Source organism: Sceloporus occidentalis, unplaced genomic scaffold, assembly GCF_023333645.1.
Source record: "Sceloporus occidentalis isolate IW3139 unplaced genomic scaffold, rSceOcc1.0.p SCAF_56, whole genome shotgun sequence".
Lineage (NCBI taxonomy): Eukaryota > Metazoa > Chordata > Lepidosauria > Squamata > Phrynosomatidae > Sceloporus > Sceloporus occidentalis.
The window spans coordinates 2,877,686-2,935,056 of NW_028317036.1; the positions used below are offsets into that span (position 1 = coordinate 2,877,686).

General features: G+C 39.7%; 2 protein-coding genes across 2 annotated transcripts; both read left to right on the plus strand.

Moving 5' to 3' along the window:
- Positions 1-2,118: 2,118 nt before the first annotated feature.
- Positions 2,119-23,184, plus strand: LOC149287821 (ankyrin repeat domain-containing protein 29-like). The gene is made up of 10 exons (XM_089492424.1): positions 2,119-2,139; positions 7,462-7,572; positions 10,281-10,379; positions 11,816-11,914; positions 15,480-15,578; positions 17,723-17,821; positions 19,718-19,816; positions 20,767-20,862; positions 22,352-22,450; positions 23,101-23,184. Exons 1-10 carry the CDS (start codon positions 2,119-2,121, stop codon positions 23,182-23,184), a joined length of 906 nt encoding a protein of 301 aa, XP_089348550.1.
- Positions 23,185-49,924: 26,740 nt separating this feature from the next.
- Positions 49,925-51,874, plus strand: LOC149287822 (E3 SUMO-protein ligase KIAA1586-like). Its single transcript, XM_089492425.1, has one exon. It carries the CDS (start codon positions 49,925-49,927, stop codon positions 51,872-51,874), a length of 1,950 nt encoding a protein of 649 aa, XP_089348551.1.
- Positions 51,875-57,371: the final 5,497 nt, after the last annotated feature.

Genomic DNA, 57,371 nt, shown 5'->3' on the forward strand with positions numbered 1-57,371 from the left:
ATCAGTGTTGGAGCAGATGCGGTGGTACCTGGTGGCTTGGCTATGGATGATGCCTTGCTTTGTGTGGGATGGATGGAAGCTGGATTTGTGCAGGTAGTTGGATCGGTCTGTGGGTTTTCTGTATAGGGATGTATGTAGTGTGTCCTTGTTTATTGTGACAGTTGTATCCAAGAAGTTTACACTTTCTGTGGAGAAGTCCATTTTGAGTTTGATAGATGGGTGAAATCTATTAAATGCGTTATGGAACTCTCTGAGGTTTTCTTTTCCGTCCGTCCAGACAATGAAAATATCATCAATGTAGCGATAATATTTGTAGGGTTTGTGAAGTTGTGTTTCCAAGAATCGTTGTTCCAGGTCAGCCATAAATAGATTGGCATATTGTGGTGCCATTCTCGTCCCCATGGCAGTGCCCATGGTTTGCAGATATATATTGTTGTTGAAACTGAAGTAGTTGTGTGTGAGGATGAATTCTATGAGTTTAGTAATGGTTTGAGGACTGTATTTCTGGTTATGAGTATGTTCTGAGAGGAACAGAGAGCAGGCCTCAATTCCATCTACGTGTGGGATGTTGGTGTATAGAGATTCCACATCCATGGTTACAAGTATAGAATTGGCAGGCAAGTTTGTAATTTGACTGAGTTTGTTAAGGAAGTCAGTGGTGTCTTGTATGAAGCTCCTAGTGTTTTTAACAAAGGGTTTTAAAATATTTTCCACTAAGCCTGAAATTGGTTCGGTTAGTGTGTCCATACCTGTTATTATAGGTCTGCCTGGGTTCCCTGGTTTGTGGATTTTCGGAAGCATGTAGAATGTCCCTATGTTGGGATTGGTGGGTATGAACGTTTCCAATCCTTTTTGCTGTTCCTCTGGGACAGATCTGATCAACTTCCTCAGTTTGGCAGTGTATTCCTTGGTGGGGTCTTTGATCAGTTTCTTATAGTATGTGCTGTCTGATAATTGTCTGTTTCCCTCTTCTATATAATCTTGGGTGTTCATAATAACGACTGCTCCTCCCTTGTCCGCTGGTTTGATTGTGATGGTTTGATTATTCCTTAAATCCTTGATTGCATCTCTTTCTATTGGTGAAAGATTAGCTCTGATTTTATTATGGTGCTGCTTTGTGACTAAGGATGCAGTTCTTAGCCGGAAACTTTCAATGTAACTGTCCAATTTGCTGTTGCGTCCTGGTGCTGGAGTGAATTGGGAGCAATGTACAATCATTTTAGTGTTTGCATTTATGGTAACTTTCAGGGCAAGCATGACTTCATTATTATGATCGTTTCCTGAATGTTATTGTACTGACACAATATGAATTTTATTCAATGGGACCTTGCTATTCATTATCTCAGTTAAGATATGATATAAGCAGATCAGCCACACATTCTAGTCCACCAAGACCAGGTCCTAGTAGGGGGCCGCAGTTGCCCAGGTATGTGCTGGTTAGAAGGAGAATACCTAATCTCCCCAAATGGCCTACTTCTACTGTCATATCCTGACATTAGGCAGTAGGAACATTGGTCACAGTGGGGGCAGCTGGCGTAATACCCTCGGACAAGCTTAAGACAACATAAATACGTCTGACATTATACTTTATGGCCATCACCGGAGGTCTCTTTGAGGACAAAGTTGAGACAACAAAGTAGGAACACTAGTTTTTCATAATGCATTTTTTCTTTAAAATTAATCTGCGGTTATAAATGCTGCCTTCCTTAGTTCTGCCTTTAGTTCCTTATACCTGATATACCCCTGCACTACCTTGGTGCTGGTGCATCATTTGTAGTTACAGGTTTAAACATGCAACCAAGAAATTGGGTACCAATCCTCCAGCAGACCAAGAACATGATTGTGCTTTTATTTCTGTTGATTTATTTTTTTTAATAGAATGATCTCATATTGCTATAAAAATACATCACAGCATCCTAAAAGAGGAATATGGTGTTCTATGGCAGTGAATGAGTCAATACTGCTGGCTAGTGCTCTGTGCCTCGCTTAGTATCTGCTGATTGAACAGACAAGCTTGTTCTCCGCAGTTCCAGGATTTCACTTAGCTCTCTGGGAGCAACCCGATACATTTCCCTTCTTTTATTCCCTGCCCTGGGAAGCCCCGGTGCTGCCGCTGAGATGTGCAAGATGTCTTTCAAGGTAAATGTTATTTCTTCTACATTCACTGCATTGAGGATGTTGCTTTTGTTTACTTTCAGTGATTCTTCCTGACTCACTAGTAGGCCTTGCTTTGGGACTGCCCAGTATATAGAAGAGGTCCTTTTAATACAGAGAGCCCATCCTTTTTGCTAGATCTAATACACAGTAGTGTACTGAAGTGACCCAGCAGAACCGAAGCATTGGGTGCGGTGGTTTAAAAATGGAACCCTTGATTCTTTTGTGGTATAGATCTATAGCATGTTACCAGTGGACAAAAAAAAGAGTACATTTGGTATAGATCTTTCACTTATTGACTGAATTGTATTAGATTGCAAGCTCTTGAGAATACATACTATACAGTTGAAACCAGGCCCGGACTGGCCATCGGGCACACCGGGCGTTTGCCCGGTGGGCCGGGCCACGGCAGGGCCGCATTGACTTAGGGGCTGATGGAGCTGCAGCTCCAGGCCCCTATCCTACCTACGGCCGCATTAACGCAGGGCATAAGGGGCACCTGCCCCTTAAGCCCGCCGCAACTGCGACCAGGTCCGCCACTCTAAGGGGCCGGGAAGTCCCCACCAAGGCCGGCCTTACGGGTCTGCGGCCGCACAGGGTTTAAATTAAAACATCGGGGTTTTTTTAACTTTATTTAACATCCTCCATGTTAAATAAAGTTTTTTTTAACTTTATTTAACATGGAGGATGTTAAATAAAGTTGAAAAAAAACCCCGATGTTTTAATTTAAACCCTGTGCGGCCGCAAACCCTTAAGGCCGGCCCTGGTGGGGGCTTCCCGGCCCCTTAGAGCAGGACCGGCCTTTGGGGTGTGCGACCGCACAGGGCGTCACACTCTAGGGGGCGGTCCGCACCGGGTGCCGCTCATCAGCGGGTGCCAACTTGCGGCACCCGGCACCCCTCCAGAGACGGACAGTAATGTCCGCCGCTGGAGGAGCAGACTCGCAAGGGAGCGGTATCGGAGGTCTTTAACAGACCTCCGGTTCCCTTGAGTGATTTTAAGCCGGGTTCAACCCGGCTTAAAATCACTCAAGGGAGCCGGAGGTCTGCTAAAGACCTCCGATACCGCTCCCTTGTGATCCGCGCGGCAACAGCTGCTGTGCGCCGGGGTTTGTTGTTAGATCCCGGCGCACAACACTGAAGCCGCGCCCACCGCTGTCCGTGCCCTCTGAACCGGAAGAAGACAGAGAAGACAGAAGAACTGAAGAAGAAGAACGAAGAGGAGGAAAAGGAGCTGTAAGGAGAAAAGAGGAAAGGTAGGAAAATATTCAGTGAGAGTGGATTAGTATATATGTGTGGATTGGTATATATGTGTGGATTGGTATATACGTGTGGATTGGTATATACGTGTGGATTGGTATATACGTGTGGATTGGTATATACGTGTGGATTGGTATACGTGTGGATTGGTATATACGTGTGGATTGGTATATACGTGTGGATTGGTATATACGTGTGGATTGGTATATACGTGTGGATTGGTATATACGTGTGGATTGGTATATAGGTGTGGATTGGTATATATGTGTGGATTGGTAAGTGTGTGAGAGTGATGGGTGTTATGCTGTACCATTTCCAATGTCTTTTTCATGATCTAATTATGCTCTAAAAGTACATCATAACTCCCATCACTCTATACTGTTCCATACAGTGGCAGAGCTGGGAGGCAGAGGCCTTGCACCCTCACCGCAGGACTCCTGAAAGGTAAGTGAACTTCAAAGAGGGAGAGGGTAGATAGTTAGGAGGGGGTAGATAGGGAGAAGGGCGTGAGACGGGGGAAAGGGGGTAGATAGGGGGAAAGGGGGTAGATAGGGGAGAAGGGAGTGAGAAGGGGTAGATGGGGCAGAAGGGAGTGAGAAGGGGTAGATAGGGCAATCATACTCCTATCATGCCAAGTCTGCGAGTACATCCTGGAATCTGGGTATGCCTGGGCATGATAGGAATGTGATTGCTGTTAACAATCATATATATATACATATAATATTGTTTTTTAATTGTTTTGTCCTATTTTGGTGTGTTACTTACTTTAAATAAAAGGGTTTTTTTTATGGTGTGGGGAGGTCATATTCGGTTTCGGACAGGTAAATGCTGCATTTTCGGTTTCAGTCTAGAATTCGTTTCGGTGCATCCCTACTACTAAACCAGACAATGAAGTGGTAGGCATACACCACAACAATGTTTGGCGTAGTATATAGTGATTGGGGTTATGCTGCACTATTGTCAATGTCTGGCTCAATGTATAGTGATAGGGATTACGCTGTACCACTGTCAATGTGTGCCTCAGTATATAGTGATAGGTGTTATGCTGTACCACCGTCATTGTCTGCCTCAGTATATAGTGGTAGGTGTTATGCTGTACCACCGTCAATTTCTGCCTCAGTATATAGTGATAAGTATTATGCTGTACCACCGTCAATGTCTGCCTCAGTATATAATGATAACAGTGAGAAGAGGCAGAGGTGGTAGATAGTGATACAGGGGGATAGATAGTGAGAAAGGGGAGTTTTGTTACAAGTTTTTATTCCTTTCTTTTTTTGGGATGGGGGGGGCACCAGAGGAGTAGTCCGCACAGGGCGCCAGAACACCTAAGGCCGGCTCTGCCTTAGAGTGGCGGACCCGGTTGCAGTTGCGGCGGGCTTAAGGGGCTCTGCCTTAATGCGGCCATATAGGCCCAGTCAGTCCGGTCCTGACTGGGCCTATTTTAAGGTAGGAGCCTGGAGCTGCAGCTCCATCAGCCCCTAAGTCAATCCTGCCCTGCCACAGGCGCGGTCGCAGTTGCTGCTTGCTCTGGCAACAAGGTAAATAGGGTGAGGGAAGGGGCTGCCGTGAGAAGGGGCAGAGGGGGGTTAGGTAGTGAGAAAGGGGGAGAGGGGATAGATAGAGGCGGTACATATTGAGAAGTGGGGAAGGGGGTTACATAGTGAAAAGGGGGAACATAGTGAGAAGGGGCAGATAAGATGATGAGAGGGGGTAGTGTGAATGCGTATGAGAATGAATGAATAAATGTGTGGATGAATTGTGTGAATGCGTATGACAATTAATGAATTCATGTGTGGATGAATTGCTTGAATGATTTGTGAGACTGCATTAATGAATGTGTTAATGGTTTGTGTGAATGATTAAATGCAAAGATGGTACATGAAGGGTGGGCTTTAACAATAAATAAATAAATATGGGCTGCTCAGGCTTAAATGCCCGGGCCTATTTTTTGTCCCAGTCCGGGCCTGGTTGAAACTAGAATTGCTTATACAGTTAGATGCAGACGGTCATAGCAAGATGCAGATTTGCATTTCCCTCTGACGGTACTGTGCTAACAATCTTAATTCATAATCTTATTAATGTCTTGCTGTGATTATGTGCATATAAATGTACAAACAAATGTGCGTTTATAGCATTTATAAAAAAAAAGCAATTGGTTTGTAAATGCAGATACAGAAACAATTTTTTAGCCCATCTAGTCTGCCCGTTATTTTTGCTGCAATGCCTCAAACCCTAATCAGTTATTGAGCTTGTCGCATTTCTTCACCTTTGAAATAAACTTCCCTCTCGTACTATATTAAAAGCCTTTTATCTATTATAAGTGTGGTGCTTACTTTATTAACAATTTGTCGTGCAAATTGCACATAATCAAACCAAGTTTATAAAGCTGAAATTTTAACAGTAAATATTTAATTGAAATTATGTCATGTATAGTTTTTGTAAAAAATTACATATTTTTTTCGGCTAAATTTTGTTTTAAACTCCGTTGCCTGTCTGTCTGGAAATTCTGATAATGTTGTGGTCTGGTTCAATATTTACTGGCCCAGGTTACAAAATAAACACTGTGGTAGGTGTCCAACATGTTTTACCGTAATTCCTTGATATTCACTCTTGAAATGTATGTGGTTGCAAATGGGTTATATTTTTACATCAAATGAACATCATTCCACAGATAACACCTATTACCACAACCACCCTTAATGCATTAATTTACTGCTATGTAAGTGAGATGGAGATTGATTTGTGGTTTTGGTAAAATCATTTCATCTATATAAGCCTCCTGCTATAGAATGTGATTGGACACTCCCCAAGATGCTGTCTATGATGCTTTTATTAATTAAGTATTGAACTGAAAACCAATTTTGCTAAGACTACTCTGCGGACATTGGAAATATTCCTCCAGTAGGACTGTCAGTATTTTGGGGATCTTAGAAATGTTGGGGAAGGAATATAAGAGGGTTGAGAAACTACATATGGGGTAGTAATGCTGACTTTAAATAACTCTCATACACTGTAACAGGTTGTGGAATACTTGGCTATGTGCGGCAATGACATTATACAAAAAAAGCACAATAATAACATGTAAGCTGTGGCGTCGCTAGGAGGGGCATAGGAGGCCATGGCCCCCTACATAATATTGTGTCCCAAATAAAACACTTCTAACCATCCCAAAATAAAGGTAGTGTGTGGTATGTTCATACAGACCAGTTTCACTGTTCCCCCATGAAGCATACCTGCTAGTGATGCTGAGTGCCGGCATATGACGTCATATCCCGGCGCTCAGCACTGATGCCATGCGCACCGTGACAGAGACAGAGGTTTGAAGTAACAGACTTCACACCACAGGACTTAAGAATTGTAAGTGAAGGAGAGAGATAGTAAAAAATGGTGCCAAGATTTCAAAAAAGGGGAGAGATAAATAAGAGGGGCGAGAGAGAGGGAGAAAGGGGAGAGATAATAATAATAAGACAGAGATAAGATGAGAACACATAGAGAGAGACAACGAGGAGGAGAGAGAAAAAGAAGAGAGGTAAAGAGAACCAAGACAACTGAGAGATGAGAAAAATGGAGATAGGTGAGGAGAACGAGAGATGGGGAGAAAGGGGAGAGATAATGAGAAAATGGAGAGATAATGCGAAAAGGGGGAGGTAGGGAGAAAAGAGAGATATAAATTGAAATAGGAGGACAGATAAAGAGAACTAGAGGTGGTGAGATAAAGAAAAAGGAGAGATGATGAGAAAGGAGAAAAAGAGAGCAATAAGCTTTAAAGCTATAATCAATATCTAAAAGGTTTATACATGCTAAATGCAAAAGGAATTTGATTGATTTATTCATTGTTTTGCTATTTTGATACCAGTAACTTGTTACTTGCTTTTTTTTATAAAACAAATCTTGGAAAATCATCTTACAATGGATAAAACCCAACAACTACCCATTGTGTGCCAAAATATCATCTGAATAGTACTGTAAATCCACTAAACTATTTTTTTTTCTTTTCCTGTATAAATCAAGATACCATAAGACTGACATGATACATTTTTCTATGCAGAAGGAAACACCTCTTGCCAATGCTGCTTTCTGGGCTGCTCGGAAAGGAAACCTGCCTCTCCTTCAGCTGTTGTTAAACAGTGGACGAGTCGATGTGGACTGCAGAGACAGTGTACGCCACTCTTTCATGCCAAGAATTCACATTTCCTATGTGTATTCCCACAATACTGTTTGGTGACCTGTGACCCTTGATTGTTTTTCTCATATCAGTTTGAATGAGGTTCCAGGCCGTTACAAAGGGATGGGATTCTGAAGTACAACTGGGAGGTCTTTAGACACCACCGCTTTTGATACTTTGAGATAATGGAATTACTAGCAAAAATACACTATATGGACAAAAGTATTGGGGCACCTGACCATTACACCATTTTATGACATTGTATTCTAAATACATAGACATTAATATGTAGTTGGTCCCCCTCCTTTTCAGCTATAACAGCTTCCACTTTTATATGAAGGTGTTCCACAAGATTTTGGAGTGTTTCTGTGGGTATTTCCACCCATTTATTCAGTAGATCATTTGTGAGGTCAGGCACTGATGATGGATGAGAATGCCTGGCTCAGAAACCTTCCCTTAACTGTTCCCACAAGGTTGAAAGCATACCATTGTCCACAATGTCTTGGTATGCTATCCATGTAGTATACATTTTAAAATAAATATTGTACCACTGTGTTTTAGTACTGGTGTGTAGGTCATGAGTTCATGAGGTGGCCCCAGTAACTGGAAATAAAATAACCCAGAACTCACAGGCCTGGAATCTGAAGAATCCAGGTATGCATTAAAACTTATTTTAAACAGGAACTATCACACCTCATATTAATCTAGAGGCTCATGTACAGTCTGCTAAAGCAATGCAGAAAGGATCCAGGAAACAAGATTGATAGTTTTTTCATGCTTGGTTCCATTATTGTTTTATTGTATTAATTATGAACTCCCTAAATGCAAGTCTAAGGCTAGGTTTCCACTTGGGTTTTTTTTTGCAAAAACGCCCATAAAAACGCAAATTCAGCCACACTGCATTTATAAGTGAAAAAACGCTGCGGCCAGATGTTAGCTGTTCTTCAATAGGAAATCGCAGAATGCCATATCCACTTGGCGTTTTTCAGTTTGGCGTTTTTTCAGTCCTCTTTGGCGTTTTACTGCTTTTTTGGGCTCTGTGGAAGTTTTTCAAAATCTCAGCATGTTGACACTGGCGTTTTTTGCAAGGAAATCTTGGCGTTTTTCTCCAATAGAAGTCTATGGGAGAGAAAAAACGCCATGAAAAAGCCATGTGGGTTTTGTCTTGGCGTTTTTTATGCCGTTTTTTCCCACAGTTACAATGCAGAGGATGGACCCAGTATCTGTGTGTCCTACGAGAAATAGGCTGGAAACAAACAGTTTCACACAAAACAAAGTTCATATTGAATTTGACACCATTTGGAACAAACATGCCATTACAAACAAACATACCCAACTGGATCCTGCGTGCCAAAAGCAACAGCAAACAATTTGCACCATCATTTGGGGCCAATCTTCCTAGAGGAGCAGACATTCGGAATAAAGCATGCCTTACAAACCACAGAAAAGAGACAAAAGGGTCCGCCGGGGGGTGTTTAAGTAGAACTCTACCAAGGAAATGACATCAGGAGGGGGCAGATAATTGCCATTTATCCTAATCCCTTTTAGCTGGGTGAAAATTCCAACATGTAAAGGCTGGAAAAACTGCCCAAGGTCAAAAAAGCAATTTCCACAGAAAGGCTAAAACGCCAGAAAAAACTCCAGAAAAAACGCAGGTAAATGCCGTGGCAGTTTTCTTGGCGTTTTTCATCAAGAAAATAACGCAGGACAAAAACCCAAGTGGAAACCTAGCCTTATTGCATCACCAACGCAACTTATCTAATGGCAATATGGCCTAACTTGTACCCCTCATATAGGCAGGTATGATGTATTACATATACCCACATTTGGTTTTCCTCTTTGTAATGGCACGTGGGGCAGTTTTATACTTTCCAAAATCCCTTTGAACACTAATAACTTCTTAGTTGCTTACTTATTAACATATTTCAATGTACAGTGATGAGGAATATGTTAGTCCTCAAAGATTAGTAATAATAATAATTACTCCAGGGTTGCAATAAAGAGATAACATTTTCTAGTTCATGTCCTCTCACCGATGTAAGTGGTTTTTTTTTATAATAATAAAAAAAAGGTACAATTTCTGAATTATTTCAACCTTCTGCATAAGGAAATGTAGGCAATGGTGTTCTACAGATTACTGGCAATGTACTGTATGATTCTTTTATCATGAATCCAGGTCGTGGATGAATGCCAGTCGCATGAATTTAGTCAGGCTTTCTTAAAATGAGGAATCTGAAGAATTGAAGAGTAACTTGCCATGATTTGAGAAACACCTATTGGAAAGGAAAAGAGAGAGTAAAATAAATTCTGGCTCAGGAAATGTTTTGTGAGTCAGAAAAAGAGTGTGCCATGGAAACTTCTCTCCACCCATCTCTTCTCATGTTTTTCTAGTTATCTTTTTCATGTGTGAAGCCTTTGTTAGTACTTTGGCCCATTCTTCACTAAAAGCACTTCAATGTTGTGGTGTAGTGTGTATTGTACAATCCCTTCTTAAATGCAGCTCCTCTTAAGGGAGTGCCATGGTCTAATTGGCACTTCAGTTTTCAGTGTGTTTGCGTTTATAATTTATACCTCCCTAGCCCTCCTTAAATCTCTCTGCAGCTTACTGTTTACAGCGTTCTGTACTCTCTGGGATAACCTTACTGTGTCCGTAACATTACTGTAAGTTTTAATATTTAACATTTTCGTATTTGTTTTATTAGACTGGGGCTACAGCGTTAATGGTGGCTTCCTACGCAGGACATATTGACTGTGTTCGTGAATTGGTCTTACAAGGAGCTGATATTAATTTACAAAGGGAGGTAGGAAACATATTATGTATATATATTATGTTCTGTTAAGCTCCATATTTGAAGTCAGTGGGTATAAAATCTCTGAGAAAGTCTGATATGGGATTTGTCAACCACAACAACACATACCTGATGCCACCCATATTTTGGGTATATAGCTGGGTATTTGGCACTATGAGTCACGTGAATAGATCATTGATACGAAAAATAATATTTAGACTTGAAAGGGCTTGGGTATCAATGATGCTCATCATATGCATTTATTCATTACTGTTTTTGTTTATGGAGGACATCAACAAACTGAGTGCTAGCAGTAATTTGGCGAGTCACCGATCAATCCTCACAAATCCATGTATTTACATGTTTTTTTCTACAAGACAGGAGTTTGCATGGTATGAGCAAACTAGTATGGCTGCCAGGTGGAAATTACTACTTTGGCCATCATGTGGGTTTTAAAGAACAAAGATTGCTTTAGTAAAAGCCTACAGAAGCTGAATAAACAGTGAGCAAAGCTGTTAAGCTGTACCCTTCTTATATCCAAGTAGAAGTGATTGAGCCATTAACCTACGCTTGTTTTTGCTTCCCCTCCTCTGCCCTGCAGCTCAAAGATCCTTAATTTTCTGCTGCTGGTTGACTTTTGCCCACATGTACTCTTATGACTATGCCCAGGAGTCACCTACTGACCAGAAATATGGTTGTGTTAATTATATTAACTGGTTATTAAAACTTAAATGGATTGTCATTGAAATTTTACTAAACATGGATTCCACTAGCTTCTCCTGACCATTTCTGTCTTGGAATGGTTTAGTTTTGTAGCAGCAGGAGGTGAAGAGCTATTGCCAATGTTCAGACAAAGCTGGGGGAGAAGTGAGTCAATGACTAAGGGGTTTATTAATTAAAGGGTCAGTTTATGGGAGAGTTGAACAGTCAAATTCCCTGTCTCTATTATGAAGAACCAACCCTGTACTGCGAGCTTCTCTGCTGAAGCCTGAGCCGGGGCTGTATAATTCATAGTTTATGGAAGATTTCTTTAAAGCTATCTCATTGATACAGCTATGAATTATATAGGACCAACTAAGCCCTTTTTACAGGAGAAGCTCACTGGGGATGGCCCTTTATAACCCATATTGTGGAGACTAAATACATGACTTGAAATCTCTTGGTTTACTGAATGCACATCTAAGGAGTATGTTCAGTTTCCTAATTTCAGGTCAGTCCGGTAGGACGGTAAAAATGAAGGATCAGCCAGTGTAAAGGGTTGGAGTCTGCTAACATTGGAGTCTGCTAGTTTGACACTAAAGGAAATGGATAGACAACATAAAAAGATGGGATATCTGTGATTTCATCTAATAAAAGGATTTTATTATAAAGGAAACACTGTTTTCATCTGCATTGTCATCAACCTATTTATGACGGTGCTAATTTCTGTTCTCATGCTCTTATTTCAGTCTGGATCTACTGCTCTGTTTTTTGCTTCTCAGCAAGGTCACAATGATATAGTGAAATTCCTCTTTGAATTTGGAGCATCTACAGAATTCACCACCAAAGTAAGAATATTGGATTTATTCTCTATTCCTTCCTCTTACCTATAAGTATTACAGAAGAAAGGTAGAGGCACCATATATACCATCCCATACACTGTACAACCTGCACTACATTCTTATAATGAATTATATTCTATATATCTCATGCTGCTGGGCTTTCTGTACACTTACAGCCGGTTGCAAGTCTAGCAAAGTAAGTTTAACGTCAGCCCTTGCTTTGTATATAAGCTCAGTATTATATAGGGTGGCTTTCGGAAGCCTTAAGTGAATGTGTCCTCACTGGATATGCATACTTCACTGACACACAGGTTCATTCTGTTTACAATCTATACCAAAGCTGAAGAAGTGCTGTGATCTATAGAGCTAAATGGAACGATACACAAAGCTAGAGAGTGGCCTTCCTTTCTGTGTAAACGTTGTCTACAATATATTTGTAGGCTACATGCAAAGGAGACATTGAACGGAGTTAAATGGAACAAATAACCTAAGCCAGAAAAGCAGGACATTAGTGGCTACTGTCCTGGAGGCTCCGGGGCTAAGGATTGGCAACTGGTGGTTGTTGACGGGGCTTCATTTACATCCCTGGCACATCATAGCAAATATACTAGGTAGGGTTATGCTCAAAATAAAGGCAAAGCTTATGATTATTTCATTCAGAATAAAAACTCTGTATCGGAATGAATGCACACCTCACAAACTTATACTCATTGCCTTCCAAGAACATACCTTACAAAATCACCAATAACTTGCTGCAGTCATTTCTTTGCTGCGTGTTTAAAGGCATAATTACACCCCCTGTACAATGTGAGCTTATAGAAAACAGATCTTGAGCGGAGAATATGATGCGCATTTAACACTATATTTTGCTGGCTGTTGAGATTTTAACCCCCTAGAAGTATTAGGCAGTGGCTGCCATTCATATCAGTTTTTTTATTTATCTTGAAGCACTTTGCTTATTGTACCTTCTGCTGTCTTGTCAGAATACTTGCTACGAGGAAGAGCATTGCATGATATTTGGAAATGGCAAGAGGTACAGTATAGGAACGTTGGGGGGCTTTTAATGTTGCGACAGTACACCATCCACTAGTGCCCATCTTGGGGCACCATCAATCATCTGGACGGTGTAGCTTCATGCCTTTATTACTGAGGCTTCCATGATGAATTATTCATTTTAGTATGTCTATTGAGTTCCTATACAGAACATGGAGCGTATTTATAACCACTCATACGGTGCACAGGAAAAATATCTCTTTGTACACCTGCTTTTAGCTCACTGAGTTGATCAGTAGTGTGGAAGAGGCAGTTGTACATCTATATAAAGACTTGCAAATAAACTCATGTACTGAGCAATCAGGTAACTACCTTTAGCATATTTACACCTGGTGTAAACAACACCTCCCTTATTTTACGAAGGCTGTACCCATCATAGAATTTCAATACACTGGGACTAATAATTTCCATGCTAGACTTTGTAGCTCATTTTTGTAACTCAGTTTCTTTTTTTGCGAGCTGTCATAACACAGTCAAACTTGGTACTCTAAATTCTTATAGATCAAGCATGGCCGTTCCTTTTGTTCTATTACATTATTTTGTATTCAACACAAAAATACATCTAAACGCGTAATGAAAACAACACACTAACATTAACCCTTTATATCCAATGGGCTATTGTCCTTCAAGACACATAAATAACTTTTCTGTAAAATAAAGAAGAAAAAAACAGAAAAATCTGGCAAATTACTATTTTTTTATTTAGTACAATGCTTAACTGCGATGTAAGCGCTAGGAATAAACATGTTTACTTGTGCTTTAGTAACAAGTCAAAATACTAACTGTTAAAGTTAAAGGAATACATTGGCTTTTCTGTTGAATCTGTGCTCAGTGAAGGGGTGGCATTCATTCAGATTAAAGCTAACTTGGCTCATTTTCATGTTACGGTTTAATGATTCCGTTTGTTTCCGGCCAGTGAGGGCAACTGAGGATGCATTACAGGTGTTAACTTGAAGTTATTTACTTCAGAATTCTTATCAGTGTTTTGTTAATTCCATTGAGTGAAATAACTCCCAAAGCATATACAAATATGATGCTGCAGAAATATATTTCTCTTGTATTTCCTCGTCCTATGTCTACTGTCTCCACTATTACTTCACTTGTACCTGGTTTCCTGTAGATAGAGTACTAGGGCCTGGTTCTATTTTATGCATATTATTAATTATATTATATATTATTAATTATATTACTATTATAATATTTAGTGCATTATATTCCATATTGTTGAGCAATGGGAACATAATTAGTTGGGCATAAATATAGCAATTTTCACTTACAGAAACAAAAGTGAAGATGGGTCCTGCTCAATTGAGCTTACAATCTATAAGCAGGGTATATCACACAAGATGTACCAATTCTTTACAATGGACTAGCCACGTTAGTGTAACCCAGTTTAAATATATATATTACTGTTAAAGTGGGTACTTGGGTTTTTAGTTCCTACAGATATAAAGACAGCTAAAAGTAAACTTTTTCTGCAACCTGTATTCTGTGGCACACATCATACATTCTCAACTCATTACTCCTCAAGGTGGACAATGCTGGGGGCACTCGGTCTTGAACAGAAAATACATCTATACGAATTTTGTAGGAAAAGATTGTGCTAGTTAATTTTCTTAGAAATACATAGTTTATTAATTTGTTAATCTTTAAGAAATATGTAACTATTTATTCATAATAACTGAACAGGAGACCTGGAGCGCATTGCTATATATTGTAATTTCTACCCCCTCATATCTATAGACAAATCAATATGCAAAACCATGTCCTTGTTGTGAATGATCAATGAAGTCAGAGGACAATGAGGGTTTTGTTTTTTGTGACATTTAAGTCAATGTTTCTTTAGCTAAGTATACTTCCTGGTACACCATTTAATTTAACAGTAAAAATATGTTAAAAAAAAAAAAAAAAGCGAAAACCCCCGACATGCAGTGTAAGTTCCAGAAAATACTGAAAATAATAATTTTTCTTTGTTTAAGGTTACAATACAGTTATAAACAATGTTCCATCTAATTTTTCTTAGGTGGCGTGCACAGAAAATTTATCTTGTGCAAAACTTTCCCAGAGCCAAAATTATGTGTGCACAATATCCGCACCGCATAAAGTATCAAAAAAATAATATATGTATTTTTTTTATCGGGAAAAACTGTTGTGCGCACAATTTTTGGACGTGTGCGCTCTCTAAAAATGCTATGTGCGCACGCACAAGCGCACAGCTTAGAGGGAACACTGGTTATAAACAGCAACAATGATACTGTTTTTTAGTATGTTGATGTCCAAATTACAAGTTTTTGGATACTATTGGAACATGTAGAAAGTAGAAGATTATGAACATATTATCATGAGATAATCTTTAGTCTCCCAGATATACGTGTGTGTATCTAGTTTATTATTATTATATTTATTATACTTATAAATAATAAATAATAAATATTATTATTATCATTAATAATACTATTATAGTATTATAGTTAAAGTGTGTCACCTATATCCATGTTCCTATTTAATTCCACCATAGGATGGAGGATCCGCTTTGTTGGCCGCCAGTCAGTATGGACATCACCGTGTGGTAGAAACACTTCTGAAGAATGGAGCCAACATTCATGAGCAACTTTCGGTATGTACATAATTATAAGCACACTAATGGATCTATTTACTCAAGCTGGAATTGGCAGAAGGACTGACATTTTGAGTCACTAATATGTTTATGCATTATAGAGAGACTCAACCTTAGAGCGCTTTTTATATAAAGGGAGCTTGTTTGCCTCTGTATAATACACAGTTGATTCAGTGATTTGCTAATTTTATGAGCAATATATATCCGCATCTGGTATAAATATTTGCAGAAGTGCAAAACACTGGATGTGTCCATGAAATTGTGGTACAGGGCCATTTCCTTGGTTTCCTTTCACTTTTTGGCGTAAAAGCCAGGCTTGATTTTTGGTCATGAGGGGCAACGTTTGATGCGCTGGTGATTTTCAACCTACATGTGTACTTGCCAAGAAAGTACTACTCAACCCTGAGCTACCTAGTTTGGAGTTCAAGTAGGCCGCAGTCGTACTGCTGCATAACCAAAGCAGGTCAGGGCAACTGGCACAGCCTATGTCACTGCATCAGTAGTGGAAAGGTCCATTGTGTGACTATCTATCCGAAACTTGAAAGTATGCAATATAGGTTAACAAGTATAAGATATTAGTGAAAACAGAAGAGGTTCAGTAGAGGTAAACGGGACTGAGGCATTTTGGGACTATATCTAAAGACCAGCTCTGGTACAACATGGCAAAAGTGGCACTATCACCGTTTCAACTAATGGTATGTCCCGGTTGCTTGAACCATTACTTGTAAATAACTGCCATTGTATGAGAATAATAATCTCCACATTACTTTTGCCTTAACTCTTAATATGGTGGTCAGTAAATACACAGATGCAGATAAATACTGGCCTATCAAAGCTTCCCTTTTTAAACAAATTTTTACTTATTAATTATTTAGGATAGCTTTATGACAAATGCATTTTTTTTTATTCGAAATCTATGTATTTGTTTTTTTGTGCAGCTACTCTTGCCTGTTCATACATATATATATATATATATCCCTTTGGCTACTGTCTAATTTCCAATGAAGCTTTTGAATGCACTTATTGAGCTTTAAAACAATACCGTACAGTCTGCAGCATAAGAGAGCGTGGGATTCTTATTTCAAGTCAATTGAACCTAGCTTTCTCCTCCTTCCAGCAGCAGCGCTGGGTTGTACTTGATGACCTGAATTAACCTGGGCACTGTTATTACTTTGAAAATAAATTGTGATATTAACATGGACCTGACAGGGGAAAAAAGTAGGGTGAGGTACGTTAGGCTTGCCAACACAACTAAAAACCCAATTACAATTGCAGATATCCCTATTTTTAATACATATAAACTGAAATAAATCCTGTACCAACTTGAAAATGCCTTTCTGTTCGAGGCACAGCTGTGTACGGGAGAAGCTGTACTATGCTGAGGAGCAGGGTTGGGCTGCCTAGAGCTCTCAATGTGGACTAAAACTCCCAGAATCCTTCTAAAACTCGCATTTAAAAAAGCCTATAATCTTTAGATTAGAACAAACCCAGGAGCATTATCCCTCTCAACCCCTTGGCACCCATCTCTTAAGTAGCGTTAATGCTATGTCCATATCATAGAGGGTGATGCCAAACTCGACCTGTATTGTTGACATAAGACATATTATTAAAGAGGTAACATACAGTGGGTGATGGCAGAGATGCTTCTTGGCTGGGTGCTGCCCTAGGTTAGGCCTACCACTTACCTCAGCAGCCATTGTCTGCCATGCATGTGCAGCACAGAGTAAGGTCACTAATGGGGCTGTGCTGGCATAGTGCTCGATAATTTCTATGGACAGGTTTCCCAAACCAGCCCAAGGAAAAGTGGTGTGTCAGGGAGCCTTATTGGGTGATCTGCCCCCTGAAACCGTAGCACCAGGCTGTGCAACAAATTTCATTTCTGAATGAAAAAGCCCTCAGAATTTCTTCCCAACCTAAAATGCAGGAATTTAAATTAGTCGCCCAAAAACGAATGAGACAAAACCAAAACAAAAAATCTTTCTGGTAAGAGCCCCTAAAAATATGTAGCCAGCACATCATAATGAGACTATGAAGACTACCAATACTCTTGATGTTGTGGGCACTCTCATGGGCAATAAAATGTAGATGCTCATTCAGACAGTACGTATGTTTGCTACAAGGAATATAACTCTCTGTTGTTCTAGGATGGGGCCACTCCATTGTTTATCGCTGCACAAGGAGGCTACGTGGATGTAGTTCGATTATTGCTCACCTCTGGTGCAAAGGCGAACCAGCCAAGGCAGGTAATACTGTCACCCCTGTTATTGAGTTCAATGTATTACCGCATAGCAAAAGAAACTTGTCCAGCCTGTCCACCTTTATAGATCCACCATCACTGATATTTTCTGATAAGTTCAATGTTTTACAAAAAGAGCGTTTCAGTGCTGGCTGGAAAATCAGGATTGAGTGAACTGCGCATAACACATGAATTTAATTAAAAGACCAGAGGGCATGTTCTATACTTATACCAGACATGCCAGCAAAACTCAGACCTTTTGTTATAAAGTCTCCTATGACACTTTGCATAGGAACATTTAAAAACTTTTATACCATCAACATAAATGCAATATTATACACCACATTGCCCTATCTGTCTTTTTAAATATATTTAATTGTACCTTAGGGAAATCAATCACCCGCACAAGTCATTTGAATATTTAGCTCTATCAAGACAACACCATGTACAATAAATGCAGAATACAGCCACTATGTAAGGACGGAAAGAAAGAGGATTGAATCCCCCGGTACAACGAAAGAATATTACTGGCTGTGTTATTTTATTTTTACAATACGATATATTTACACTTTAGAAGTAATTTGTTAAAATAATAGAGATATGCAAAGTTATATCCTTTATAGATTTGAGTTTGCCATGCATTGGATATACTGGATTGGATTGACAACATATAAATAGTTATATATAGTATTTACTATTAAATCAAGTTTTTATATCTGCTTGTAGGTAGGTAGACGTTACTATTATAAGCAGGTGCATCTGTACATAGATTATAGATAAATATATTAATCTGAAATTGCGTTAAAACTTTATAAGAATGACAAGTTATATTTCACTATTGGTTATCCCTGAGCACCACCTGTTGGTGAAATATATTAGAAAAATATAGAATTTAAAAAGTTTGGTGCAATATTTGTTGTAGTGTAATCATGTTTAAGGAGTTTGTTTAGTAACTAAAAAAGTTTTATTTAAATTAGGTATATTAAATACATCTAGAATTATATATGTTCTTTTAAATGCCTTATCCCAATACATTAAAGAGACACTCCAGCTATTATCTGAATTTTAGTGCATGTGATAGCACAGTAAACTGTCCCATATGACTGGGAAATATTCCAGAAATGTTCACTATGCATCATTTGTGTGTTATAGCCAAATAATAATAATTGCAGTCACATATGACTTGTACTAAATTGTATTGTAATAGAAATATCCTGGCTGGCTATTTAAATACAAGTTCCATTGGAGAAATTACAAGTTATGTTGATATGACTCGTATTTGATGTTATCTGCACCATTAAAACAAATATAAAAAAGTGCAGAATTTTTAAATTAAAAATTTCAAGTCAGTCATATGTTGATGAACATCACACAAATGCTGATTTAAAAAATGCATATTAAAGAAATTGGAGCCTAGAAGATGCAGCCCTGTTGCTGCAGCTCCCCTCCTCCTCCATGGTCCTATTATTCTTGATAACAATTGGCTGAAATTAGTGCAAGCACTTGCTGCACATGCACATGGGGGGTTTGAGCCCCGTTTACAGCCCTGTTTACAGCCCCGTTTACAAGCCAATGCTGGAAGTGACTGGTGGTAAGTATATCACATGCAGCGACATGTGTTTGACCGAATCTGCACTCAAAATAACTGGGGGGTTAGGAAGGGGCAAATGCATATGTGAGGATTCTGTAGGACCCCCATGCATTGGAAAAAGGAACACACCACAAAAAGGCAAAGGGCCGCAGCTATCCCAGTATTAAAGACTGCTGCCCTAAAGCTAGAGTATCTCACCAGTTGCTACACCCTTCCCTGATTAATTGAAATACATCGCTTTTGTGTCCGGCCCCATGTTTTTTACCTAGAGTGCAGGATTGAAATCTCAAGAAAGTTTGCTTTTGTTCTAAGGATGGCACCACTGCCCTGTGGATAGCGGCTCAGCTGGGGCACAGCGACGTGGTGAGAGTTCTGTTACTGAGAGGAGCTGAACGGGATGCTGCCAGGACCGTAAGTACAAAATGCACCGGGGGCCACTAGCATTTAGTGTGTCTATTTCAAGGGTCAAGATTATAATTGCCAAATAGAGGAGAAGCCCAAAGAATAGTACTAGATCAAGACATGCAGTGGAAGGTCGAAGTATATATTACTGATCAGTGCATGATGAGTTTGGTAAATACGATGAGTTATCATGATTGTTGCTATGTTCTATAGCTGATGTTTACAATAGTGTGTACCTCTTGGAATTAGATATTAAATACCAGGGACAACAATAGTCAATGAATGGTACAGAGATTCCAAGAGGAAAAGAATCTAAGGTCAGGTCCAAAGTAAATTTTAAAGGACAATGAGCAATATCAGGGAGCTTCCCGGAGCTTCCAGGTGATATTTGGAGAGTTTCCAGATATGAGACACCCTATAATAAAAGATGGAAGAGCCCCATTCCAGAAGTTACTTTCTGATCCCTATGCCTTTCTTCCATAAGTGCAAATCTGAGCTCGGCACACAAGCCTCACAGAGAGGCAAGCTTTTATCCACACTCCACCACCACAAGGGCAGATCAACAGGACACGTGAGAAATACGTGAGAGGACACCTTTATCCTTTACGCCAAAGCAATATTTTGCTCTTTATATTTGACGCTAAAGGGGTTAAGATAGATTGATTATAAAAAGATAATATATGTTTACTCTACCACCAGCCCTGAATGAATACTTCACAGGAATCCTTCATTAAAGCGGCAGAATTACTTTCACATAGCCTATTCCATTAACATTAATGCATTCACATTTACATAAATGAAATGTAAACTCAGGATTGTGGACTGTAAAAAGAAAAGTAAAACACCTCTTGTACTTTCTATATAATGAAAATGTGGATCTTTATCCAGATGTAAATATATATATATATATATATATATATATATATATATATATATAATATGATTTCTTTTTTTTTTAGGATGGTACTACAGCTTTATTTAAAGCAGCAGCTAAGGGATTCCATGAAGTTATGGAAGAATTGCTTAAATTCTCCCCAACTCTTGGTATTTTAAAGGTAAAAGATATGTGTATCTATGTTAAAATAATACTAATAAATAATTTATTTCTCAAATAAGTTCTTTATAATTCTAATAATATTCCTTAAAATAAAAAACTTACGGAGAAGCTGCAGTGCAGCAGCTTCCCACATCCGCATGGTTGCTTGAATCAACAAATCAGTGACAGGAAAGTAAAAATGTCCTCACAAGCACACAGGGGTCTCAATAGCCCCTTCTCCCCGTATTCACAGAGCTATTGCTGGAGCTGATTGGCAATAAGGATATCATATGTAAGGAAATGTGTTTGGTCATCAAAAGGGGCATAGATGCCCACGACAAGGAAATAATGCTACCCCTGTACAAGTCACTAGTCAGACCACACATGGAATACTGTGTACAGTACTGGGCACCAGTGTACAAGAAAGATATAGTGGAGCTGGAGAGGGTTCAAAGACGGGCAACCAGAGTAATAAGGGGAATGGGAGGACTACAGTACCCAGAAAGATTATCAGAATTGGGGTTATTTAGTTTGGAAAAAAGACGGCTTAGGGGGGACTTAATAACTATGTATAAATATATAAGGGGACAGTACAGAGATCACTCCCAGGACCTATTTATACCCAGGACTGTATCTATAACAAGGGGACATCCTCTACGGCTGGAGGAAAGAAGGTTTCTACACCAGCACAGACGGGGGTTCTTTACAGTAAGAGCGGTGAGATTATGGAACTCTCTGCCAGAGGAAGTGGTGATGGTAAACTCAATAAAAGAGTTCAAAAGGAGCCTGGACGTGTTTCTTGAAAGCAATAATATTACAAGTTATGGATATTAGATTAATAGGGACAGAACGTTGATCCAGGGATTTATTCTGATTGCCATATTTGGAGTCGGGAAGGAATTTTCCCCCTGGTATGGGGCAATTGGCATCTGCTTCATAAGGGTTTTTTGCCTTCCTCTGGATCAACACAGTAGGGACACAATATGTATATAGGTTGAACTTGATGGACTTTGGTCTTTTTTCAACCTTATGAACTATGTTACTATGTTACATAAAAACTAGCCGAGGGGCTGGCAAAGGGCCAAATTCCCCTCTATTCATTTGCAAGGAGCTACCAGAAGAACAAGAAGATGCAAGAGAAGAAGCAGAGTTGTGTGACAAGGAGACATGAAAGGAGTCGGTGGAGAAGGTAGGGAGACATTCAGATAGACCATGAGAATGTGAATGAGAGTGTGAGAGAACACGGATGACAGTGTGAGAGATGGTGAGTAAGAGGAAGGTGCAAAAAACGAAATTATAATGAAAATTCAGAGCTCTTTTGCTTAGTTTTACTTTGTTTTGTTAGGAATTTCTACCATTCTCAGAGATTCGTGTGAATTGACAAAATATGCAAATCTTGTTAAAATTGAAATTTGTACGAATTTGAATGCAAAAGTCTAATAAAGTGTAAGGGTTGCTTTAAAATTGCATTTTTTTATATTTCCTATGTGTTTTTGTTTTTTTGTCAGAATGGCTCTTCCGCTCTCCATGCTGCTGTTCTTAGTGGAAATGGAAGATCAGTGTCCCTTCTTTTAGATGCAGGAGCAAACCCAGTGCTTAGAAATAAGGTATGCTTGTAAATAATAATTATGAAAAATATATAGCCTTTTAACTATAAAATGAAGGACTAAAAGGCACAATTTGTATTCTGTATTCTGTAGTGTAAGTCATTAGAATATTTTTCCTTTATTAATTCAAAAGATTTGTTTTTAGTGGCACATCTGCATTAAAGGAAAATTCATTATATTTATATTCCTTTATTCAGCCCTGCCAATCTCAACTTTTGAAACTTTCTACAAACTCCTTGGTGCATCAGTGGCTATGCCTTCAACCAAAAACATTTTTTGCTGATGGCATTAAAAAGTTAGTATGACCTTGGGAAAATTGCATCGCAAAGGGAGGTGACTATGTAGAAAAGTGATGTAATTTGTTTTGAAATCAATAAAAACGTGTGGAAACTTTTTGAACCTCCCTCGTAGTAATATTCCTGTTACTAATGTTAAACTCACATATATGTTATTTTCCATTTGGGTTTATGAGACATTTTTAAATAACCGGCTAATATAGGCATTTCTCCAATCAGGTGAAAATAAAAAGGGACACAATAACCTCACTGTGCCCCCTAAGACCCTATGTTGAATAAGAACAGGGTCTGGTACCTTATTATTTATTATAGTTTTTTCTGTTACCCATTTTAAATTGTATTCTTTTTTTCTAGGCTAATGAACTACCAGCAGATCTTTCAAAAAACGAACGAATATTGAGTCTTCTGCAAGCAAAAGAAAACGTTCTTCTGCAATAATATGTCCTTGGCCTTTTATTTTCTCTGAAAACAATGTATTGTACCTTGATATTCTGCTGCAAGTCTGATGTCTCATCTGCTCAGCCTATTGTGATACACACTTGAAATATCTAGATATAAAACCCTCATCACTTTCATTACTGAGCCATGTTAAACGTGACATGTTTCTCAAAGTCAACAAAAATGCCAGCAAATGAAAGTTAATGTTAAGGAAATGTTGGTGGCGTTTTTCTTTGTTGAGAGAGCTTAATATCAGGGGGAAAAACTTTTTGTTTTTAGCTTCAAATCAGAGAATCTCCTTTGTTATCCTGGGGCATTTACTAGTTGCTTGTTGGCCTAAGGCTAGGTTTCCACTTGGGTTTTTGTCCTGCGTTATTTTCTAGATGAAAAACGCCAGGAAATAGCCAAGAAAACTGCCACTGCATTTTCCTGTGTTTTGGCGTTTTTTCTGGAGTTTTTTCTGGCGTTTTAGCCTTTCTGTGGAAATTGCTTTTTTGACCTTAGGCAGTTTTTCCAGCCTTTACACGTTAGAATTTTCACCCAGCTAAAAGGGATTAGCATAAATGGCAAGTATCAGCCCCCTCCTGATGTCATTTCCTTGGTAGAGTTCTACTTAAACACGCCCCGGCGGACCCTTTTGTCTCTTTTCTGTGGTTTGTAAGGCATGCTTTATTCCCGAATGTCTGCTCCTCTAGGAAGATCGGCCCCAAATGATGGTGCAAATCGTTTGCTGTTGCTTTTGGCACGCAGGATCCAGTTGGGTATGTTTGTTTGTAATGGCATGTTTGTTCCAAATGGTGTCAAATTCAATATGAACTTTGTTTTGTGTGAAACTGTTTGTTTCCAGCCTATTTATCGTAGGACACACAGATACTGGGTCCATCCTCTGCATTGTAACTGTGGAAAAAAACGCCATAAAAAACCCCAAGGAAAAACCCACATGGCATTTTCAGGTTAGATTTCCACTTGGGTTTTTGTCCTGCGTTTTTTTCTTGATGAAAAACGCCAGGAAAAACGCCAAGAAAACTGCCACTGCATTTACCTGCGTTTTGGCGTTTTTTCTGGAGTTTTTTCTGGCGTTTTAGCCTTTCTGTGGAAATTGCTTTTTTTGACCTTAGGCTGTTTTTCCAGCCTTTACAAGTTAGAAGTTTCACCCGGCTAAAAGGGATTATGATAAATGGCAAGTATCTGCCCCCTCCTGATGTCATTTACTTGGTAGAGTTCTACTTAAACCCCCCGGCGGACCCTTTTGTCTCTTTTCTGTGGTTTGTAAGGCATGCTTTATTCCGAATGTCAGCTCCTCTAGGAAGATTGGCCCCAAATGATGGTGCAAATTGTTTGCTGTTGCTTTTGGCACGCAGGATCCAGTTAGGTATGTTTGTTTGTAATGGCATGTTTGTTCCCAATGGTGTAAAATTTAATATGAACTTTGTTTTGTGTGAAACTGTTTGTTTCCAGCCTATTTCTCGTAGGACACACAGATACTGGGTCCATCCTCTGCATTGTAAGGCTAGGTTTCCACTTGGGTTTTTGTCCTGCGTTTTTTTTCTTGATGAAAAACGCCAAGAAAACTGCCACTGCATTTTCCTGCGTTTTGGCGTTTTTTTCTGGAGTTTTTTCTGGCGTTTTAGCCTTTCTGTGGAAATTGCTTTTTTTGACCTTAGGCAGTTTTTCCAGCCTTTACAAGTTAGAAGTTTCACCCAGCTAAGGCTAGGTTTCCACTTGGTTTTTTTTAGCTAAAAACGCCCAAGCCAGATGTTAGCTGTTCTTCAATAGGAAATCGCACAATGCCATATCCACTTGGCGTTTTTTTGTTTGGCGTTTTTTCAGTCCTCTTTGGCGTTTTTCTGCTTTTTTGGGCTCTGTGGCAGTTTTTCAAAATCGCAGCATGTTGACACTGGCGTTTTTTGCAAGGAAATCTTGGCGTTTTTCTCCAATAGAAGTCTATGGGAGAGAAAAAAACGCCATGAAAAAGCCATGTGGGTTTTTTGCCTTGGCGTTTTTTATGGCGTTTTTTCCACAGTTACAATGCAGAGGATGGACCCAGTATCTGTGTGTCCTACGAGAAATAGGCTGGAAACAAACAGTTTCACACAAAACAAAGTTCATATTGAATTCTACACCATTTGGAACAAACATCCATTACAAACAAACCAACTGGATCCTGCCTGCCAAAAGCAACAGCAAACAATTTGCACCATCATTTGGGGCCAATCTTCCTAGACATTCGGAATAAAGCATGCCTTACAAACCACAGAAAAGAGACAAAAGGGTCCGCCGGGGTGTTTAAGTAGAACTCTACCAAGTAAATGGCATCAGGAGGGGGCAGATACTTGCCATTTATCCTAATCCCTTTTAGCTGGGTGAAACTTCTAACTTGTAAAGGCTGGCAAAACTGCCTAAGGTCAAAAACAGCAATTTCCACAGAAAGGCTAAAACGCCAGAAAAAACTCCAGAAAAACGCCAAAACGCAGGTAAATGCAGTGGCAGTTTTCTTGGCGTTTTTCCTGGCGTTTTTCATCAGGCTAGGTTTCCACTTGGTTTTTTTTTGCTAAAAACGCCCATAAAAACGCCAATAGCGCCACCTGGCGTTTTTTTAGTGAAAAAACGCTGCAGCCAGATGTTAGCTGTTCTTCAATAGGAAATCGCACGATGCCATATCCACTTGGCGTTTTTCTGTTTGGCGTTTTTTCAGTCCTCTTTGGCGTTTTTCTGCTTTTTTGGGCTCTGTGGCAGTTTTTCAAAATCGCAGCATGTTGACACTCTGGCGTTTTTTGCAAGGAAATCTTGGCGTTTTTCTCCAATAGAAGTCTATGGGAGAGAAAAAACGCCATGAAAAAGCCATGTGGGTTTTTTGCCTTGGCGTTTTTTATGGCGTTTTTTCCACAGTTACAATGCAGAGGATGGACCCAGTATCTGTGTGTCCTACGAGAAATAGGCTGAAAACAAACAGTTTCACACAAAACAAAGTTCATATGGAATTCTACACCATTTGGAACAAACATGCCATTACAAACAAACATACACGACGCATCAACTGGATCCTGCGTGCCAAAAGCAACAGCAAACAATTTGCACCATCATTTGGGGCCAATCTTCCTAGAGGAGCAGACATTCGGAATAAAGCATGCCTTACAAACCACAGAAAAGTGACAAAAGGGTCCGCCGGGGCGTTTAAGTAGAACTCTACCAAGTAAATGACATCAGGGGGCAGATACTTGCCATTTATCCTAATCCCTTTTTTAGCTGGGTGAAACTTCTAACTTCTAAAGGCTGGAAAAACTGCCTAAGGTCAAAAAAAGCAATTTCCACAGAAAGGCTAAAACGCCAGAATAAACTCCAGAAAAAAACGCCAAAACGCAGGAAAATGCAGTGGCAGTTTTCTTGGCGTTTTTCATCAAGAAAAAAAACGCAGGACAAAAACCCAAGTGGAAACCTAGCCTCAAGAAAAAAACGCAGGACAAAAACCCAAGTGGAAACCTAGCCTTATGGTGCTTGTCTATATATATATATTAGGTTGGCCTAATGATTTTAAACCTTAATCTGACTCTGTGACTAGAGGGCAGTAATCACCTAATCACCCCCCCCCCCCCTCTTCTGCATATGCCTCATTAGATTCAGGATCTTTCTATGCATGGAACACAACAGCAATGGCTTTAGGTAAGGGACAATACCATCATAAGTACTTTGACCCTTTGCTATAATTTGGTGCTGTATGATAATGGGTTAACCCATTGATAAAACTGTAAATATACCATTCCAGCAAACCCCTATCATTGTCAATATGAGATTAAAATGTAATTTAATAAACACTCAAATGTTACAAAACTAATTCAAAAGCTATTGGGCCTAAGGAAGCTACCAATTTAATACTATGGACTCCATGCTTGCACCCTTACACCTAATGCTCATCAAAGATGCCACACTTACCCTGGATTACTCTATGTTGTTTCCTGTGGTCCATGGCAGGACCCCTTGGGCAGTAGCCAAACCTTCAGCTTTGACCCTCCCTCCCTACATTCAGGAAAAATCTCAAAACCCACTTCTTCAAAGAAGCCGCACCATCTAAGCTGCTAGAACTTCCCTGTCACTGATACAACCCCATATTACCTCTAACCTTTCTCTGTTCCTTATGTTTGTCCTCACCCCATTCCCTCAAGATTGTAAGCTTGCGAGCCGGGCTCTCTCCACCTAATGTATCGGTTTGTCTTAGTCTGTCAATTCTAGTCTTTTCATACCCCTTGAATTTATGTATTGTATTAAGCGCTGCGTAGATTGTTGGCGCTATATAAATAAAAGATAATAAATAGTCTTGCTTGCTTTGTGTATAATCCCCCTTATAACTTAAGGAAATATACCATATACAGCTTCTGTCCCCATTTGGTAGATTTATGTTAAGATTTAATGCCTGGTTAGGAAGTTCAGATACTCTTGATTTTCATACTACGCAGATTTTTGTAATTTAGACATCTTCTGGCAACATCAGAACTGTGCAGGTATGATAATTTAGATAATCTATTATTATAAAAATTGTTGTATCCTATATTTACTAAGGTATGTGTATTTTATTTTATTTTTTACTTTCTTTTGAGTTCTTTTTGTCATCTTAATGTATTTGTTTAATCCAAAAAACTTTATGCAGACGTGTGGCAAGCTGTCAAACTTCATATTAAATAATAATGATCTTCCTTGATTTTAGCTAATTTCAAATTCCACACCTGAAAACCTATACACTCGCAATGCGTACTACTAATATTTTAGAGAACGTAAAACACCAAACTGATTCTCGTAGGTGAGTAGTAAAACACATTGCATATAATTAACTTTTAGTATTTGCAACATAGACAATCAATTGGAGGAATTTCTCCTTTAAAAGGGGCCTTGCTGGCCCTTTTTAATAGCATGATAAGTGATATTACGCAAGCTCACTTGCCTAAATCGTCCATTTAGTGTATAAGACCAACAAATATAGCTGTCTGCAATTTGATAAATGTATTTCATTTAATTATTTGCTTACTTTGTATCCTGTATGTATTAAATGCCCCCTTAACGCCACTCTGCCTCCTGAAATGCCTTATACCTCCCTATATGCCACTCTGCCCCATAATATGCCTTTTAACCCCCTAAGTGCCAGAGTGGCATATAGGGGTATAAGGCATTCCAGAAATGCCCTATGCCCCCATTTAACACACACACACACACGCACACACACCGGTGCTTCCAATTTCCTGCTGTATTGCCGGGGCAGCGGGTTGACGTCTCCTTCCGCTGCAGCCGGAAGGAGGTGGAGTTGGCAGCGGGGGTTTGTCTGCGTCCGTCGCGCATACCTTCCCCGGCTGTCAGACATCAGAGTTCCGGTGCGGCACCGGTGCGGGGAACTCTGATCTCTGACAGTCAGGGAAGGTATCCGCGACGGACGCAGACAACCCCCGCTGCTAGCCACACCTCCTTCCGGCTGCAGCGGACGTTGTGTACGCGGATCGCGTAGACGTCAACCCGCTGCCCCGGCAATACAGCAGGAAGCACCGGTAAGTGTGTGGGGGGTGTTAAATGGGGGGGGGGAGACAGGAGGATCCAGGTCCCCTGCAGCGGTGCGGGGGATCTGGATCTTAGTCTCATAATTAGACCTCTAATTGAGGTCTGATTAGAAGACGACCCCGATTAGAAGACGAGGGGTATTTTTCAGAGCATTTGCTCTGAAAAAAACCTTGTCTTATAATCGAGCAAATACGGTATATATATATATATATATATATATTATTTATATAATGCCAGTAAGCGTCCTCATTGCTTTCCAGCAGACATTACTGTATAGGAATCGCTGGTTCTGCCATCTGTAACAATATGACAAGAAGCGCATCGATGTTGTTCATTTAGTTTGAGACAATCAAAGAAATCTTCAGTTTGACACAAGATATTTTGCTCAGAAGGACTAACTACCCAAATGATAAATCTGAATACAAATGTGCAGAGTGACAGAGGCTCCATGAGATGGATTACAGATTTACTTTACTGTATATGGATTTATCAACAAAATCAACTTGTGGATTTAAATGTTTTTTTTTAATGTAAATTGAAAAATTTATGTAAACATTGATACAAATGGACTGAATATCGCCAGACAGAAGTTTATCCGAGAGATTGAGGAGAGGGCGAGGATACCAGGTGGGTCTTTAGTGGCATGGGGTTTTCAATATCTATCCTCAGATTTATGTAAAAGTTTATAAGAGGAAGATGAAGTGGACATGTAGGGGCAATCGTCTGACAGAATCTGTCTCTGGACAGAGAAGCAACAGAATGAAGGATTATATATTTCATGGTTCCATGTACTCAGGTGAACTAGGCTAGGGGGCTCCACACCACTGTTGAATCCAGTTAACTGATTTTGTATATATATATTTATATATATATTTAAATATTTAATTTTTGTCATTTGTTTATATTATTTGTGACAGGTACAGATCCCAACCCGGAAAACAAAAAGTATTTTGATATAATGTGCTCTACATTTACATTTTGATGACTATGCTGGATATATCGTTGCTGCAATTGGCAATAAATAGAGACTTGTTTTTTTCTATTCTAACTTTTGTTGCTATTAGCAGTCACCATTTTCTGAATTCTTTGTTTCAGAATAATATAGTTTCTAAAAGATGCACCAAAGATTGGAGTGTATGTCTTGTCTGGATGCATGCGGAGCAATGCTTCTAAGGGCTGACTATACAATCACATCCTATGCTACTTGGTCCTGCCGTAACAGGGTGTATAAAATCATTTTATTTTCTTCACTGGAAAAAACTAAATACAATCATCTTAGATGCATTTGCCCCTAAACTCTACCCCCACACCCCAATGCATCTCCCTGTACCTCATATAATGACCTCTGGTCAGGTCAAGCACTAGCATTCCTGAACGCTGTTTAAACCCCACTGTGTATGTGTAAAGTTTTCCCGTTGATGGTGACGGGACATACTCACATTGGATGTACTTACTGTCACTGATCGACAGTAAACCAGCGGCAAGAAAATTTGGATAGGCAAAGAAGATTTTGCAGCACGCCTAAAACCTTTGAGTCAGTCACGCGTATTTTAATATGCATTGTTCTATAATACACGTGTCAGGGGCATTAGACTGTCCCTTTAAGTATATGATGGTAACACTGACTCTGCCGGGTTGAAGAAATCACGTAGTTTGGAGCGTTTTTGCACTGCTGAAAAACACGTTGTTGTTGTTGACAGTTCTTATTTTGTCCTGGGTTTCCCCCAACAGCAGAAGAATCTCCAAAAACGATGTTTTTTCCTTTTTTTTGGCTTTTCTCCCAGGTCTTCATGAGAAGTTTTCAGCTCTGGTTCCCCTTGATGATTACTGGTTGATAGAGAAACCTACACAGTGAAAGAAAATATTTTACAAAAGTGTTCTGACAGTTCCAATGTATTTATACATCCATTTGTATTCACTTTTATGGATGGGCAGCTCAACAGACTTATGGACTTATACTAAAATTCAAGTTACAGGATGGTGCACTCAGAAGCGGAAAATAAACTTTTTACGTTATAGCATCTGAGGTCAGGTATCTGGGCCAGCTATCTAACAGGGCGGGAAAGTGTGACATAAGAGATTCTATAAATAACATAATCAAACATTATCTAAATGAATATTTAGGAAAATAAGCAAAGAAAGACTTAGCTGTTTAACATAAAGAAATTACCATATCTGCATCCTTCTCCTTGTGATCACTCAGTTCCTTGTCTTCTTCCCAGGGTGAGTCACAGGTGGAGTAATAACTCTCCGAAGAAGACTAAAGTTTAAAAAAATAATATAATGTGTGTTTAGACTGACTGGCATAATTGTTATGTAGCATTGTTGGTATTAATATGGGGTCTCAGCTAGATCAAACGTGGTACCCCTGCTTACTCACAATTACAAATATACACAGACAGATAGAAGGGGGGGGCAGATATACATATACAGAGCACTCCCGGACTTCTGCAGGGGAATCTCCTCTGCATTAGTGGAGAAGGTGGAGAGCTGCGCTAGCTAGCTCCTCACACTGATGCACTGAAGCTATTTACCTGATACATGCACTCTTCATCCTCGGTTTGCATGGCGGAATCTCGAGTGGTGACAACTGGGTCAAGATCTGTGCGTTCCAGGGAGTTTAATTCTCTCAACTACAAAGGAAAATACAACATGAGAAAAGCTCCAAATGCCGAAACATTAGAATATATTGTAAAGAAGACCATTAGTCATATTATAAAGATGCAATGAAAATATACATTGTTAAAATATAAGAAAAACGCACAAGATTGGCACTTACTACAACGCGCAGGCTGTGCTGCATAGATTTTGCACATGTGCACATCACTTTGCTGACTTCATACAGTTGTATGACAGCATCGATGAAAGCGTCAGAAGACTGGCTTTCCCCTGAATTGGCCACAAAAGCCTCATCCTAGGAAATAGAGAAAAACTAGGATTATAATCATTTAATTTAATCGTTTTATTGGTGCACAAATCTAAATAGAACATTTATTTGGTGTTTCCAATATCATACGATGTATCAAGTGGTCGAAATGATATTTTTCTACCAGTGCAATAGTTTTAGAACAGTCGCTTTTTCTCTTGAAAGACCCCTTGTGGGTGCTAAAACATACAGATTCAACCTGCTCTGTTTACCTAAATTATAATTCATTACCATGTTAAAAAGTAGAAGAAAAGAGGTTTACACCAAATGAGAAGCTAATAAGGAGGATGTAGGCAGAATCTCTTTGGGTAACATTATTTTTTTTTAAAAAGCAGACAAAACAGAACATGAACAGGAATATGTTACCATAATTATGTCATAACTGATTTGTGCAGGGCTAATTTTTTATTGAGAAGATAAACTTACATTCTTTGATGTCATCATTAAGACGAATATCAATTCGCTGTGGAAATAGGTTCAGTGCTTATAAGCGAGCAAGCTAGCAAAACACACTGTGAAGGGAGTTTGACTGTAACCCATGTATATATGCAGGAGAGGGCATTATGACATCATAGCGATTGTGACATCATAAAGGTGATGATGTGCACTTTTACTAAAAGAACACTGTGACATCATAAAGACAGAGCGGTTAAAATAATTTTGTACAAATTTGTGTTATGTGTGATGACTACCAGAGAAAACACTTATATGTATATCATATATTTTTAAACAATTTCTTGAAATCTAGCCTTACTAGTATATCAGTGGAATTTCATTGTAAATTCATATCTTTTTACATTTATTTATAGAGACATCTAGTTTTTTTGGTATAGTTTCTATCACCAATTTTCTTTTTAAATGTCACATCGGGTATTAAACATGTCCGTGGTTGTGCCGTACCTTTTTTAAAGTTCTACATTACTCCTGAGGGATGTTATTTTTATGACATGTAGTTTTATTGAGAAAGATTTTCATCATCAAAGACAAGATCAGCCTCAGAGGGTACATACATGCAGCATCAATGCAATATCACAGAAATGCATAAAAACTGGGCGCTCTTCAAATAGTGCCATTGCAAATCATATTTACAGTTACCATCACAATGATCCATCATGTCCAAGTGTCATAGGTATAGAATCCACTTGGATGAAATATAATATAATAATGGAATTAATATAATTGGATTGTTCTTGTATTAGAGTATATTTATTTGACTGTACATGTCACTGAGAATTCATCATTAACACACATTATATTTAACTGTGTATCATCTGGATAATATATAAGATAAATATAAGATATATATATATATATATATATATATATATAACTGATATGTGCAAGGCTCATTTTTTATTGTTTAGTTAGACCACAAAGTACAGAAGATAAACTTACATTCTTTGATGTCATCTTTAAGACGTATATCAATTCGCTGTGGAAATAGGTTCAGTGCTTATAAGCGAGCAAGCTAGCAAAACACACTGTGAAGGGAGTTTGACTGTAACCCATGTATATATGCAGGAGAGGGCATTATGACATCATAGCGATTGTGACATCATAAAGGTGATGATGTGCACTTTTACTAAAAGAACACTGTGACATCATAAAGACAGAGCGGTTAAAATAATTTTGTACACATTTTTGTTATGTGTGATGACTACCAGAGAAAACACTTATATGTATATAATATATTTTTGCACAATTTGTTGAAATCTAGCCTTACTAGTATATCAGTGGAATTTCATTGTAAATTGATATCTTTTTACATTTATTAATAGAGAAATCTAGTTGTTTTGGTATAGTTTATATCACCAGTTTTCTTTTTAAATGTCACATTGTGTATTTAAACATGTCAGTGGTTGTGCAGTACCTATTTTTAAAGTTCTACATTACTCCTGAGGGATGTTATTTTTATGACATGTAGTTTTATTGAGAAAGGTTTTCATCATCAAAGACAAGATCAGCCTCAGAGGGTACATACATGCAGCATCAATGCAATATCACAGAAATGCATAAAAACTGGGCGCTCTTCAAATAGTCCCATTGCAAGTCATATTTACAGTTACCATCACAATGATCCATCATGTCCAAGTGTCATAGGTATAGAATCCACTATGATGAAATATAATATAATAATATAATTAATATAATTGTATTGTTATTGTATTAGAGTGTATTTATTTGACTGTACATGTCACTGAGAATTCATCATTAACACACATTATATTTAACGGTGTATCATCTGGATAATATATAAGATGTGATATGCAGCATGTTTAATGGAATATGACACTGTCAGTATATTGGAAACAGTGTATCGTGTACGGTATAGACTGCTGTCTTACTAATGTTATGACAAGAGAGAGGTGTGTTCTCCGTAACCCAATAGCAAGGAAGTGAAATGGACACTGTTGCTAGGCAGAATAAGGAGGCTTTTCCACATTTTACCAATCTCTGTAGTGGGCGGGCTTTTTAGGCCTCCCACATCCATAAATCTCATTTCCCCTGACAAAGCTGGCTTCTTGGCAGCAAACAGCATGTCCTGTTTTTCTGCCTTCGACTTATTACAGAATGGGGCGGCTGACTCTGTCTGGGAACTGATGCCTCGCTGGTGGTTATGATAAGCGCTTATGCTGTCCACAATGCTTCACGCCAGTGTAACCATAGATACAGTTATCGTCTTTTAGGCAGGCTGGGTAGAACTTTGTATTACACTCCTCCTACCCTAAGTTTTATTCTGAGTCTATTTTTCTTCACTTTTGGGGTATTAAACATTTAAATATTAAAAATACATTTATAAATGTAAAAGATGACACTTTTGCATTTAGCTTGGACAAACAGGCGAATCTTGAGCTGGAGCAAATCTTACTGACATCTCCTAAGTGACATCTCTAAGTGAGGAGTTACAAACAAAGGAGGGGTTAAAAAGCAAGAAGGAGGTTAAAGTATTAATGCTTGTAATTCCATATATATATATATTTATATATATTGTGTGTATTACATTAGTGAGCATGTTGGATAATGCCACTCAATGCATGTTTTGCAACATGTATGCGATCTTGGAGCAAGTTTCCCAGGATCCATACCGCTGATGCAAGTGTGAGCAGGATGCTACCCTGGAATGTACTCTACTAGATCTAAAGAGGCAACTGGCAACACTGAGGGACATAGACAACTTGGAGAGGCGCTTACTGCTTATGGAGCCGGCATTGGCTGGATCCAGTGTAGGGGGAGTGGAGATGGGGAAGAAGAGGTCTCAAGGGCAGAGAGCAAGGTTAGTTGTGTAAGGGGCAGCAGGGGCTGGAGCGCTAGGGAGGCTAAAGGCAGAAAGTTTCTGAACCTGCTTAATGGCCAATTTACGTGACAATTAGTAGAGAGCCCAAACAGAATGGATGCCTGTCTGGATTTAAAATGGCTAAATTGGAAAATGAGAAACTAATTGCCAAGGAGATTAAAACGAATCCCAAGAATTTTTCAAGTATGTAAACGGAAAAAAAGTTAAAGGTTGAGAATATTGGTCCTTTATTATCTTGGTTAGTGAGGACAGAGAGAAAGCTAACATCTTAAATACTTTTTTTTCTTCTTTTTATACCAAGGAAGAACCAATGACAGAGTCCCTGCTGTCTAATTTTAAGGAACCATTACAGCAAACATGGGATTGGCTGATGCAAGAAAAAGTGCTCAAGCAATGAAATACCGTTAAGATAGACAAAGTCCCTGGACCGGATGGTATACACCCATAGGGTACTTAAGGAGCTAAACCTAATTCTGGCCAAACCATTATTACTAATCTTTAGGGATTCTTTCAGTTCAAGCATAATTCCATTAGATTGGCGCAAGGCAGATGTTGTGCCCATATTAAAAAAGGGATCTAAATTTCAATTGGGCCATTACAGGCCAGTAAGCTTAACATCGCTAGTGGGGAAATGATTTGAAGGGTTGCTAAAGGTATACATTCAAGAACACATCTTGATCCAGAACCTGAACAGTAGAAGTCAAACATGGATTTGTGAAAGACAGGTCTTGTCAAATCAACTTATTAGCATTCTAGGAAGAAGTTAGTAAAAATATAGATCTGGGTGTGGCCATAGATGTGATATAATAGGCTTAGGGGCAAATGTTTGTATTTGGACCGAAAATTGGCTAAAAGATAGAAAGCAGAGAGTTGTTGTGAATGGATGTTTCTCAGACTGTACACAGGTATTAAGTGGAGTGCTTCAGGAGTCGGTTCTGGGTCCTCTTTTTTTTCATTTGTTTGTAAATGATCTCCCAAGCTGCATTGAGAGCCATGTCACAGTTTTTGCTGATCACACAAAATTAGACAGAGTAATTCCGAGTAATGTTGATGTTACTTCTTTGCAGGAGGATTTAGACAGAGTTGGGGACTGGGCGTGCAAGTGGCAGATGAGGTTCTTCAGTGACCTGTTCATTAATAGAAATGTACAAAGAACAAGAAGTCACCCTCTGAGACTGGAAGAGTGGAGATTTCATAGCCGACAAAGGGGGTGATTCTTTACAGTAAGGACAATAAAAGTATGGAATTCACTGCCAAGGGAGGTGGTGTTATCAAATACATTAGATGCCTTCAAAAGGGGTCTGGATATTTTTTTAGAATTCATATTTTAGAGCGTCGAAGAGAAATCCGATTGCCTTTTGGAGTTAAGACGGAATTTTTCCCCCCTGATGGCAGAATTCAAAGTAGCATTATTAGGGTTTTTTGACTTCTTTTGGATCAAGAGTAGGAAGGTTAGGTAGAAGGGTTGAACTTGATGGATTTAGGTCTTTTTTCAACCTTATGTACTATGTAACTATGTAAAGATTGGAGTGTCGAAATATAAAATACCATCACCTTAAATGCATTTGCCCCTAAACCCCCGCCCCAATGCATCTCCCTGTACCTCATATAATGACCTCTGGTCAGGTCCAGCACTAGCATTGCTAAACGCTGTTTAAACCCCACGGTGTATGTGTAAAGTTTTCCCGTTGATGGTGACGGGACATACTCACATTGGTTTTATTGGTCTCATTGGATGTACTTACTGTCACTGATCGACAGTAAACCAGCGGCAAGAAAATTTGGATAGGCAAAGAAGATTTTGCAGCACGGCTAAAACCTTTGAGTCAGTCACGCGTATTTTAATATGCATTGTTCTATAATACACGTGTCAGGGGCATTAGACTGTCCCTTTAAGTATATGATGGTAACACTGACTCTGCCGGGTTGAAGAAATCACGTAGTTTGGAGCGTTTTTGCACTGCTGAAAAACACGTTGTTGTTGTTGACAGTTCTTATTTTGTCCTGGGTTTCCCCCAACAGCAGAAGAATCTCCTTTTTTTTGGCTTTTCTCCCAGGTCTTCATGAGAAGTTTTCAGCTCTGGTTCCCTTTGATGATTACTGGTTGATAGAGAAACCTACACAGTGAAAGAAAATATTTTACAAAAGTGTTCTGACAGTTCCAATGTATTTATACATCCATTTGTATTCACTTTTATGGATGGGCAGCTCAACAGACTTATGGACTTATACTAAAATTCAAGTTACAGGATGGTGCACTCAGAAGCGGAAAATAAACTTTTTACGTTATAGCATCTGAGGTCAGGTATCTGGGCCAGCTATCTAACAGGGCGGGAAAGTGTGACATAAGAGATTCTATAAATAACATAATCAAACATTATCTAAATGAATATTTAGGAAAATAAGCAAAGAAAGACTTAGTTGTTTAACATAAAGAAATTACCATATCTGCATCCTTCTCCTTGTGATCACTCAGTTCCTTGTCTTCTTCCCAGGGTGAGTCACAGGTGGAGTAATAACTCTCCGAAGAAGACTAAAGTTTAAAAAAGTAATATAATGTGTGTTTAGACTGACTGGCATAATTGTTACGTAGCATTGTTGGTATTAATATGGGGTCTCAGCTAGATCAAACGTGGTACCCCTGCTTACTCACAATTACAAATATACACAGACAGATAGAAGGGGGGGGCAGATATACATATACAGAGCACTCCCGGACTTCTGCAGGGGAATCTCCTCTGCATTGGTGGAGAAGGTGGAAACTTAATACAGTTGTATCACAGCATCGATGAAAGCGTCAGAAGATTGGCTTTCCCTTGAATTTGCCAAAAAAAGCCTCATCCTGGGAAATAGAGAAAAACTAGGATTAAAATCCTTTTTCAAAGTTTTATTGGTGCGCAATTTTTTTTATTTTTTAAAGGAGAAAAACAGAACATGAATGGAAATATGTTACCATAATTATCTCATAACTGATTTGTGCAGGGCTCATTTTTTATTGTTGAGTTAGACCACAAAGTACAGAAGATAAACTTACATTCCTTGATGTCATCTTTAAGACGAATATCAATTTGCTGTGGAAATAGGTTCAGTGCTTATAAGCGAGCAAGCTAGCAAAACACACTGTGAAGGGAGTTTGACTGTAACCCATGTATATATGCAGGACATCATAAAGGTGATGATATGCACTTTTACTAAAAGAACACTGCGACATCATAAAGACAGAGAAGTTAAAATAATTTTGTAAGAAACAAAGTAATAAAAAATATCTAACTATCAGAACATGAAATGGTATATTTTATGTTGTACTTAAGATCTTTGAAAACTATCAGCAAGTGCTCTTATATGTCCATTACTACTTGTCAGCCTTCCAGCCATTAAAGCCATTGTGCTATGAGCTTTTAGGACATACCTTAACATCCTTTTCTTCCACTAATGTTATGTGTGATGACTACCAGATAAACTTACATGTATATAATATACTCTTCAACTATTTGTTGAAATCTAGCATACTACTAGTATATCAGTGGAATTTTATTGTAAATTGATATCTTTTTACATTTATTAATAGAGTTTTTTTGGTATAGTTTCTATCACCAATTTTCTTTTTAAATGTCACATTGGGTAATAAACTTTTCATTGGTTGTGCAGTTCCTTTTTTTAAATTACTCCTGAGGGATGTTATTTTATGACATATAGTTTTATTGAGAAAGATTTTCATCATCAAAGACAAGACAAGAAAAAAACAAGAAAAACGCACACATCCTACAACGCGCAGGCTGTACTGCATAGATTTTGCACATGTGCACATCACTTTCCTGACTTCGTACAGTTGTATGACAGCATCGATGAAAGCATCAGAAGACTGGCTTTCCCCTGAATTGGCCACAAAAGCCTCAATCTAGGAAATAGAGAAAAATTAGGATTAGAATTATCTTTCAATGTTTTATTAGTGCAGTAAGATAAATAGGGAGATAAAGAAGACAATAGATATAGAGAAAGAGGAGGGGAGATATACAGAAAGGGGAGAAAAGAAAAAGACTATGTCTGGGTCTTTTTTTTCCTAAGGTAACGTGGTACATGAGTGCTTTGAAATTAATGTTTTCTGTACTGCTTGCTTTTGCATCCTTGAAACTGGATGCAGTAATGTCCACATGGCTTCCGATGTTACAGCTGCTGGTCTGGATCATTGCTGAAAATGTGTTATTGTTGACAGCCATTTATTTTATTTTTGGTTTTCCCCAACAGCAGAACAATTTCCAAAAAAAAAATAACGTCCAGGTCTTCAAGGGAAAATTTTAGTTGTGGTTCCACTTGATAATTATTTGTTGATCGAGATACCTACACATGAAAACAAAATATTTCACAAAAGTGTTTTGACAGTCAAATACACTTGTGTGTCCATTTTTATTCCGATTTATGGATGGGCACCTATATAGAATTATGGAGTTATACTAAACTCTATGTTGCACTCAAAAACGGAAAAATAAACTTCTTGCGATATATATATTACATTTATTTACATTACATTTATTTATAAAGCGCCGGCAGATTCTGCAGCGCTGAATCTGAGGTCAGGCATCTGGGCCAGCTATCTAGAACGATGGGAGAATAGGATATATAAGACTCTATAAATAACATAATTAAACATTACCTAAATGAATACTATGGAAAACAAGCAAAGAAAGACTTAGTAGTTAAACATAAAGAAATTACCACATCTGCCTCTGGTATGACCTCTGGTCAGGTCCAGCACTAGCATTGCTGAACGCTGTTTAAACCCCACTGTGTATGTGTAAAGTTTTCCCGTTGATGGTGATGGGACATACTCACATTGGTTTTATTGGTCTCATTGGATGTACTTACTGTCACTGATCAACATAAGAAAATTTGGATAAACAAAGAAGATTTTGAAGCATGGGTAAAACCTTTGAGCCAGTAACGGGTATTTTAATATGCATTGTTCTCAGGAGAGGGCTGGCAGCCTAAGGCCTGGGGGGCAAGTCTAGTCAACTGGCCCATTGCACCATCAAGGCGGCTGCGAGCGACATTGAAAGCGGCCGTCGTGCGGCAGTCACTCCACCAGCGCCTAATGAAATTAAAGTGGCCGGTGTGCACACACCGCATGCCTCAGCTCTTCATCACACCCCTTTTAAAACGTGGGAAGAGGAGCTGAGGCATGGCCGTTGGGTCTGACAGCCGCATGATGCAGGGGCGTACCTAGAGTATTTGGCACCTGTGGCAGACCCTGTATGTGGCACCCCCCCCCCCCCCCCCCCACACACACACTTTAAAACTGCATAGTTTCTATGGTTAGGCAAACATTGACAGGGGTACAGCAAAATTGTTATCATTATATACTTAGGGATTATGCGGTACCACCGTCAATGTGTGCCTATACATTGAGCCAGACACTGACAACCCCTATCACTATATACTAAGCCAAACATTGATGTGGTGTAGGCTTACCACTTTAGTGACTGGCATAGTATATAGTAGGGATGCACCGAAATGAAAATTCTGGACTGAAACTGAAAATTTAGCATTCACTTAACCAAAACTGAAAAAAACCCAAAAAAACCTTTAAAAATACTTTATTAAAAGTAACACCAAAATTAGACAAAAAAATAAATAACAATATTAACATACATATATATATATATATATATATATATATATATATACACACATATATATAACAACAATCACGATCCTATCATGCCCAGGTTCTAGCATGTGCTGGCTGACTTAGCATGATAGGAGTGTGATTGGTGTTTGCAATTATATATATATATATATATTAATACTGTCATTGAATTATTCTGTCCAATAAAAGTGTTAACACACCAAAGTTGGACCAAAAAATAATTTATAACAGCAATCACACTCCTATCATGCATAGGCAGCCACTACATGCTGGAATCTGGGCATGAAAGGAATGTGATTACGGACTCCCTATGCCAAGCTATCCCCCAACATTTACACATCCATGCTATCTGAAACCCTCATTCACAAACATTCAGCATAACACTCATCACTCTCACACACTTACATTCAGCATAACACCCATCACTCTCACACACTTACTAATCCACTCTCCCTGAATCTTGTCCTACCTTTTCTTCTTTCACTCTCACTTTTCCTCCTCCTCCTCCTCTTCTTCTTCTACTTCTTCTTCCTGTCCTTACTGTGTACTGAGCGCGGAAGACGGTGGGCGTGGCTTCAGTGTTGTGCGCCGGGATTTGACATCAAGTCCCGGCGCACAGCCACAGTTGCCGCGCACATCGTTTCTGAAGGCGTGTCGGCATGGTGGCACCCCTCAGATGAGCGGCAGCCGGGGCGGACCGCCCCCCCTCCCCCCCCCCCCCGCCAGGTACCCTACTGGCATGACGGCCGCATTCAATCCTGCTCGCGGCCGCTTAGTTTTTAACTTTGCGGCTGCATTGAATGCTCGTCTGCTGGTCGTCCGTCCGGCCCACCGGCCCGGATTTAGTGCAGCCTGGGGGGAAATTTCCCCCCTGCCCAGCCGGCCCCTGATTGTTCTATAATACACGTGTCCGGGGCATTAGACTGTCCTTTTAAGTATATGATGGTATCACTGACTCTCCCAGGGTTGAAGAAACCACGACGTGAGGAGCGTGCACTGCTTAAAAACACGTTGTTGTTGTTGACAGTTCTTATTTTTTTCCTGGGTTTCCCCGAACAGCAGAAGAATCTCCAAAATCTATGTTTTTTTCCTTTTTTCGGCTTATCTCCCACTTCATGAGAAGTTTTCAGCTCTGGTTGTCTTTGATAATTACTGGTTGATAGAGAAACCTACACAGTGAAAGAAAATATTTTACAAAAGTGTTTTCACTTTTATGGATGGGCAGCTCAACAGATTTATGGACTTATACTAAAATTCAAGTTACAGCATGGTGCACTCAGAAGCCGAAAATAAACTTTTTACGTTATAGCATCTGAGGTCAGGTATCTGGGCCAGCTATCTAACAGGGCGGGAAAGTATGACATACAAGATTATATAAATAACATAATCAAACATTATTTACTAAAATAAGCAAAGAAAGACTTAGTTGTTAAACTTAAACAAATGACCATATCTGCATCCTTCTCCTTGTGATCACTCAGTTCCTTGTCTTTTTCCCAGGGTGAGTCACAGGTGGAGTAATAACTCTCCGAAGAAGACTAAAGTGTCAAAAAGTTATATAGTGTAAGTTTAGACTGGCCGGCATTATTTTTTGCATAGCATTGTTGACAGTGTTTTATTAATATGGGGTCTCAGGTAGATCAAATGTGGTATTCCCCCTTACTCAAAATTACAATTATATACAGACACATAGAAGGGCAAAAAACCCAGATATACATATACAGAGCACTTCCGGACTTCTGTGGGGGCATCTCTTCTGCATTGATGGAGAAGGTGGAGAGTTATGCTCCGCTGCCTCCTCACACTGATGCACTCGGGTGTAAATAGCCGACCAAATTGTTATGTGATGCACTACTTGTTATGTCCTGTTTACACATTGTACTGCACCATGGAATATGATGTTGCTATTTAGATCAATTAATAATAAAGCCTCACCTATAAACTAGTCGACCTTAATTCCTTTAGAGAGATAAGGAAAAAACCTTATTTTTTTTATAAAACTTAAAAACTATTTAAACTACTAAAGTGCTGTTTGACGCATATGCGCTATTATACATTTTCATATAAGGAGGCTACTTACCTGATACATACGCTCTTTATCCTCGGTTTGCATGTCAGAATCTCGAGTGGTGACAACTGGGTCAAGTCCTGTGCTTTCCAGGGAGTTCAATTCTCTCAACTAGAAAGGAAAATATGACATAAAAAAATTAGATTCCATATTGTTAATCTTGTTAATCACACTGATGAAGGTGCACTAAAAATATACACTGTCGAAATAACAGAAAAATGCACAAGACCCACACTTCTTTTAACTTGCAGGCTGTGCTGCATGGTTTTTGCACATGTGCACAAAACATTACTGACTTCATACAGGTGTATGACAGCATCAATGAAAGCGTCAGAACACTGGCTGCTTTTCCTCTGAATTAGACACAAAGGTCTCAGCCTAGGAAATAGAGAAAAAGTAGGATTAGAATCAACTTTTAAAGTTTTATTGGTGCAGAAAGCAAAATTAGTCGATAAAGAGGACAATAGTCACATTGATAAAAGGGCACTAAAACATACATTGTCTAAATAAAAGAAAAACACACAAAATCTACACTTCCTATAACATGCAGGCTGTGCTTCATGTTTTTACACATGTGCACATTATTTTCCTGACTTCATACAGTTGTATGACAGCATTAATGAAAGCTTCAAAAGACTTTTGCCTTTCCCTGAATTGGCCACAAAAGCATCATCCTAAGAAATAGAGAAACACTAGGATTAGAATCACCTTTTAAAGTTTTATTGATGCAGAAAGTTAAATGGGGTGATAATGAGGACGCAAGATAAAGAGAAACAGGAGGGGAGATATACAGAATGGGAAGAGAAAAAAGGTAAGGTAAAGAGAAAGAAGAGGCATGATAAAGAGAAAGGGGAGAAAATAGAGAGAAAACCATAGGGGAGAGAAATAGGATGACAGATAAAGAGAAGGGTGTGTAAATAAAGATAACAAAGAGAGACAAAAATAAATAAAAGATATACAGAAAGGGAGAGATAAAAAAGAACGATAAAGAGGAAAATGGGGGTGATAAGGAAAAGGGCAGGGCCGGACTGGGAATGAAAAGCAGCCCTGGAAACATTTGGAGACAAGCCCCATACACAGGGGCGTAACTAGACGCCTCAGGGCCGGGTGCGAGAATCTCACCCCCCCCAAAAAAACATGATTTTTACCCAACAATTTTTTTTCAACAAATTCAATTTACATATTGAATCATATCTGTAAAAAAATCAAAGAAAAAGGGGCGCATGTACAAAGGGTATAATCCAGGGGTGTCCAAGTTTTTTCTGCAGTGGGCCACTTCATCAGAATTGTATACGTGCGCGGGCCGCACTCATTTTTCACTGTGACAAAAAATATGGCCTTTAATAAAATATGCAGATTAAAATAAAGTAAAATGACACAAAACCTTTACTCTTCCTCTCACTGATTTCTGGGCCTTGAAAGTTTTGCGACTACAAATTCAGGATTCCCTAGATTTATTCTAGGGATGAACTAAAATGAAAATTCTGGACCAAAACATTCAGGGTTCACTTAGCCAAAACCGAAAATGACCCCCACCTTTAAAAATAATAATAAAAACTCACATGTTTAATAAAAGTAGGTAACACACAATTGGACAAAATTAGCAATATGACTTGGCATGATAGGAGTGTGATTGCTAACAGCAATCACACTCCTATCATACCCAGGCAACCAGTAAATGCTGGTACCTAGGCATGATGGGACTGTGCTCGCTGTGATTGCTGTTAGCAATCACACTCCTATCATGCCAAGTCAGCCAGTACATGCTGGTACAGGGTGGCTGTAAGTGATGTGCAGACCCCATACTGCTGGCAGCATCACTACACAAGGGGGGCAGCTAGCTAGGTTTCAGCATGTACTGGCTGACTTGGCATGATAGGAGTGTGATTGCTAACAGTAGTCACAGTCCCATCATGCCTAGGTTCCAGCACTTACACATCCATCCAGTAAATGCTGGAACCTAGGCATGATGGGACTGTGATTGCTGTTAGCAATCACACTCCTATCATGCCAAGTCAGCCAATACACGCTGGTACAGGGTGGCTGTAAGTGATGTGCAGACCCCATACTGCTGGCAGCATCAATACACAAGGGGGGCAGCTAGCCAGGTTTGAGCATGTACTGGCTGACTTGGCATGATAGGAGTGTGATTGCTAACAGCAATCACAGTCCCATCATGCCTAGGTTCCAGCACTTACACATCCATCCAGTAAATGCTGGAACCTAGGCATTATGGGACTGTGATTGCTGTTAGCAATCACACTCCTATCATGCCAAGTCAGCCAGTACATGCTGGTACAGGGTGGCTGTAAGTGCAGACCCCATACTGCTGGCAGCATCACTACACAAGGGGGGCAGCTGGCCACCCTGTACCAGCATGTACTGGCTGACTTGGCATGATAGGAGTGTGATTGCTAACAGCAATCACAGTCCCATCATGCCTAGGTTCCAGCACTTACACATCCATGCTATCACACACACACACTCATTTATTCATATAATCATTCATTCACAGATTCATTCCCTCAATCACACACACTCATTCAAACACCCTCCCCACCCCCTTACCTGCACTGCAGCTCCTCGATGCCGCTCATAGACTTCAGCAGGGAGCGCGGCCTCCCTCTGCCTTTTCTGCTAAAGCACAGAGGAAGTAGGATGTCACGTGAACTCCGCTTCCTCTGTGCAGTCCAGAAGACCCTCCCACAAGTAAGTAGCAGGGCTTGAGGTGCGGCTCGCGTAAGATCGGTTGCCCTGGCTGCCGATCTTACGCGGGCCGCACCTCGAGGTCTCATGTTGGGCCGCATGTTGGACGCCCCTGCCTTATTTTAAAAAAAATACGGAAAAAAGATCTCGGGCGGCCCCTTGGCTTGGGCCCCCCTGCCGCCGGGGCCCGGTCGCAGTCGCGACCCCTGCGACCCCAGGTAGTTCCGCCACTGCCCATACAGTTAATCTCACGGTCACGCTCTTATACCCACACGCACCCCTAATACCCACACGCACCCCTAATACATACCCAAGTCACACTATTTGCTATACAAATAACTATAAAACATTATTTTTATCACATTATTTGTATTAAAATGCCAGAAAGCAAAAGTGTTGAAAGGCCCTAATAAATTAAATAGATTAGACATAATGGAATCAAAACATTTGCTACTGCAAAAACTTTTAGATGAAAAACCTCCATTTTATTCAGTGGAACAAAACAGTGATCACATTATTCTTCACGATATTCTTTTAAGAAACTTTTGGCTATTAATACCACCACAACTGTTCTAGCACTGCATCATCTAATAAATACCTCATCCCAGATACATTATTATTAGTATTTTTTTTTTAAATGCACACAGTTCATGGTGCAAAGTGGTCTGCCAGTGTGTTTATGTAAAAGGTCCTCTCTTAAGGGGGAAGGACTGTGAAACCAACGGGAATAACCCAACCACCATTCAAGTTTCTGCGATTAATTCTTTGTGATAAAATATGCAGATTAAAATAAGAGTAAATAACACAACACCTTTACTTTTCCTCTCACTTATTTCTGGGCCTAGAAAGTTTTGTGCTCTGAAGTGACTACAAATTCAGGAGGGCGTTTTTATCTCTGGTAAGTAAACATTAAATAAATCAATTTATTACTACAGTAAGTAGTGCACTTACTTACTTACAGTGCACACCCAGACACACACACCAGGACAGCCTCTGCCACACTGAAGCATAAAACATGTATGTTCTACACTGCTTTATCATTAACTCCCCCTGTCATTAATCCCTTTGTGTACTGATTACTGTCTTCCCCTCACAACACAACCTTGTGTATTGCCCCCTTTGTGCATTTATTCCCCCACACCATTGTGTATTGCCCCCCCCAGCATTGATTTATGTGATGCCCCTAACACTTTTGTATTGGTTAATGTGAAGCACACTTGTCTATTGTTGATGCCCCCCCACTGCCATGTGTATTACCCCCAGCCACCCCCTCCTTTTGTATTACCGTATTTGCCCGATTATAAGATGACCCTGATTATAAGACGACCCCCAAAATCTGAATATTAATTTAGGAAAAAAGGAAAAAGCCTGAATATAACACGACCCTATAGGAAAAAAGTTTTACCAGTAAATGTTAATTCATGTAAACTATGTAAACTATTTTTTTTAATAAAAGCTATGATTGAGAAAAATATTTTGTTTTTATTTCCTTTTATTTTCCAACCTGCCCCCCCAGTTATACACATCTGCCCCCAGGCTTGCCACTCTGCCCCAGAAATGCCTTAAACCCCCTATATGCCACTGTGCCCCATTATATGCCTTTTAACCTTCTAAATGCCACTGTGCCCCATGATATGCCCTTTGACCCCCTATGTGCCACTCTGCCTCCAGAAATGCCTTATACCCCTATATGCCACTCTGGCATTTAGGGGGTTTAAAGGCATATTATGGGACAGAGTGGCATATAGGGAGGTATAAGGCATTTCAGGAGGCAGAGTGGCGTATAGAGGGTTAAAAGGCATTTCTGGAGGCAGAGTGGCATTAAGGGGGTTAAAAGGCATTGCATAGAGCACTCTGCCTCCAGAAATGCCTTATGTCTCCCTATATGCCACTCTGCCCCATAATATGCCTTTTAACCCCCTAAATGCCAGAGTGGCATATAGGGGTATAAGGCATTTCTGGAGGCAGAGTGGCACATAGGGGGTCAAAAGGCATATCATGGGGCACAGTGGCATATAGAGGGTTAACACTATATTTTGGTAATACCGGTACTTAAATTTTTGTGGTTTTGTTTTTTTTGTCCTGCTCTCCTCGACGACGTGACAATCCTTTCCCTGTCACGAGGAACACTTCTGAGAGGCTGAGCCCGCCCCCTTGAGTGTCACCGCACCGCGACGCCCAATGGCCGTGCTGCAGCTCTTCGTCCCACCCCACAACACGTTCAACACAGCCGCCATGCGGCTGCAGCGTAAGACAGCCGCTGAGCGGCTGTGAGCAAAATTCAAAGCGGCCATTGCTCGGCCGTCAGTCCGCCTCTACCGGCCACTAATGAAATTAAAGCGGCTGGTGTGCACGTAACGCGGCGCCCAATGGCCTTCGTCCCACCCCTTTTGTGGGTAGGACAAAGATCAGCGGCAAGCACTGTTCCCTCTAAGGTGTGCGCTTGTGCGCGCGCACATAAGTTTTGATGAGAGCGCACACGAAGAAAAATTGTGCGCACAACGGTTTTTACCTTAAAAAAAAAATAAAAAAAATAAATCCTTTACCGTGATTCGGCAGGCAGTCATCCATCCATCCAACCGCAATCAGTGAGACAGACACGAGACGTCGCGACGTCGTGACGTCACACGTCACGCGTCTGTCTTTTTAAAAGCTCGGGGGCAGTCCGTTGCAGAGGCAGAGGTGTGGAGAGAGCTGAAGGACGCCGACCGCTTTCTGCACGAGCCTGGTGAATTTCTGTTTTGCAGGTAAATTCTTGGTGAGTATTCTCTGTCTATTGTGCTCCTCTGGTCTTTTATTTATTATTCATTATATTATTTCTTGAAAAGAAAAAACCTTCCTTTACCTCCGATTTCCCGTTTTTTTTTTGTTTTTTTTTTACTGTTTAATTTGTGTGTCACATTAGGACAATATTTCACAAAACCAAAGATTGTCTCCTGTTATTTTTGCCTGTAGAATCTATGTAAAAATCAGCAGAAATTACGTTTTGTATTTTTTTTTTTTTACTTGCTGACTGCCCCCCCCAAGTGCGTATGCTGACTGCCCCCCCCCCCCAAGTGCGTATGCTGACCGTTTGGCGGGAATTCAGGGCGTTCTACCTCAGGCCTCATTTATTAACACTTAGCAGGTTTTGGCGTCTTAATGATTATTTTTATAGGCAAATGGACGCCTATAAAAATAATCATTAAGACGCCACAATTGTCATTACGTTTGTAGCCACTGTTCCAGACTTCCAGCCACAGAACAGAAGCCCTAGCCAGCCAGTGCCACCAGCATCTAAAGGAAATGTGTTTTCATGGGTGAGTCTAGTACTACTATTGGATGATTATATTTGTCTGCAGTGCTGAATCTTACTGTTTGTGCCTCCTGTGTAAAATAAATAAATAAAAAAAATATATATAAATCCCATTAGTAAGCTTTATTTTTAATGTTTGGAAACACTGCTTATTTATATATCACATTATTGGGTAAATCATTTGCTTTTGCCTCCATTGGATAGTTTGCAGATTTTCCATCATAATTTTTTTAATGTTTAAGAAACATTAATATATAAAAAATACTGTCCTGCAGATTGCCGTTTGATGTTAAATGAAATAGCCCTCAATTGCCTGACCAAGAGACCAACCTGAATATTCAAGCCACACTGTCCACTACTTCATTTAGCTGGCTGCCTGATCTACTGCAACTCTGCACGGTAAGTAGTAAAGTCACCCAAGACCCTGTACACTGTTTTCCCCCTTTTTTTCTTTATTTTCCTCCTACAGAAATCATTGTTTTCTTTTTTAATATATAAAAATACTGTCCTGCAGATTCCTGCAGACTGCCGTGTGATGTTAAATGAAATAGCCCTCAATTGCCTGACCAAGAGACCAACCTGAATATTAAGCAACACTGTCCAACGCTTCATTTGGCTGTCTGCCTGATCTACTGCAACTCTGCACGGTAAGTAGTAAACTCACCCAAGACCCTGTACACTTTTTTTCCCCCTTTTTTTTCTTTATTTTCCTCCTATAGAAATCATTTTCTTTTTTTAATATATAAAAATACTGTCCTGCAGCCTGCCATGTGATGGGAAATGAAATAGCCCTCAATTGCCTGACCAAGAGACCAACCTGAACATTCAAGCCACCCTGTCTAGTGCATCATGTGGCTGGCTGCCTGATCTACTGCAGCTCTGCATGGTAAGTAGTAAACTCACCCAAGACCCTGTACACTTTCCCCCCTTTTTTTTTCTTTATTTTCCTCCTATAGAAATCATTATTTTCTTTAATATATAAAAATACTGTCCTCCAGATTCCTGCAGCCTGCCATGTGATGGGAAATGAAATAGCCCTCAATTGCCTGACCAAGAGACCAACCTGAACATTCAAGCCACCCTGTCTATTGCATCATTTGCCTGTCTGCCTGATCTACTGCAACTTGGACAACTACAGGTTTTTCAGTATCTCCTAAATTGTCATAGGCTGGGTTTTGATATTAGCCTTGCATTGTTCATTCACTATTTCAGTTTACTTTGTCTAGTTCAAAATCTTTTTTTTTTTCATACATTAAAGTGACTCAGTCATGGCAAAGCGCAAAAGAACAGCAAGTTCTTTTAAAGTAGAATGGCTAAATGAAATTGTAGAAACAGCTACCCCAAAAGCCCATGAGGCTATGAACATACCGCTGCGTGAAGTTTTTTTGTATGATTTAGAAAATGGACTTCGATGTCTGTATTGTCATGATGCAAAAGTTTCTGGTGATTTTGCTACTGGTAAGAAATGGGATGATAGTTGGAAGCTTGACTTTTTGAAACGTCATTTAGCAAGTAAATCACATATGGAGGGTGTATTGAAGCTTAGACAACAAAACCAGTCACTACCCGCTACAGGCGTGCTACGCATGCTACGTGAAAGTGCGGAAGACAAAGAGCGAAAACGAACAAACCCAGATAAAATCAAAGTTCTTATAGACAACGTGTTGTTGGCTGTTAAAATGAATAGCTCGTTAAATTCAGTTCAACACATTAATGAACATATGGTAAAGTATGTGCAAATGACAGATAGCTGGCGAAGTAAAAACTATGCGTTTGAATTTCTTGAATCTATCAACTATGTTGTTCAGAAAGACATGTTAGAAGAAGTAGCATCAGCAGCTTTTCACACGTTAACAGTTGATGAAACCACTGACATATGTGTCACCAAATGTCTTATTCTTTATTTCAAATTCCGATCTAAACATTGTAATGTGTATAAAACTGTATTTGGTGGAATTATTCATTTGCATGCATGCGATGCTCCTTCTATTGTTTTGGCAATTAAGAAGTTTTATAAAGAAAAGAAACTTGACCTTCATAAAATGGTGATGTTTACATCCGATGGTGCCTCAGTAATGTTGGGAAAAGTTAATGGTGTAGCGGCACGACTAAAAGAGAGCATTCCACACTTAGTTCAGCAACACTGTGTTGCTCATCGTGAAGATCTGGGCATTTGTGATGCATGGAAACAAGTACAATTAATAAGAGATGTTGATACTTTAATGAGAACGATTTATACAGTGTTTTCAAGATCATCTGTTAAAAGATGCAAATTTAAGGAAATCGCAGAGGCCACTGAAAATACTGCTGTTGCTTTCAAACCACTCAATGAAGTCAGATGGTTATCTAGACACTTTGCATTGCTGGCAATAATAAAAAATTATGATGGACTTATCAAATACTTTTTAGAAGATAAGTCAAATGACCCGGTCACAAAATACTGTTACAAGAAACTGACAAACATGACATATAAAATAGCTTTACATGTTTTAAGTGATGTCTTTGAAGAACTGTCTGCCCTGTGTAAAATTCTGCAAAAGACCAACCTGACACCAATTGATGCCCTTCATTTTGCACGCGGCAAAATAAACAAGATCAGAAAGCAGTATTTGGGAGATAATGTTTTATGGAGTGAAAAAGTTCAGTTTTTGTTAAGCCAAGTAGAAGAAAAAGTAGATACACGTCCCCTGATGAATTTTATAAATTCTCTTTGTGTTCATTTGGAAGAAAGGTTTCCTGAAGATGAGGTGCAAGAATGGTCAGTTTTTGAGACATCCTTAATTGCAAATTGTGACTTCATGTTTGGGAATGCAGAAGTTAGTGTCCTATGTAAAAAATACCATTCTTTTCTAACAGCTGATAATAAGGTAATAGTTCAACAGTTCACTGATTTTAAGTTTTCCTTGCAAGAGAAAATAAAATCCAAACAGATAACAAATTTCATTCAGATGGTGGACTTTTCACTAAATAATGACCAGTTTTGTGACCTTGCAATATTGATGGACATTGGGGGAACCTTTCTTGCATCTAGTGCAGACTGTGAGAGAGGTTTTAGTTTAATGAATCGACTTAAAAATAAGATAAGAAATCGTTTAGGTGAATACCATTTGGATATGCTAATGAGAATCAAAACCTACCAGTTGGATGGAAATTCTATCAGTCTAGATAGAGTGTACAAAGAATGGGTCAATGCCAAAGACAGGAGAGTGAAAAAATAATTCTGTGATTTATACAAGTAGCATTTTATTTTTATTTTATTTTTTACTTTTACTCATCAACATATAAGTAAAGGATTCTGTCAGACTAGCTTCATAGTCAAAGACTGGGACTTAACTGCTTCACTTTGACTTCCTTTACTGGGACTGTGCCCTCATTGCTTCAATTTGGCTTCCTTTACAGGGATTGTGCCCTTACTGCTTCAATGTGGCTTCCTTTACAGGGACTGTGCCCTTACTGCTTCAATGTGGCTTCCTTTACAGGGACTGTGCCCTTACTGGTTCAATGTGGCTTCCTTTACAGGGACTGGGCCTTCACAGCTGCAGAGAGGCATCCGATACAGGGACTGGGCCTTCACTGGAGCAGACTGGCTTCCTTTACAAAGACTGGCACGTTACTCCTCCAGATCAGTCTTTGTAAAAGAAGCCAGTCTGCAGCAGTGAGGGTCCAGTCCCTGTAGAGGAAACCACTCTGCTGCAGTGAGGGCCCAGTCCCTGTACAGGAAACCACTCTGCTGCAGTGAGGGCCCAGTCCCTGTACAGGAAACCACTCTGCTGCAGTGAGGGCCCAGTCCCTGTACAGGAAACCACTCTGCTGCAGTGAGGGCCCAGTCCCTGTATAGGAAGCTAATTATATGATTCTACTAAAATAGTGGGCATTTATTGCTGCAGACTAACATTCTATTGAGATACTGGAGATTTTGTGATGCAGATTGACTTCCTATAGAAAGATTTTGATTTTGATTTGACTGGTGCAATCCAAGTGGCTTTCAAGTTACAATACAAAGACTGGCTTCATCTGCAAAGATTAAAATTATTAGGAATCCCAACACTGGCTGCATAAATTAAACATATGATTCACTTGCAAATGCAATTCTGCATTAACATCAACAACATCTGGCTTCATTGACTGGTTTGAAAGCAACAGCAGTAGACACCTGTGTAGACCATGGCTACATTTAAGGAAATCGCAGAGGCCACTGTAGACCATTATTCTTAAAGTGCACTATTATTATTATTTTATTTTTTTTTATGCATGGAAGATCTTATAAGAGTCCTCAGAACACCTAGTTTGAAGTTTCCTTGCTGGTTTTCTTAGGAGCTAAAATATATATATATATCAAGTCAAATGTTTTGCTACGAGATCTATGTAGTTGAATACCAAAAAATATACAATTATACACTTTAAAACATAATCAGAACAGAAATATTTGTCCAAGAAAAAAAAAATCAGTTAATTTTGTTTTGTCAAAATTCTACAAATGGGATTTTAAACATTTATTTAATTGTGAATTATATTCTATTGTATTCTATTACATTTATTTGTTTAGCGCTCACAGATTCCAGAGCACTATTACAATAGTAGACAGAGAAAAATATACTCCACACAGTATGTTTCTAAGTTCCTGACATTATAAACCTTGTTGCAAAGAGTACTGTTATTGCAAAGTAAATGCAATTTTGAGGTTAACAGTTTGTCCTCTTTAACCTTAAGTATATCTTTTGAGAACTATGTTTAATAAAAACATATACTGTGCACTGAATGGTCTGCTTTTAGTTTATTTTCACATTGCATTACATAAAAGTAACAAATACACATTCATGTGTGACTTAATGGAACAACAGATTGAACAAAGTACATATGCATAGTTGGTGTATTTACTTATCAATGATACTTTGGCCATAATGATGGCAATTGAACAATTTGACATGACGTACAGTGAGAATTTCACCTTTAAAATAGACCATGGAAGTGGAGTCAAAAGGGGTGGAAATATATTGCTCCATCCCCTTGCAATGTGAATTTTTTCAGCTCCACCAACTTAGCTTTATATGGACTGTGACAGAGCAAAATGGACATTAGGAGAGAGGCTTGTCTGTCAGACAGGATGACATTACAGTAAGTAATACTGTTGTGTAACTTATACTATATTATCACACTATAATGTAGTGTTATTAACCATGAGCGAGCTGTACCAAAAATATAGAATAACAATTTAAATTTAACATTTGCAGAAGCATATTGTGCGCACAAAATTTTGGCTCCAGGAAAATTTTTGCACAAGAGAAATTTTGTGCGCACACCACCTAAGAAAAATTAGAGGGAACATAGGCGGCAAGGCCATTGGACGGCACATTGCGTGCACACCAGCCGCTTTAATTTCATCAGTGGCCGATGGAGGCAGACTGGCCGCTTTGAATCTTGCTCTTACATTGCAGCCGCACGTGTTGTGTATTTACAACACTTACTGCCACTTTGAATGTTGGCTGACTGGGCGGACCGGCCGGCCCACCAGGAAATTTCCCGGTATCCCGGTGGGCCAGTCCGGCCCTGGAAAAGGGAGTGCTAGGGAGAAACAGGAGAGGTAAAAGAGGAGGATGATAAAGAGCAAAAGGAAAGCTGAGATAAAGACAAATGGAAGGAGCAATTAAAAAAGAGATGATTAAAGAGAAGTGCAGAGAGAAATAGAAATGGGTTAGATAAAGGAGGTAACGAAAAAGCCCAGAGAATGGGGAGAAAATGTACATATTATATACCTCATATAAGATGTCTCAAGCACATAGACTTGGTTGCATAGTTCACAAAAGTTGCTATAAATAGAGAATTTTTTAACCCCTTAATGACCAGTCACCTAAAAATCTGCCTGGCACATCATGGCATGAAACAAGCTTAGAAAGCGATCTAAGGTAGCTTTCTTCACTTAAATGGTGTTGCTGTATTGTATCGATGTCAAGGCATTCAGTAATACTGGAATTTACTGCAGACGTCCCCAGACGTCAACATCTGTCATATACTGTATGGTGGCGGACAACATTTTTTTTTTAATAGGAAATTAGATGATATGATCAGAAAATGGTATCTAAAGAAGTACGTGGTTTAAATAGGTAAGGGATAAGTATAACTTTAGCAAAAGCAACAATTTGGTCTCTGAAACGGAAAATCTTTCAATCTCCCAGATTCAAAGGGTTAACATGAGTAGTCAATCGGGTTGAGGGAATCAGCTATATGCTAATTTATATTATTTTCCAAACATACATGGTATGTTATATAAGTGAAGAAATAATATTAAAACCATGTAAAATATAGAAAGAGCATGTGCTGTAGTGATGTAAATACCAGACTTGTGCATTCGTCTTCGGGCGAACATGAAAACGAACATGAAGAGTGTGTTTTCGTGTTCGTTCCGAAGACACGCCGAAGAGAAGACAGCGGCGGTAAAACGTAGGCGAAGACGAAGACACACACCACGAAGATCTTCGTGATCGTCTTCGTCTACCATCCTCCCCCCTTTCTAACTTACCTTGTCTTCGCGGCAGTTCACGGAAGTGGAAATCCGCAGGTTCGCCGTCACGGGTTACAGGGCAGTGCGAATGAGCCTATTGGTCGCCTACAGGGACCTCCTCTGGCATCAACCAATTGGTTGATGCCAGAGGAAGACCCTGCAGGTGACCAATAGGCTCACTCGCACGGCCTTTGTAACCCCTGACAGCGAACCTATGGGTTTCCACTCCCCTTAACCCCTTCGATGCTGCGTTAGATAACGGGAACGGAAATCCGTAGGTTAAAGGGCCATACAAGCGACCAATAGGCTCACTCGCACGGCCCCTTAACCCTTTAAAAAAAAAAGTTAACCCCTAATGAAAGTTAAAAAGTTAACCCCAATGCTGCAACTTACCCGGCAGATCTCACTAGTCTCCCTGTTCTATCAGTTAAATGTCCGTACAAGCGACTTTATTGGTCGCTCGTACGGACATTTAACTGATAGAACAGGGAGGCCAGTGGGATCTGCAGGGTAAGTTGCAGCATTGAGGTTTTAAAAGTCTGTACGAGCGACCAACAGAGTCGCTCGTACAGACTTTTAAAACCCCAATGCTGCAACTTACCCTGCAGATGCCACTGGTCTCCCTCCCTGTTCAATTAGTTAAATGTCCGTACGAGCGACTTTATTGGTCGCTCGTACGGACATTGAACTGATAGAACAGGGAGGCCAGTGGGATCTGCAGGGTAAGTTGCGGCACCAGGAGTTTAACAGTCTGTACGAGCGACCCTATTGGCAGACGAGCCCCCTGCTGACGACCAATAGAGTTGCTCATACGGACATTTACGGACGAAGACGAACACAAAGAGCCACCTGGTGCCCAAGTCTAGTAAATACTCTTTTTATGGAGCAGATTATATTTTATCTATATTGTGTGTATTGTATTTGGTGTTTAGATTTTAAGATGCACTACATAATGTCAAGATTTCTTCGTACATTTAGCAGATCATTTACAACAGATTAATAAATATGGCTTCTACAAATGCTTCTTTAAATACCTCTGGCTACAAAGAAGGTCTCTGATCTCCTTGCCTGATCCAGTTACCATTAGTAAAGTATCTGTACCTGCACCATGCTAGCTAAAGAGGAGTGGCCATATTTACCTTTGGACAGGCCTAGGGCAGTGCCCAAGGCCACAACCTCTACGGCTGTCATCCTCACGCCAGAGCACCTATGTCAGGAACTGGGTCCATACAGACGGCTCTAATGACCCAGGGTGCCCAAAGATGGAGTTCAGGAGTTCAGTATGCGGTAGTGGAGTCACAGGACAGGAACTGGGTCCATACGGACGGCTCTAATGACCCAGGGTGCCCAAAGATGGAGTTCAGTATGCGGTAGCGGAGTCATAGGACAGGGCCTGGTGCAGGGCGACTGCACTCACCCGGGTCTTGAGCATCTAGGGTTGTGCAGCCACATACCAGCGCCCTGATATAGCAGCGGATGTAGTCCAGAACGAAGTTAAATCCTGCAGGCACCCTGGAACACGCATGAGACATAGCACAAGACTCATGTGCGGGATGCTGCAGGCCGGGAGTGTGGAAGCTAAGCAGAGTATATAGCTGAAACATAGCGAGCAAGGGATAGGGAGACCAGACAAGAAATATAACAGACAAGACATACATGATACAGGGCACAAAAGTGAACAAGACAAGGAATAAACATAACTAGACAAGATATACATGATACAGGGCACTACATGAAACATGTCGTCTTATAATCGAGTAAATACGGTATATATAAATATTGTTATTATTATTGTTCACATGTGAACTCAGCACTGGAGGCATAGAATCAGACCTACAAATCCCATATTTGCAGGTATACAATAATAATGTATGGAAACATAGCAAGAGATAAAACTACAGGCATAGATGATAGGTTGCACAACCCAAAGCCAGCCCTGGCATCCACACTGCCCGCATAGAACCTGACCAGCACCCGGATTACACACATAGGACTTACCATCTTTGTCCCCAAACAGCCCAGCATGAATCAACTTTGTCCCCAAACAGCCCAGCATGAATCAACTTTGTCCCCAAACAGCCCGGCCTGTGCCATCTTTGTCCCATGAACACAGCATGACATGCCGGCACCGCAACGTAGTTAGAGGCCTCGCGAAGGAGACTGAGGGGGGCCGAGCGGTTGCTAGGCGCCCCTCTCTCTCCTCCGCGTGAAAAAAA

Bases quoted from the DNA above. Each gene is read 5' to 3' on its own strand.
- LOC149287821 (XM_089492424.1), top strand. From the start codon at position 2,119: ATGTGCAAGATGTCTTTCAAG. The intron at 2,140-7,461 runs GTAAATGTTATT...TTTTCTATGCAG, and splicing joins TGTGCAAGATGTCTTTCAAG to AAGGAAACACCTCTTGCCAA. The intron at 19,817-20,766 runs GTAAGTACAAAA...TTTTTTTTTTAG, and splicing joins AACGGGATGCTGCCAGGACC to GATGGTACTACAGCTTTATT.
- LOC149287822 (XM_089492425.1), top strand. From the start codon at position 49,925: ATGGCAAAGCGCAAAAGAACAGCAAGTTCTTTTAAAGTAGAATGGCTA.